The sequence below is a fragment of the Gorilla gorilla genome, chromosome 1, assembly GCF_029281585.2.
Source record: "Gorilla gorilla gorilla isolate KB3781 chromosome 1, NHGRI_mGorGor1-v2.1_pri, whole genome shotgun sequence".
NCBI classification, from domain to species: Eukaryota; Metazoa; Chordata; class Mammalia; order Primates; family Hominidae; genus Gorilla; species Gorilla gorilla.
The window spans coordinates 115,023,593-115,095,681 of NC_073224.2; the positions used below are offsets into that span (position 1 = coordinate 115,023,593).

General features: G+C 41.6%; 2 long non-coding RNA genes across 5 annotated transcripts; both read right to left on the bottom strand.

Annotated features, from left to right (window-relative positions):
- Positions 1-16,636: 16,636 nt before the first annotated feature.
- On the bottom strand, positions 16,637-26,818 carry LOC129525730 (uncharacterized). 4 transcript variants are annotated; one of them, XR_010129872.1, is made up of 5 exons: positions 25,978-26,818; positions 25,793-25,861; positions 24,056-24,211; positions 22,091-22,974; positions 16,637-19,059 (listed from the first exon to the last, which is right to left on the bottom strand). It is a non-coding gene; the product is annotated as an uncharacterized lncRNA (long non-coding RNA). The 4 variants fall into 4 exon arrangements; XR_010129871.1 differs by lacking the exon at positions 25,793-25,861; XR_008670176.2 differs by lacking the exon at positions 16,637-19,059 and having other exon boundaries at positions 21,387-22,974.
- A 7,586-nt stretch (positions 26,819-34,404) lies between these two features.
- On the bottom strand, positions 34,405-49,808 carry LOC129525736 (uncharacterized). The gene is made up of 3 exons (XR_008670192.2): positions 48,330-49,808; positions 47,882-48,033; positions 34,405-36,787 (listed from the first exon to the last, which is right to left on the bottom strand). It is a non-coding gene; the product is annotated as an uncharacterized lncRNA (long non-coding RNA).
- Between the last annotated feature and the right edge of the window lie 22,281 nt (positions 49,809-72,089).

Below are 72,089 nucleotides of genomic sequence, written 5' to 3' on the forward strand. Positions count from 1 at the left end.
GGTCCCTCTCCAGTTCCTAGTTGCCTTGAATTTTCCAGTATGTGGAGATATCATCAGTAAAGGCTGCAATACAGCAAAGACGGTAGCCTGCCCCTCCCTCTGGAAGCTCCATCCCAGGAAGGTATGGGCCTGTTGCCAGTCCAAAAGTGCCTGTAGGAGGTGGCTGGAGACCCTGGTTAGGAGGTCCCACCTACTGAGGAGGAAGAGGATCAGGAACCTACTTTAAAAAGCACACTGGCCATGTTTTCATAGAGCATCTGTGCTGTGCTGGGGCTCTGCTTCAGCTCCCAGTCACCTCAGACACTCCAAAACCACCCAAACAGCAAAGACAGTGGTCCACCCTTCCTCTGGAAACTCCATCCCAGTGAGGTTTGAATCTCTGTCAGCCAGGAAACACTGCTGAGGGTAGCTGGAGACCCTGGTTGGGAGGCCTCACCAAGTGACAGGGAATGGGATTGGAGACCTGCTGGAAAATGCAGTCTTGCCATGTTTTTATAGGGAAGCTGTGTTGTGTTAGAGGTCCACTTCAGACTCGGGTCAGCTTGGACTCTCCAAAACCCAAAGGCTGGAAAGGCTAAGTTACCCAAACAGCAAAAATGGTGGCCTACCCCTTCCCTGGGGAGCTCCGTCCCAGGAAGGTGCAAAGCTACTATCGGTGGCTGGCTGGAATTCCAAGCCAGTGGGTCTTATCCTGTGAGATGGCCGTGGATGCGGGGCCTGCAGACTGTAGCTGATCAGCCTCCTGGATTCAGTCTCTTTCCTAGGGGTATATATGGGGTCTATCCTCCTGCTTTGCCTGAGTTTCAGCTACTTTTCCTAGGAAGCCCAGATAGCCTGAGTATCTAGGGCTTCCAGGTCTCTGGAAGTGCTGACTGGCTGCTCTGACAAGACTCCATGTAACTCTATGTGTCAGACTGAAGGGCCTGGTGGAGTGGGTTCATAAGGGGATCTCCTGACCTAAGGGCTGCAAAGATCCATGGGAGAAGTGTGGGTTCCCAGGGTCACACATTCACTCATTACTTCCCTGGGTAGGGAAGGTTCTCTTGGCTCTATGTCCCTCCTGGGTGGGCCACCATCTTGCCTTCTCCATTCTCCATGAGTCAAGTTGTTTCCTTGATTAGTCCCAGTGCTAGTACCTAGATGTTTCAGTTGAAGGTGCTGTATTTACTTGCCCCTTCCATTCCTCTCCATGAGAGCCATGCACACTAGCTGTTTCTAGTTGGCCATCTTGGCCACCTCCCCAATGTGTGTGTCTTCTTTGGTCACATGTCTACTTAGAACTTTGCTCATTTTTAAATAGAAAAATTTGACCTTTTATTATTAAGTTGTAACAATTCTTTATATAGTCTAGATACAAGTCCATTACCATATATACGTTTGTAAATATAATCTCCCATTCTGTTGACTGCTTTTTCAATTCCTTGGTGTTGTCCTTTAAAGCACAAAATATTTTAATTTTATGAAGCCTAATTTATTCATTTGTTCTCTTGTTGTATGTGTTTTTTGTGTTACACCTAAAAAACCAATGCCAAACCCAAGGTCATAAAGTTTTATTTCCAATAAATCTCTGTCTGACACACGGAGCTAAGTGGAGTCTTGGCAGAGCAGCCACTCAGTCACTTTCAGATACCCAGGAGCCTTCCCTCTGACCTGGAGGCACAACTTTGCCCTGAAGAAGTGCTAGGCTAGTTTTCTATATATTTTTTTTTTCCTAAGAATTGCATAGTTGTAGCTCATACATTTAGGTCTATTATCCATTCTGAGTTAATTTTGTGTATATTACTTATAAATCCTACAAATGATATTTTGTAAACAAAACTCATTTGTGAACTGGGAACTGCCTATAACACATGACCTTTTGAATAACATAAGATTTCACCTTGACATTAATTGAGATGAATAGAAATATGTCAAACAACTGCCTTGGTGCTTTTGTTTTGGGAAGTAGGCAAGGAGGGTTGTTCTTCACAGAATCTATTGGTAAACGTATGTTAGTAAAATGGACCATTCATTCGGGTGTGGGCACTTTTTAAAAAATAGGCAGCTGGGCTACAAAAGTTGAATCTCGCTACAACATTCCTATTTTGTATGCCTGCTGGCTATGCCCAGATTTCATACAATTTACATGTCTGTATTATGACATTTCTAAGGTCTCCTAATAAGCAATATTGCTCCTTAGTGAGTAGAAATAACATAAATTACTAATGATGTCTGCATTTTTGATATATAAATCTGACACTGTCAGATGCTTTTGTCCTAGTTTTGTTGCAGCGAAATATTGCAAGATTATTCAAGCCTACTGCCTTCCCTCTGACCTGGAGGCATAACTTTGCCCTGAAGAGCTGCTGGTTTTCTTTTTCTTTTTTTGTATTCCAGAGGCAATTGCTGTTAGTACCAGGTCTTGGGAAATGGCAAGCAGAACATCAGGGGACCTATGAACTGCAGGAAGCTGGGGGGATGCCAGAAGGCACAGCATTTAGGAAAGCATTTTCAATCAGAGCATGGGTTGGTACTAAGAAAGTGGTGTATTGTTAGAACCATACCTTTGGTGCCAAAGCACAGGTCAGTGTAGGTTGGTAAGTCAAAAGAAAGGGAAGGTGTGATATGGAGTCCAAGAAGTTCTGTGTCCAAGGACACCAGCCCAAATGGAGGAAAAAGTCCATGTGTGAAGTCTAAGTAAGTACATGGGCTATGGTTGGTATACTGAAATCCAGGCAATAAATACATCAGAGAGGTTTGTGTAATCCCAGCTTTGGGAGGCCAAGGCAGGTGAATCGCTTTAGCTCACAAGTTTGAGACCAGCCTCGGCAACATGGCAAAACCCCATGTCCACAAAAAATACCCTTAGCCAGGCATGGTGGTGCATGCCTGTAGTCTCAGCTATTTGAGAAGCTGAGATGGGAGGATGACTTGAGCCCGGGAGGCAGAGGTTGCAGTGAGATTGTGCCACTGCACTCCAGTCTGGATCATAGGGCCAGACTTTGCCTCAAGAGAGCGAGCGAGAGAGAGACTGAGATAGTAGGTTTGCTAGCATGTATAACCATGGGAAGAATATGGAGGGTACTCAGACTGGCCTTGAGGGAAACAGGTAAGGAGCGGAGTTCAAAAAAGCAAGAAACAGAAATTTGGATCATAGAACCCCAGAGCAGCATAACCAGCATTACGGCTGTGAGCTTCTTAAGGCTGGGAATTGTGTCTTTTCATTTCTGTTACTCCAGTGTCTAAAATGGACCGGACATAAAACAAGTGCTCAGTGCGTGCTGTAGAATTAATGAATACATGAATGTTTATAATAGGATTGAAGTTGTCTGCTCCTAGGCTTAGTTGTTTTTGTGGATGTCTAAGGTTGCTGGGTATGCACAATTCTCTAGAGAGGGGAAGGACTCTGTAGATGATTAAAGTTGGAGACCATAGCTTACGGGGTGCGTTGACTTTGGTCCACTGAAGAGTACTCACTCTCAATACCCAATAGTCAGAAACACAGTGGTTAAGACAAAGAGGAAATGCAGTAAGGTGCAAGTTTGCATAAATTAGGAAAAGAGTCAAGAAACGATGACAATTTAGGTGGCCTGACCAAAGTTATACTAACGAGCTTCAACAATCAGCCATTCACAGAGAGTCTGATTTGAAACTTAAGTTATGGAGAGTGGCATATTTTTGCTATCTCTGCCCTCTTACAGCATAAAAGAGAGCTTCAGGGGAGCTGAGATGGAGAGCTAATCTGTTCACTGGGTGTGTGGGATGACCAACACAAAAAAATTCCTGTGTTCCTTGCAAATGTAAGGATTTAATCAGAGAATTCTCAACCCTGAAAATAACAGACCAGAGGATGATTTGAACCAGTGTCAGGAATACCCCAGTCTCAGGGACTGTCTACTGCTCATCAGAACTAACTGATTTAATCCACTGAGAAGAAATGTTTGGACTCTTACGGTATTATAAATAATATCATATTTATAATACATAAGCGTCTGAGCATGACAATAAAAACTCATGATTGGTAGGAGCTGTTAAGAGTGATCTCACTGGATGTAGCAGTCCAGTTCAGTCATGAGGAGCTCATTACTCCCTAAAAGCTATAAAATGCTTGTTCAATTAATAAAACAAGGAATTGAAAAGCAAAAACAAATATACTAACAACAACAAAGACAAATTTTAAAAACCAAGCCTCTATGACAACACATACTTGCCTCAATTAAACACAAGAATGAGATTATTACAATTCACTACCAACTTACCAGCTTCTCCAAATGCTAATCACACATTCTCTGGGAAAACTTGTGGATTTACAAGTAAAGAAAGTAAGTTCTGAGTTGAAACCTGAACATCCTGACATTTAATATGGGGAGAAAGTTTAAACTTCTAAGGTTACTCAACAGATATTTCATATTTTGTCAAAGCAAATTATTGACAGGCATACTCATTGTGCTTCACTTTATTGCACTTCACAGAGATTGCATTTTTTACAAAATGAAAGTTTCGAGCAAGTCTATCGGCAAAGTATCAAGCAATTCTATCGGCTCCATTCCAGCAGCACGTGCTCACTTCATGTCTCTATCATATTTTGGTAATTCTCATAATAGTCAAATTTTTTCATTATTATTTTGTCTGCTGTGTTAATCTGTGATTATTGATCTTTGGTGTGACTATTTTAATTGTTTGAGGTGCAAAAACCACACTCTTATAAGATGGCAAACTTAATCGATTAATATTGTGTGTGTTCTGACTGTTCTACCAACTCACCATTCCCCTGTTCATCTCTCCCCCTCTCCAAAGGCCTCCTTATTTCCTAAGACACACCAATATTGAAATTAGGCCAATAATAACTCTCCAATGGCCTCTAAGTGTTCAAGTAAAAGGAAGTGTCACATGTCTCTCATCTTAAATCAAGAGCTAGAAATGATTAAGCTAAGTAACTAGTAAATGATTAAGCATGTCAAAAGCTGAGATAAGCCAAAATCTATGCCTCTTGCACCAAATAGTTAGCCAGGTAGTGAATGCAAAGGAAAAGTTCTCAAAGGAAATTAAAAACACTACTCCAGTGAACATGTGAATAAGAAGAAAATGTCATAACCTCATTGTTTATATGGAGAAAGTTTTAGTGGTCTGGGTAGAAGATCAAACCAGCCACAACATTCCCTCAAGCCAAAGCCTAAACCAGAGGAAGGTCCTTACTCCCTTCAGTTCTATGAAGGCTAACAGAGGTGAGAAAGCTGCAGAAGAAAAGTTTGAAACTATCAGAGTTTGGTGTTTATAACATAAAAGTACAAAGTGAAGCAGCCAGTGTTGATGTGGAAGCTGCAGCAAGTTGTCAAGATTTAGCTAAGATAATTGAGGAAGGTGGCTACACTAAACAACAAATTTTCAATGTAGATGAAACAACCTTCACCTACATTGATGAAGATGGAAGAAGATGTCATCTAGGACTTTCATAGCTAGAGAGAAGTCAATGCCTGGCTTCAAAGCTTCCAAGGCCGTGCTGATAGTCTATTGCAGCTGGTAACTTTAAGCTGAAGCCAGTGCTCATTTACCATTCTGCAAATCCTAGGGCTCTTAAGAATTATGCTAAACCTGGCCAGGCGCAGTGGCTCACGCCTGTAATCCTAGCACTTTGGGAGGCCAAGGCGGGAGGATCACGAGGTTAGAAGATCGAGACCATCCTGGCTAACGCAGTGAAACCCCATCTGTACTAAAAATACAAAAAAATTAGCTGGGTGTGGTGGTGGGCACCTGTAGTCCCAGCTACTCGGGAAGCTGAGGTGGGAGAATGGCATGAACCCAGGAGGCGGAGCTTGCAGTGAGCCGAGATCGCACCACTGCACTCCAGCCTGGGTGACAGAGCAAGACTCCATTTCAAAAAAACAGAATTATGCTAAACCTGCCCTGCCTGTGCCCTGTAAATAGAACAATAAAGCCTGGATAATAACACATTTGTTGACAGTGTGATTTGCTGAACATTTTAAGCCCACCGTTGAGACTTACTGCTAAAACAAAAATCTATTCCAAAATATTACTCATTGACAATTCACATGGCCATCCAAGAGCCTGATAGAGATATATAAGGAGATCAGTGTTGTTGTCATGCCTGCTAACACAACAACCATTTTACAGCCCATGTACCAGGGAGTAATTTTGCCTTCAAGTCTTATTAAGAAATACAGTTTGTAAAGCTCTAGTTGCCATAGATAGTGACTCCTCTGATGGATCTGGGCAAAATAAATTGAAAGTCCTCTGGAAAGGATTCACTATTCTAGACACTATTAAGAACATTTGTGATTCTTAGGAGGTCAAAAATGTCAACGTGAACAGGATTTTGGAATAAGTTTATTCTCTCATGGATGACTTTGGAGGGTTCAAGACTTTGATGGAGGAAGTAACTGCGGATATGGTGGATGTAGCAAGAGAACTAGAATTAGGAGTAGAAACTGAAGATGTAACCAAATTGCTTCAATGTCATGATAAAATTTGAATGGACAAAAAATTGGTTCTTACAGATAAGCAAAGAAAGCAGTTTCTTGAGATGGAATCTACTCCTGGTGAGGATACTATGAACATTGTTTAACTGTAATCAAAGGACTTAGAATGTTACATAAGCTTAGTTAATAAAGCAGCAGTAGGGTTTCAGAGGATTGACTCCAATTCTGAAAGGCGTTCTCCTGTGGGTAAAATGCTATCAAATGGCATCATATGCTACAGAAAAATCTTTTGTGAAAGGAAGAATCCATCAATGTAGCAAACTTTATTGGTCTCTTATGTTACCAAATTGCCACAGTCACCTTAACCTTTAGCAACCACCACCCTGATCAATCAGTAGCCAACACCGAGGCAAGACTCCTCACTAGCAAAAAATATTAAGACTTGCTGAAGGCTCAGAAGATTAGTATTTTTAGCAATAAATTAAGGTATGTACATTGTTTTTAAACATAATGCTACTGCACACTTAACAGACCACAGTATAGTGTAAACATAACTTTCATATGCACTGGAAAACCAAAAAATTCATATGACTCATTTTATTGCAATATTTGCTTTGTTGCAGTGGTCTGAAACCAAACCTGCAATGCTGTTGAGGTATGCCTGTATTTCTTAGGACCTTCTAGCCTTGTTGTATTTCTACCATTTAAATTTAGCTTTAGGAATTGTTGCATTTTAACTTCAGTATCAAGTTTCTATTGAATAATAAATACTTCAAAAGATCCTGGAGACTCTGAGATTTGGAATTTTTAATAAAAGCTACGTTTGCCTATTAATCATGTGTCTTGAATGCTTGGAATAAAGAATAAGTAGCGTGCATTATTTTTCATGTGCTTTAAATATTTCAAAGTATTTTTAAAACATGTCATTTCATAATTATATAATATGGCATATTATCTAACAATTCATAACATTATTATAGCCACTTAACGCCTCTATGCCTTGAATTTCTCATCTACAAAATGAGAATAACGGTATGACCTCAGTGTTGTAAGGATTACATAGCTAATACATGTAAACCAATTTCAACAAATTCTGGCATCTAGTAAGTTTTCAATATGTTATTATTATAACACTGTCTAATATGTATCCATACACAACACGATTTGGAATATCCTGGTTAAATTCAGGCATGTGAAAAATGCATGTTTTCAAATTAATAGCCTAGATTTTATTTGCATATTTGTCAGTTTATAATGAACTCAATCTAGAGGTGACAAGTCGGGATAGAGGATACACAGCACAGCATTGACAGCATAGTCTCTAGAGTCTTATAAGCTGGGTTTATATCTCACTTCTGACACTTAGCTGAGTGAACTTGGGCACCTTATTTAAACTTTCTGTGTCTCATTTTTCTCAGTTGTAAAATGAAGTTCATAATAGTATCTATCTTCTAATGTTATGGTAAAGATAACCGAATTAATATACATAAGATATTTAGAGCAGTGAACTCCATATAAGGGTTTACTACTATTATGTCTACTATTATTTTTCAGGGCCTACCTTCAAGTAAATAAAAGTCACATATCAAGATATTTAAAATAAGCAATGAGACTAATTCCAAAGACAACCAATTTTGACCCTGAATATCTGTATCCTTTTTGTTAATTTGGTTATTCAAAAACAAGGCAAGTGTCTCTCAGAGAAACTATAGAAAGTGTCCTTTTTTCTTTTCCTTCTATAAATACACCTGCATCAAGTTGGAATATTTATTTAGGATTTTCTATATCATGAGATAAAGTAATATACCAGCTCCCAAGGGAGGAGGAACTTGAGGTTTATCATCAGAGATGATAAAAACCACAAAAAGCAGCACCCTCATTACAGAGAAATTTGTAACAAGTATACTCAGATTCCTAACCCATTTAAGGGGTGTATTTGCTGAAAAATCAATGCCTAAGCCTTGGGGATTTCAGTGCCTGCAGCCAACTCTGGAGATTGAGGTATCTGGAAACCCATCACAGATCTTCCTTGACAACTTTTTCTACCTTTTAAATATATGAGGACCCCATCCTCAGCTTCTTCTTTTTGTAACTACTCTCCCTGGAACATTTCATACATAGTCAATGGCTTCAACACTCACTTTCATGCCAATGACTCTTAAACTGATATTGATATCTTCAGCCTTTCTCCTGAGTACCAATCCTGTATTTTCCATTATTGACTGGGCACTTCCTCCTGGAGTCCCACAGCACTTTATATTCCCAAAATGCACTCATTATCTTCTTTCCAACACCTGTTCTTTCTCAATAATTCCCACTATCATTTAATGACACTCCTAGACTGTCCAAATTGGCTCAACAAATTCATACCCACCCATGGACTCTAGGATGTTCAAAAAAGGGCTTCCATGCACTGAACTATACCTTCAAGGACTCTCTCCAAACTCCAAAACCTCTATCTTCACATCACAGACCATTCTATTTTTTTGTTTGTTTGGTTGGTTTTTTTTGAGACAGAGGAGTGCAGTGGTGTGATCTTGGCTCACTGCAGCCTCTGCCTCCTGGGTTCAAGCAATTCTCCTGCCTCAGCCTCCCACGTAGCTGGGACTACAGGTGCACACCACCATGCCCAGCTAATTTTTGTATTTTTAGTAGAGACGGGGTTTCACCATGTCGGCCAGGATGGTCTCGATCTCTTGACCGCATGATCCTCCCGCCTCGGCCTCTCAAAGTGCTGGGATTACAGGCATGAGCCACTGCACCCGGCCCAGACCATTCTCTTTAAATATGGTTCTAGGTCTACCCACTTCCTGGTCTAAATGAGGAATTTTGAACCCCAGGATCTACTGACTGCTATGAAAACTCAACAGGTTTTGTAATTCTGAAGTTGCTTCTTGAAATTACATGCAAAATGCCATGAATGTAGGTAAGTTCACTCTTCTTAGTCCTTGAATTGCATTATGCTTTGCAATCCATCTGTAGTCTATGAACCGTTGACTCACCAGATTCACTACTCAAAACAAATTATTGACTCTCGCTTTTGAAAAGAGATGTCAGTCCTTACATGTACACATGGGCACCCTACTGTTAGTCATAAAGAAAAATAATGATAGTCAAATGTGGCAGACTGCCACAGTTACTACTTGAGACCGTCACTGTGACAGTTTCTACTGTTACTACTTGAGACCGTCATTACGACAGTTACTACTGTCACTACTTGAGACTGTCATTACAAGACTGAACAAAGGGACAAACGCAGAAATGAAAACTTAAGACAAAAGAAATCTGTTTTAAAGAAAGGGCCAGGGGAAGAAGAAGAGAGCTCCCTGCTTCTAGTGAGCAAGGGCAGCCCCCTCCTCCCAGAGCTTCTACAGCCCTTTGCATTTATTGGGTAACAAGAGCAAGGAGGAGGCGGTAACAATTGGTCGGCTGCTTAATTGATCACAGGTTCATATTATTACCAACAGGCTTCAGATGTACCTAATCACAAGAAACGTTGCACTTGGGGTGTGACTGCCCTCAGCACCCCTTCTGGGTGGCATACACAGTTTGTCAGTTTGCCAACATTCTGCATTTATGAGAACAGTTTGATGTTTACTCATATAGCCTCCAGTGGTATACTAAGTTAATCACGACCCTCAATCTTTTGGCATCCAACAGTCAAATCTCTGCCAAGCATCACTGGCCACAGTGTAGTCATCCTTTGGGGCCATTACCAGTTTCTCTGAGCACCAGGCTTTAGGGCCTTCTCTGTCATACCATTCTTCATGAAATGAGATGGCTGGAATAGCTTTAACCTCATCTTCATCCAGGGAGTGGAAGACAGCCTTCCAGACATGTCTTTATCAGTGTGAGTTCACCGTGACATCCTCTGGGCTCTGCAACATACCAACCAATGTTCTTACATGATAAGCAGCATTTTGAGTGGCCTTGGAGTAGGATCTATTAGTACTTAAAACACATGCTAATATCTTCTCCTATGCTGACATCTCATGGACCCCTGGGCAGCACTTAATTACCGATTTCAGAACTGCCCCCAAATCAATTGTAAGAGCATTTAAAGATTCTGGACACAGTATCATTAGCCATGCAGTCTATGTGATAGTGAATGTATTAGCTTCCTCTTGCTACTGTAACAAATTACCACATACTTAAGGGTTAAAATAACACAAATATATTGTCTTCCAGTTCTGGAAGTCAGAAATCCTAAAGTGAAGATATCGTTAGAGCTGCATTCCTTGTGAAGGCTCTGGGACCGAATCTGTTTCCTTGCCTTTTCCAGTTTCCAGAGGCTGACTGAATCCCCTGACTCAATGGCCCCTTCTTTACTCTTCAAAGTCCGTCATTCCAATCTCTGCTTCCATCATTACATGTTCTTCCTCTAACTCTGACCCACCCATCTCCCTCTTGTAAGGATCCTTGTGATTACATTGGGTCTACCTGCTTAATCCAGGATAGCGTCCTCATTTCAAAATTCTCAATTGAATCACACCTAAAAAGTCCCTTTTGCATTCACAGGTTTGGGAATGCTTATTCTGTCTACCATAGTGAACAAGGTGGCAGTCTTTTTAGGGTAAAAGCCTTCCCTTATTTCTGTTACTAAGAGTGTTAAAGATATCTAGGTTTACCAGTTACTATCGTCAGCTCACTTTCTGCTTTTTCACCCTGACATCTCCAATATTGACCCCTTTCAGAAAGGTGATTTTTTAATAGGTGGAAGACGATGCAGTGTTTTGTCATATTTCTCTCTGCCGTGACTAAACCTTGCTCTGACTATGCACGGTCTCACTGGTAGGACCATATACCTTCCCCAGGTGAATCCTAGTCTCTCCTCGGCTTATTTAGTACAAAAGCTAACCTGGATAAAATTTAATACCTGATTTGGTAGGTGGGCCCAGTGTGCTAGACATGTGTAAGAGCAGAAAGTAGATTGGTGCAGTTCAACAGAGTGAGCAAAAGGCAGAATGGTTTAAAATGAGGTCAAAGAGCAGCCACGAATATCTGAGGACTTTGGACTTTACTCTGCTTGATGTGGAAAGCTACTAAATGGTTTTTAGCCAAGAACTCCCCTTTCCAATCTATGGGAAGCATGGGGATAGAACAAACGTGAAATAATAGAAAACAGCAGGCTATTGCCAGCAGGTGAAAGATTTTTTTTCTACAGGTGATGAGAATGTATTGAAAAACTGAGCACAGGTATGAAATAAAAATATTTACATCTATAAAGAAACACCCTGGCTGCTGTGAGAAGAAAAGACTAATAGAGGTAAGGATAGAGGGTAGATCAGTGAAGAGGCTATTGGACAGTCCAGAGGAAAGAAGATGGTAGATTGGACTGGGGTGTTAGCAGCAGAGCTGGTGAGAAAATAGGTAGAAAGCACTCAGAAAAGAGTGCTTTCTGATGAGACTATTGTATTTTAAAAGCTTTTTACATGGACTGATATGTAATCTAATTTAATCCTTCTAAAACACATATGAGTTAGATACTATGATCTTTATCATTCAGATGAATAAACTGATACTCAGGGATGACAGTTTCTAGAACACACAGAGACAAAGCCAGGATTGAAATCTACCTGGCACCAAAGCCCACCCTTTCCATCATAGTTACACTGACTCCAATTCTAGAACAGATACACTGCAAAATAACCCAGCATGGGTTCAAAGTTTAAGTTAATAAACTAGTAGAAAATTGGTGTTCGTATTGACTGCTCTGTTAGGAAAGAGAAAATATTTAACAGAGGATGTCTGGGGTTAGTAACAGTTTATATCAATGAGAAAATATTCCAGAAGAAATTGGCATAAAATTAATTGGTTGATTAAAATTTCTAAGAACTTATGCACTCTGAAAAGAGAAATCATATTACTAGGAAAAATGAAGTCTATACAAAAGAAAAAAGTTCTCTCAAAAAAATTCTCAAGAAACCTTTTAAAAAACACAGAACTCGCTGGGGTCACCCCTGTAATCCCAGCACTTTGGGAGGCCAAGGTGGGCGGACGACCTGAGGTCATGAGTTCGAGACCAGCCTGGCCAACATGGTAAAATCCCATTTCTACTAAAAATACAAAATTAGCTGGGCTGGTGGCACATGCCTGTTAATCCCAGCTACTTGGGAGGCTGAGGCAGGAGAATCACTTGAACCCGGAAGGCGGAGGTTGCAGTGAGCCAAGATTGCACAATGCAGTCCAGCCTGGGCAACAAGAATGAAACTCCCTCTAAACAAACAAACAAACAAACAAAAACCACCGAACTCAAACATTTATCTTAAGGAAATTAGCAAAAGATGGCATATAATAATATAAAAAATGCTCATCACAATACTTCTAATAAAAGAAAAATCATGAACACAACCTAAATATTGAACAATGTGGAATAATTAAATACAATTTATATGTATTTCCATATAACGGAATATTACACAGCCATTGGAAATTGTACATTCAAATATACTGAAAGCTATGGAAAATGTTTGTGCTACAATATTAGTTTTTTATGATGAGATTGGCGTGCTGCCCACTGTGCTGAGGGTGAAGATACTAGTTTTTAAAAGATACAAAAATTAAATATAAAAGTATCTATTTTGTGAAGATATGGACACATATACAGATATAAATGAAGACAGAGACACAGAAAGAGAACAGGAGAGAAGAGAGGGCGAGAGGAAAAGAGAATGAGAACATAACAAAATACATTGAAGTGAAACATTAATTCGGAAGATGTTAAGCATCTTTTTGTAGAATTTTTATTCATAAACATCTATTATATTCATAATGAGACCTTTATATAAATAAATTTAAATAATATAGTGAAAGCAATGCTAAGAGGGAGGTTTATGTAGCCTTTGGAAAGTGAGCTCACTCTAACACACAGATTCGCACAGGTTTGAACTAGTGCATTCATACAAACGTGGGAGCTGCCTGAGCCTGAGATGGCAAGGTCCATCCTGTCAGGAGAAGTGGTGGTCTTCCTGAAGGCAGCCCTGCTTGCTTTTCTCCACAGTCCAGGCTGCTTTGCTCCTAAAGTCATTTGGCATAACCCTACAAGTTTACAAAACTCACTTAAGATGCTCTCTGTACATTTTCATTATGGTTTATTTTTTCTCATTGTTTTGTAGGTGTGATGCCATTTGAGTAAACAATCAATCACATGTCAACAAATTTGTCTTCTTGGGATTTGCCAACATCCAACCTATAGGGCTTGTTCTTCTTGGTCTTCCTGGTCATTTACCTGACTACTCTTCTGGGGAACAGACATAATAGGACAAGACTGACCCTGGTAGCCACTGTAATAACAGCCACCAGGGTCAGTCCTGTCCTCCACACTGCAATGGGTTATTTCCCCAGCAACCTGAGGTTCTTAGACATCTTCTGTATGTGCACCACTGACCCAGTCTGCATTGAATATTCCACATATATAAGGTCAATATCTGCTTCACCTTCTTTAATATTACAGGGTTAGAGATTTACAAATAAAACTAAGAAGTGTACCACATGCCCTACAAGAGGGGATGTCAACTTTTAGTACTTCAGTCACCCTTTTAGGAGTGCTTTATCCATTCTTATAACTTTAAAACTCTTATGTCTGCAACTCTCAAATTTATTTTTCCAGTCTATACATCTCTCCTCGGCTTAAGACAGAGATTTGACTGCCTCCTTGACATCTCCTCCTGAATGTCTAGTAGGCATTACAAATTTACTATGTTCGAAATGAAGTTTTTGGTTTTCCCTGCTCTTTATCTGATCCCCTATTGATCTCCCACCAATTCTCAAACTATATTCAGCATGCAATCCGTGACCTAATGCTGCATTTCTGAAGACTGTCCCTTCTACCCTACCACAAACCTGGGCAAGCCACTAACAGTCTTTGCTCAGATTCCTGTAATATTTTTCCCATGGTGGTCAGGCGCAGTGGCTTGTAATCCCAGAACTTTGGGAGGACAAGGTGGGCAGGATCACCTGACATCAGGAGTTTGAGACCAGCCTGGCCAACATAGGGAAATCCCATCTCTACTAAAAATATAAAAGTTAGCCAGGTGTGGTGGTGGGCACCTGTAATCCCAGATACTTGGGAGGCTGAGACAGGAGAATTGTTTGAACCCAGGAGGCAGAGGTTGCAGTGAGCCAAGATTGTACCACTGCACTTCAGCCTGGGCAACAAGAGTGAGACTCTGTCTTGAAAAATATATATATATAGAGAGATATATATATGTGTGTGTGTGTATGTATATATAATGTGTGTATATGTACATATACACACACACACACACATATATATATATATACACACACACATATATATATTCCCCTCATAGGTTTTTCTGATTCCACTCTTATGTCATTCTAATTCATTTTCTACAAGGTAGCCAAAATGATATTTCAAGAATATCAACTGGAAATCACATCACCAACATCAACACCAACACCAACGCCACCAAGGAACATTATAATCAAATTGTTTAAAAAGAAAAACCTCTGATAAAGTATTGAAAGCAATCATAGGAAAAGACATTATATACAGAGGAACAAAGATAAGAATTATCACAGAGTTCTTGTCAGAAACAATGCAAGCCAGTAGGCAATGGAATGATATATTTAAAGTTCTGAGGGGAAATGGTCAGCCCAGAAATCTACATCCAGTGAAAACATTAAGCACTTTGGGAGGCCGAAGCAGGCGAATCACCTGAGGTCAGGAGTTCAAGACCAGCCTGGCCAACATGGCGAAACCCCATCTCTACAAAAAAATACAAAAATTAGCTGGGCGTGGTGGCTTGTACCTGTAATCCCAGCTACTAGGGAGGCTGAGATAGGAGAATCACTTGAACCCGGGAGGCAGAGGTTGCTGTGAGCTGAGGTCATGCCACTGCACTCCAGCCTGGGCAACAGAGCAAGACTCTGCCTCAAAAAAAAAATGCAGCTGTAGTGAGTTTTACTTAGAACTTTATTACATATTCTTGGTTTTAGGGCCAGAACATGCATAATTGGGTGAAATCACGTATGTGAAGTATTGTAGCCTACTAAGCCTGAAGTTCTGCAAACTCTCCTTCTCTCTTACAATAGAGCCAGCAGATTTTGTTTTAGTGAGTAAATAAGAAAACGATACAATCTTATGTGTCTAGAGCCTCATAACATTTTTGAATTTCTTTACTTTAAAATATTCCCATTTTTATAATATTAAAATACAGCACTGTTAGCTGTAATTTAATGAGCCAAATACTTTGAAAGCACTTCCCCCAAATCATCTCATGTACTCGTCAATAATAAGTTTGTGAGTTTATTATGAGCTCTCATAGAAGGAATTTGGATGTCCATACTTAGGCATATGGGCTCTGTCCTGCAGATGAAGTTCAGAAGCACTTAGACTGTTAGTAGCCTTATTATCTCACAAGGTTAAGTTAGTGAAATTTAGCATGATTGTAACTGAGCTATGTTCTGGCTCTGGGGGGACTCCAGATGATTCCTGAGGTTATTGTTCCTCCTGTCTGGTGCCTGCAAGCCTCTCAAGCCAGGGAGATAATTCCTTATTATAAATGGTCGAGGTACCTGCATTCCACCAATCAGAGCTCCAGCTTCCTTCCTTTTTGTGTGCATTCCAATCCATAGTGAAAGAAATAAGAAAGGCCAGGGCTGAGAATGGGGAAGATTGACTAGAAAGAGAAAGGAGGGAGCTTTTTGGGCAATGGAAGTGTGAGAGTGTGTGTGTGTGTGTGTGTGTCTACGTATATATAAAATACAACATATGTAATATATTATATATATTTTATTATAATAATGTAGCCCCAATAAAGTTGATTTTAAAAGTATGCTTCTTACCTTAGATTGTAGGGTTCTATATAATCTGGCTCCTGCCTCTGTCTCCAACCACTCCTGTCTCCTGCCACTCTCCATCTATCTCATACTGGTCTTCTCTTTGTTCTGTTTCAGTTACAGGGGGTCTCTCTTTTTTGACAAAGCAAGGCCTTTCTTGCTTCAAGGACTTGGCACTTGATGTTCCTTTAGCCTGGAGTGCTTTCTCCTAGCTCTTCCTATAGCCGGCTCATTCTCATTCTTAAGATTAATCTCAAATACTCCTTTCTCAAAGAGGTTGCCTTTGCCATTTTAATATAGCCACCCCTTCCCCCATACCACCCCTCCTAATGCCTTGCTTGGCCTTCACTATCATGAAGATGAACATGTAAATATAGATCTTCCAAACATGACCAAATGACTTTGAGACTCTGTTTATCAATAATTTGTTACTTTTTAATGCTGATTAGTATTCCATTGTATAAATAAACCACAACATTTTTATCCATTCACCTTTTTTGATACAAATTTGGGTCATTTCCAGTTTGGGACAATTACAAATAAAACTACAATAAACATTTGTGTGTTTTGGGGGACACATTTTTCATTTCTCTTGCAACATTGTCACTCAGAAAAGACAGATATTTGCAAAGTTTCTCATCTTACAGAACACTCTGTTACCATATTCTGAACTGCCAAGTACTTTTGATGGGAGATGCTTGTCTTTAAATAACATTAAACAAATAATAATATTTGAATATCCAAGAAATATCCAGATTGAAATGGTGAAAGACAGAATAATTTATGGACTTGGTCATTTTTCCTAGAAACATGACCTCACAATTTTAACTGTTAGTATAAACTGATAGTATAAACAAGCATTTTAAAGATCACTTTAAATATCATTTTAAAGTAACAGTGTTCCATATGGATATCTACAGAAGAATACATAAGTTGTGGTATATTCATACAATGCAATATTAAATAAGATGTGAACAAACTAAAGCTACATGCAAAAAATATAGATAAATTTTACAAACATAAGAGAGATCATGTGATATTTCAGGTTCACCTTATATTTTTTCACCAATGGTATACAGCATATAAAGTTCTCTATTTTCAATTAAAGAAATGGCACATCTATAGGCACTAACAAAGAGGTAGCTCTAAACAACCATATTATATCACATGACCCTTCATCCCCCACCACATATTTTGGACAGTAGACGTGTGTCTGACCCAAGAGCAGTCAATCCATAATTAAAGCAAACACATGTAATCCATGCTTAGTAAAATGAAAACAAACACAAGCAATTTGCGCCCAGTGGACTCCATGCTTAGTACAAACACTAGAAATAATAACAAGTTCTGTCTTGAGAAGTTTCATAGAGAAGATGTTTCTAAAGAGGCCTTGAACAAAGGACAAAAGAAATGTAAATATGATGGAGGCTGAAAATGAAATATATTGACTCACATCAGTAAACTAGCAAAAGGGAAACAAAGTATACTTCAGAATAAAACATATAACCAGGAATAAAGAAGGGTATTTATAATGATAGAAAGGTCAATTCTTTGAGAAGTTATACCTAAGCCTAAATGTTTATGTACTTTAAAGAGCATCAAAAACTGACAGACCTGAATGAAGAAACAGATAAATCCATAATCATAATAGCGATTTCAACATCCTTTTTAATCGCTGATAGAACAACAGGTGATGATAGCTTTAAAAACTACTACAGAACACCACAGGCTGTGAGTATTCCAGCTACCAACCAGTAGTGGATCTTTCATTCCCAGCAATGGGCTGGTGACCCAGTTCCAAAATCCTTTTTAGAGTCTGTTTCCTAGGACTATTCTCAATATTTACTATCTTAAGTCAGGTTCCTCAGGAAGCAGAGTCAGACAGAGATTGGTGTTCCCAGAGACCCATCTCTGGAACATCACGGTAAAGGCAGTGAGAGAGGTAGGGTTGGGCAGAGATGCAGCGCTGAGCATCACTCCACTGTGATGGAGCCGTGACAGAAGCCTCTGCTGATCAGACATGGAGCTGCAATGACTCTTCAGAGTTGTCTCAAACTGAGGCAATGGGGCTGGGCCTTTTTTCTGTCACGTCAACCATGCATTGGAGAGGAAGTGCCTCAAGTAAGACTGTTATCTTAAGCAAGACGGGTCCCTTCAGCTGAGGGCAATTCTTAAAGAGGGACATTGCTGTGAGCTGGCAGAGAACTGCCTCAGTTCTGCGGGTGATGTGGCCAGCACATCACAGCAGTCATTGCATAAAGATCTGAAGTTTAGCTTTATTATGTTTGAAATGCCTATTAAACATCTAACTAGAAATGTTAAGTAGCCAGTTGAGTATAAGAACTCGGAGCTCAAGAGAAAGGGCTGGGCTAGAGACAAAGTTGCAGTCAACAATATTTGGGTGACACTTTCAAAACCTTAAGGCTAGGTGAGATCACCAAGGGAATTCAAAGAGAAGCAGTTCAAAACCTGAACCTTGGAGCACTTCAAAGTTAAGAGTTAAGGAAGAGTAGGAGCCACCTAAGGTAAATGAGAAGGAGGAGCCGGTGAGGCAGGAAGAAAGCTAAGAGTATGGTGACCAGGAAGCCAAGTACAAAAAGTGTTTCCAGAAAAGAGGAACAATCAGTGATGTCAAATGTGGCAGACAGGTCAAGGGAGATGAGGACTGAGACTTGACCACTGGATCTAAACATGTGAAAGTCACTGGCCATCTTGACAAGAACAGTTTTGGTAGAGTAGTGGGGGTGCAAGCCTGACTGGAGTGAGTTTACAAGAGAATGAAAAGAGAGGAATTGGAAGTATTAAGAATAAATGAGCTGCTGGGTGCCGTAGCTCACGCCTGTAATCCCAGCACTTTGGGAGGCCGAGGCGGATGGATCACCTGAGGTCAGGAGTTCGAGACCAACCTGGCCAATATGGTGAAACCCTGTCTCTACTAAAAATATTTTTAAAAAATTAGCCAGGCATGGTGGCAGATGCCTGTAATCCCAGCTACTCAGGAGGCTGAGGCAGGAGAATCACTTGAACTAAGGAGTCAAAGGTTGAAGTGAACCGAGATTGCGCCACTGCACTCCAGCCTGGTGACAGAGCGAGACTCCGTCTCAAAAAAAAAAAAAAAAAAATGACTTTTGGTCAGCATCAGTCACCTCAGCCAGGTCCCTGAATCACAGCCAAGCCTAGATGAGTGGTATTATTGACCATGATAATGGGAGGATGAATGGTGGCTATGACTGCCTGCTGCAATCAACCTTTAGGATGGCCAGAAATTCTGATTTGGCCAGCCCTTGGCCCAGACAGCAACGTCCCCAAGACACAGTGATCACTGTGAACAGAAGCAGCTTCCATGACAAAGGCCACACACACAGCCCTGTGATCGAGGAGACCACTTTGTCATGGGTCAGAGCTCGGGTTAAGATAGACCTTTGGGGGTGTGGGGGATGGAGACAGTGAGGAGAGCACAGAGCTGCAGAGTGGAGAGAAATGAATTGACTATTTTCAAATCTTATGGATTCAGAAGCTGTCGATGGGGCAGTAGCAAAACATTCATGCCACTGATACTAAAATGGCAAATCTCTTAACAACTTTATTGCCAGTATATTCAGAAGGTTTTGTCACAAATCTTGAGTAAGTGATTTAACTTTGTTGTGTGTCAGGCTAAATCAATGCAATGCAAAAACATCTGGATGAAAATGAAGCATCTCTGTCAATTGTCTGGGTGTTTTGTCTACCTGACATCAAACAGCTGGATTCTTGTAAACATTTGGATGATGCACTAAATTTTTCATTTTTCATTCAGATCACAAAACCATAGACTCTCCAGCTTGACAGGAACTTAAAGGTCATCTAATCCCTGATATTTGGCATAGCCTCAAATGACCTATTTTGTATTATCATGCAAATCAAACACTACGATAGGGGTATGTGTTCTGTCTAATTACACACATTGTATCTCATTTAAAAACATGTTTATTTTAACATTTGGTTCTCCTTGGCTGTTTAATTGAATTGTAAATGAATCATTTACAGGGGAAACTAGATTATTATATGTATAAAAATACAATGAAATCCTGTAATTAGGCCAGACCTGATTTACAAAAAAAGAAAAAAAACTGCAGGTGTGTAAATGCTTGTGAACTTTGGTGCTATGTTCAACACAAAGCCAAGAGGCTATGTGAGTTACCGTCACTTATAGAACTACCTGCTTAGTTTCACAAGGAGAGCAGTTTGCAAAGAAGTTTGCTTTAGCTCTTTTTCACTTCTTACTTATTCCTGCCATTTAACAAGCTTACACCAGGTGTCTGTTTCTAGACTGAGACAAGCAAAGTAAGGGCAAAGGACTGTGAAATTCATTAACTCCAGAGATCTGTTTCAGCATCTGAATCTTTCTCATCCAGATGGCCAAGGCTTCATCCCACCCCAACCCCCTTTCATATTCAGAGAGTTCCTTTAAAAACATTCACCCAATCACAGCTTCATAGAGAAGACGGCTAAGGAAGCTTTCTTACCCATAGATTGAGCTCCTGATCTAAAGTATGTGTTTAATTTCCCTGAAAGTCTGCACAGAGTTTTTCATTTTTTACAAATTGGTCTTTGAGCTATTGTCTCATTTATACTAGTAGGCAGCATAGAAATGCGGACAGCCAAATTAAGATATAGGAGCAAATAGGGAGTATTTTCCAAAACTAGATAATGTGTGCATGCTGAGTGAAAAAAAAATGGTAATCTGGGGAGAAAAACAAAGTTAGAAGGTCCAGAAAAAGGAACAAAGGGTGAAATGAGGTGATGAGTCAATGAGGCAGGAAGATCTACGAAGACTGTTCTGGATGGCAGGAGATGTAGAAAAGAAGGTTCTTACATTTGCAGTGATGAAAGCTTATAATGGGCAAGGGGGAGGCATAGTAAATCAATCAGTCAGCCAGCCAGCAGCATGTGCCGGGTGCCCACAGTGTACAGAGCATTCTTGGTACTAATAACCGCCGGGCGTTATCGAGGTTGTAAAAAACCTTCCAAGATGAGCTTGAAAACTAGTGGAGGAGAACATCACAGAAAAACCACACCTCACTAAACTTCCGAGGAAACCAGAATCATATTGAATAATGAAGATGGCTATTACCTAAGCAGGCATCAATACAGCCACATGCACAAAAAATAATTCAAGCAATCTACCTAGTATAGGTTTAATATATATGTATGTCAGAGTTAACATTTATGGAGTGCTTACTATGCAGCAGACATTGTATTAAGCACTTTATACACATTACATCTTATATATGGGAGATGTGGACAAGCCTAGAAAATCTAAACATGTAATAGGTCTGTTCATTTTGGTATGAAATGAAATAGATGAAAGGATATGGGTAAAGATGTAAACACAGACTCCAGCATTTAAGGATTTGACATAACTAGCTGTGACTATTCATGGGCAATCCTTAAAGTAAAGGGGTTAAGTTGTAATTTTCTCAGATTTGGATTGACTTATGGTGGGCAATGACACTCCTTCAGCTTTGGGTAGAGAATTGTTCACTACCACTGTCTACATCTCTGTACACCTTGATTGTTCTATGTGTTTCAGTGAGTTTGTCTTTTTTTTTTTTTTTGAGACGGAGTTTCACTCTTGTCACCCAGGCTGGATTGCAGTGGCGCTATCTTGGCTCACTGCAAGCTCCACCTCCCAGGTTCAAGTGATTCTCCTGCCACAGCCTCTCCAGTAGCTGGGATTACAGGTGCCTGCCACCATGCCTGGCTAATTTTTTATATGTTTAGTAGAGACGGGGTTTCACCATGTTGGGTAGGCTAATCTCAAACTCCTGACCTCAGGTGATCCGCCCGCCTCGGCCTCCCAAAGTGCTGGGATTACAGGCATCAGCCACCATGCCCGGCCAAGTTTGTCATCATTCTTTTGAAGTTATGCTTTTCTGAATTATAGGGGGACAATATAAATTATTGTTTAACCAACAGTTTAAAGATTTCCAAATGTCTTCAGAAGTATAAATATTCACAAAGGGAAAGTGTCTCCTGATTTTAGAGAAATGTAGAAGTACCCCACTGGGTATGAATAAGTTCTCCAGAGTCTCTCTTTAATCTAGTTCTAGGGTAGGATAGAGGTGGAGCCAGAAGGGTCTGTGTCTGCAGTTGTGACAGTGTTACCCTTCTTCAGCCTCCTGCACAGTGAGTGACCTCCAAGGATTATTCAGGGTTTGGGAATAGAGAATTGTAAAATGTATTTTAGATGGGCCAACCTTTTCTCAAAATCCTCTTCAAAGGAAAATTAGCCTCTTCCTCACCATTGCCTTCTGTGCTGAGGAAGAGGACCTGCTGCTCCTTGAAAGAGGGTGGCCATTTCGATACCACAAGAGCCTACTCTGCCCTTTGACTGGATGCCTGGCCAACCCCTGACATTAAGGCAGCAAGCAACCCCAGTACTGCACAAAGTTCTGCAGCAACAGAAGTGATGATTAAATAGGGCAATGGGTTCTCTTGGGAATATGAACTGGGAAATTCCAAAAAACAATCAATCAGTATCATGAGGAACATCAGGAAGAACACAGAAGAGCAGCCCAGGCACGCTCGCGGTGAACAGCACAGAGATGAAGGGCCACCTCAGTGTTAGATCCTTCCAGTGTCCATATGACATTTCACTCACCAGGATGCCACTGGTGCCAGATGCTCCTGTGATGTGCCTCTCTCTCTCATTGCCACAGGTATGCTGCAATAAGCCCCCGCTGACTAAGGTAGCCTGAGGGAGTGTCAGTTCCTGGAAAACAAAAAATCACCGTACTGTCAGAGCTGGTCACTTAGTCAGTGCTACTCAAAGTGTTGTCCAAGGACCAGTGGAATCCACCACTGTTCCAGTGTGCAGAAACAAAGCATAGAGACAAAATATGCATTTGGAAACTTTTTAATAGGAATTTGACCTTGCCCCAGCATCCAATTTTATGTCTGTTAAATCTAATAATAAAATGTTGAGCTTGCATTTTGTAAGTCTATGGGAGTTTTTTTCACTTCATTTTTCTAATAATTTATTTTTATTGTGTTTTACAAAAGCATCAGTCAGTATGTGAAGGACTGAAAACTGTCAAACATTTAAAAACTGGTGCTTCACAACAGACAGTTTGAGGGGCACTGATCTAGTCCCCTGTTTACAAACTGTGAATCCTTGACCCATTCGTGGGTAGTAACCCATTAAGGAGTCATGAAATTAATTTGTGTGGATACCAGCATGAACAAAAGAATAGAACAAAAAGTATCAGGGTACATTGCATGAATTCAGGATTAAGTTCTTTTTTGTGAAATTTTTATTTTAAAAAGCATATGCAAATACATACGCACATACACATACACACTTGTATATTTTTGCATGTATATAAAACAGAAAAAGGAACCTGGGATGCCCATGTTTTATTGTAAAAGATACTTCTGCCTAATAGTTGTAAGGAAAATGTCTGCACATATTTGGAAAACTATGTGTTGTCCATCACACACCCTTCTGCTATCTTTTATCTGATTTGGATTCTATGGGAGCTATTTCACAACTTTGTAAACTGTAGCTAGCTGATAGCATTGCAAAATAATTATTGTCTGTAAACATTCAAGTTTTGTTCCTTCTGGTAGAGGTTCAATTGATTCCCACTCCCTCTGTGGAAGAAGTCAGTTTTGCCCTTTTTTTGTGCATTCAATATTCTTGATCTATACATGTTCTTTGTATTCTCTTTTGATCCAGTTATAATATCTGCCTAGTTCTCTCATTGATGGAGTTAAATAAAATCTCTAACACACGTTCATGTTCAATCTATATGAGTCATGATTCTACGTTTCGTTTTTTTTTAAAAAATTACCTTTTAACGTAGGTCACAGTAGAGCTTTCATGCATCAGGTGGCAGTGCTTGTTCAAATTTAGGTCAACTGTAATGAAATGGGATACCTCAACAGGAAGGCAAACCTCGCTCCCTAGCAAGGCAGAAAGACTTCCTGGTTTAACTTTGTGCTGTTGCCTAGAGGAATCAAAAGGAAGGGGAGAATTTTATTGTGAAAGACCACATGCCAGCAATGATTTTAATTGCTGCTCTGTAAGATCCCTCCCACGCCTTGTTCTCATGATGTTTGAAATACACATCTCTTTTACTACAGTTCAGAAAAATCTGAAGATACAAATGAATATGGGCTAGGCAAATTAGAAGTACGAGGTCTCAGACATAGCAAGAAAGAACACCAGCCTGAGAACAAAAAATTTAGGTTCTAGGCCCAACTTGATCCCTAATTAGCTGTATGATTTGATTTTAAGCATGTGACTTAGCTTCTCTGGGCCTCTTATTCTTTATCTGTACATTGATTTACTTAAGTTGGTAGTTTTCAATTCTTTTTCAGGCATAACAACTTTTCTTTTTTTCAAAACAAAGCTTGTACACAGTTTTAATGTGCAAAACAAGACAACTCTGGTTTAGTAGGGTGTCTGCTTGGTTTCAACTCCTCCACTATGGTGGCCTCTAATTATAGGGGTCCCTCAGAACTGTGAGGATTCCAAGATAGCACGGTCTGAGAAGCATGGAATCCAAGAGCACTAACATTCTTCCTAACGCTGCGATGTTCCAGTCAATTACTTTGTCTCTGGTTTAAGAGCATTCAAAATCTTTTCCAAGTTGTTCCACCCTTTCCTTCCTTGCCCCATCCCCACCCTGTTGAGTATTTCCAATTTGAGCTCTGACCTTTAGAGTCCTTGTTCTATCTTCATTCAGTTCCTTCAACTGCTGGGATCCACGCCACAGGTTTGGTCCAAAACTGAACCTATGGGGTGTATTCCACTGTATTCTAATTATCTGTTTAATTATCTGCTCCCCCAACCGGACTGAGTTCCCTGAGAGTGGGTGTCTTGTCTTCTCACCTTTGTCTCCCAGGTCCAGTGCGGTGCCTCCCCCTCTTCTCTATTCTCAGTACACTGTCTGAGTTCTTTTCTCTACCTTACCTATGTATGTTCTACTCAGATCTCTCTCCTCAACTTCAGCCTCTCTTGTACAACTACTTTCCAGACAATTCCACTTTGGATATCTCATAGGCTCTTCAAAAGCAGCACATCCAGTTCTACAGCTTCCATTCAGAATATTTACCTCCTCCTAAAGTCCTATCTCAAGAAAAGATGCTGCAACCTAGCTGCTGCCCAAGCCAGAAACCCTGGACACCTCACTTTCTTTCATTTCCACTTCCGCATCCAACCCTTTAATTCCACCTCCTACCATTTTTTAATCCATCTACACTTGTTTTAGAGATGGAGTCTTGCTATGTTGTCCAAGCTAGACTTAAGTGATCCCCATCTCAGCCTCCTGAAGAGCTGGAGCTACAGGTGTGTGCCACAGCACCAACGATCTATGTCTTTCCATTTCCACTACTGTTGCCCAAGTTAAGATCACATGGATAATAACAGATCATTTTGATGGTGCTTCCAGGGTGCCAACTGTTGCAAAAATGATAAAACCCTTTTCACACATTAGATCCTTGAATGTGAGTATCTACTCTGGCTATTACTGTAGCCCCATTTTACCATTAAGGAAATTGAAATTTAAAGAGAATAAATAACTTACCCAAGCTGGTAAGTGTTGGAGCTGAGAATTTAGTTCCTGTCTCTCCAATGCCAATACTCTAGCCCTTACCTGTAACATAATAACTGAAATATTAACTGGTGTTGTATCCCTACTATCAGCTTTGCCTTCTAAGTCTCTTTTTTCCATTCTACAGCCCACGGATTTTTTAAAAATAGAAATCTTACTGTGTCCAGAATTTATTTCTTCTGGTGGGTTCTTGATCTCGCTATCTTCAAGAATGAAGCCACTGAGACTCCCGGTGAGTGTTACAGTTCTTAAAGATGGTGTGTCCAGAGTTTGCTCCTTCAGAAGTTCAGATGTGTCTGGAGTTTCTTCCTTCTGGTGGGTTCGTGGTCTGACTCCAGGAATGAAGCCGCAGACCCTGGCGGTGAGTGTTATAGCTCTTAAAGATGGCGCATCAGAGTTGTTTGTTCCTCCCGCTGGGTTCGTGGTCTCCCTGACTTCAGGAATGAAGGCACAGAGCCTCGAGGTGAGTGTTACAGCTCACAGAACCAGCGCGGACCCAAAGAGTGAGCAGCAGCAAGACTTGTTACGGAGTGAAAGAACAAAGCTTCCACAGCACGAAACCAGACGGCAGTGGGGTTGCAGCAGCTGGCTGGGTGCTCCGGGTGGCCAGCTTTTATTCCCTTATCTGCCCCGCCCACATCCTGCTGATTGGGCCATTTTACAGAGAGCTGATTGGTCCATTTTACAGAGAGCTGATTGGTCCATTTTACAGAGTGCTGATTGGTCCATTTTTACAGAGTGCTGATTGGTGTGTTTACAATCCTCTAGCTAGACAGAAAATTTCCCCAAGTCCTCCACTCGACCCAGGAAGTCCAGCTGGCTTCACCTCTCCTTATCGTGTGTCCTCCACTTAAAATTCTTCATTATTTTTCCTTTGCCCAGGGATACAATAGAAATGTGTTAATATCTCACTATGCCCTTCATAATCTGTATCTGGTGTCTTTTCTTGCTACTGTCACCCTTGGCTTCAGTCATACTGAACCGTTTATGATTTGGGAGGCATATATTGCAGTATTTTCCATTCGTCCTCAATATCTTCTTTTTCCTCTGCTTGAGAAATTCTTTATTTCCCCCACCTCTTTACCCAGCCAGCTCCTAGTTATACTTCAGTTCTCAGCTCAGAAATGTTCAACTCTAAAGAAACACTCTGTGACCATTCCTGTTCCCAGAGCACCATGTATCTTCTGAAGCTACCATTGTGACTCTACATTATAAATGCTTGCGTATTTGTCTGTATCCTCCCCCAGTACAAGTTCCCAGAGGGAGACTACTTCTGATTTATTCAGCATTGCCCATTGTCTTAACTTGGGTTCCTTAGAAGCAGACCCTGAGATGAGAATTCTTCCTACTCAAGTGATTTATTGAGGATGAAATTCATATGAGTGAGGGAAACTGGATAGGGCTGGGGAGATCAGTCAAGCTGTGGGTCTAGCCTCAGCCTGATTCCAGGGGGCACTTTGGAGCTTGAATAACATCACAGAGTCAGCCCACTTGAGACAAGGGGACTGCGCTTTTACCGCCATCCCCAACAACTGGGCATTGGCTGCAAGCTGCTCCTAGAGTGTGTGTGTGTGGGATGAAGGCAACATAATCTCCCAGGCATAGCTGGGGGGAGTGCTTCCCTGCTGCAGGGCTCCAGAGGAGGGTGTAGCTGTGAGTCCTTAGTAACTGGGGGATGTGTGCTCCACCAGACAACAGGGGTCTACTACATACCCCAGCTGCTAGAACATGTCCTACCACATCATCCTCAATACATGCCAAAGAAAGAAATGAGAGAATTTTTTCATTCATCTATTTCTCATTTATTCCCAGCTGAATGATTTTTCTAGTGGATTAGATTCTCTAATATTCCCAATCTTGATTTTTTTTAAAGCCTCTCAATTTTCTTCCACCTTTCCTGAACACTAACCACTTTATAAGATTTCCAAATTTGGGTAACTCTAGTTTCTCACCTCATGTGCTTCGTTAAGTTCTAGTTTCTCACCTCATGTGCTTCGTTAAGTTCTAGACAAACACGAGCACGGCCATTAATATTTCTACAACTTAATTAGTTGTTTAAGGTCTGACTGGTTACCGGTCAAAATGTACAAATCTTCTCAAATTGAGTGGGACTTATGGGGAGAAGGTTTCTGTCAATTAGGAGAAAATTTGATTTTTTTTTTCTTTTTTTTTTGATGGAGTCTTGCTCTGTTGCCCAGACTGGAGTGCAGTGGCGCGATCTCGGCTCACTGCAAGCTCTGCCTCCCAGGTTCACGCCATTCTTCTGCCTCAGCCTCCCGAGTAGCTGGGACTACAGGCGACCGCCACCACACCCAGCTAACTTTTTTTGTATTTTTTGTAGAGATGGGGTTTCACCATGTTAGCCAGGATGGTCTCAATCTCCTGATCTTGTGATCTGCCTGCCTCACCCTCCCAAAGTGCTGGGATTACAGGCGTGAGCCACCACGCCCGGCCGATTTTTTTTTTTTTTCAGTTTTTTTTTTTTTTTGAGACGGAGTTTCGTTCTTGTTGCCCAGGCTGGAGTGCAATGGTGTCATCTCAGCTCACTGCAACCTCAGCCTCCCGGGTTCAAACAATTCTCCTGCCTCAGCCTCCCCAGTAGCTGGGATTACAGGCATGCACCACCATGCCCGGCTAACTTTGTATTTTTAGGAGAGACAGGGTTTCTTCTTGTTGGTCAGGCTGGTCTCGAACTCCCAACCTCAGGTGATCCTCTCACCTTGGCCTCCCAAAGTGCTGGGATTACAGGCGTGAGCCACCATGCCCAGCCTGGAAAATTTGATTTTTAAACCATTTGTCTAGAACAATTTGCTCCAAAATATCTACATGTATCCTACCTGGGGGGTCTACCCAGAGAGATCTGTGAATTCTCTGTAATCCATGAGTGCATATTCCAGGCTGTGTGCCCTTACCTATGGCAGTCAGCTGCCACCTGCTCAGATGGATGGAGACCAGCAGCCTCCTCCCTGATTGGGAAGTTGGACCACAGGGAGGGAAGACGACTTCTTCCCACAAGAAGGTCCCCTTCTGCTCGAGTGAACTGGAGCCCTGAGCTTATTCCTCAAGGAAATTTTCTCTCTGGAAGAAATCCTATCAGACTCAGACAAAAGGTAAAAGCCTTAAAGGTAGAGATCGGGTCCTGTTCTTTACATAAAAACTAACAATATCTCACACTCAACTGTTTAGAAGTGCTTTCACATATTGTATCTCATCTGATCCTCAATAAAATCCCACCCATGAGAAAACTGAGACATCTAGCAGTCAAGTGACTTACCTGAGATCACGTAGCCAACAATTGGTAGAGCCGTGATTCAAACCCAGGATCTCCGATGCCAAATATGAAGGTCTTTTCAGAGTACCCTGCTGTGTAACACAAGGCCTGGCTTACCATATGCCCTCATTAGCTTTTCGTTGAGTTGAATTACCTACGGCTTCTATTATTCATGTCCAGTGCACCCCTTCTTTAGAATAGATAACAAAAAGTAGATGATGGGCTAGTCTGTGTCAGCTAAAGCATTGTGCCAATGAGGTCCAGGTCATTGGCTCAAATCCCAAAAGACCAGTTACCTTTGTCTCAAGATGGCAGTAAGCTTAGTTCCGCTGATACAGGCCACTGCCCTAATCACTCATTTTGCCTATGAGTCAACATCAGAGAATGGCAAAAGGATTTGGATAGAGCAGGGCAAGTTCATTACTAATTCTAGAGGGACATGGGGAAGAAAATCTTATTGCTTTTATTTTTGCCCAGGAGAAGGGATAGTGCATCATTGGACTTAGCCACATAAGGCTCTGGGTTGATACATGTGGAGTTGAATTCAGTGACTTGAGTGGATCTGACCCAGGAAGGCATCATGAGGAGGGGGTGTGCCAGGCTGAAGTGAGAAAAAGGGCTGGGAAGAAATGACCAGCTGGAAAGGCCAGTCCAGCACCACCAATGTCTTCAAACAGAAGGCTGCAGAGATAACTTGAAGACCTTGAGGAGTAGGAAAGTGTCATGGTTCTGGAGGTTAAATTGAAAATCCAGAGCCCCCAATAAAACCTTCACTCAGGTTCTCTTCTTCCATTCCTATAACTTAGCCTATGGTGCTGACAAGGAAGCAAATGCTTAAAAAGTGCAGAGCTCTTGTTATCGATAATTGTTATACCATTCAATGCAATGAACACTGACAGGCCTGTTTTGCATCCACTGCTGTACAAGGTCCTGGGGTTGGGGTTCATGAAATCTCTGACCATAAGTTATTATCCAAGGAGTGAAATGATTGTAGTATATTATACAGATCAAGCAAAAATAAGTTCTATGTAGTGACTGCTCTGAGAGTTTAAAGGGAAAAGTTGGCTATGGTCAGATTCCTTTAGAAGAACTTCTCAGGAGGGGACTGAGTTAGTCCTTGATGAATTGGCAGGATCTGAATCCGAAGGTGGAGGGACGTGGAAAGAGGATTCATCCCCTGAATCCAGTGCCCCACATACCTCCTTTGGGCCCACCTTATTGTTTCAGCCATTGCTGTAGCAACCAGCCGTGAGCAAGTGAAACCTGGCCGCACCGTGTCTTTGGATGCAGAGAGCAGTGCTCACCTTCTGTTCCCGGTTTCTGTGCCACATCTGCCTGCAAGAACCTGCTTGGCCATTCTGATACACATGCAAACCTGAGAGTATGGGGAAGTTATCACCCAAAGGACAATACTGGATCAATGGGAGCCGACGCTTGTAGATTAATACTTCCCTCTTCCACCCTGCAGGCTGCCAAGTCTGAGATGCATTCTACAGGGGCTTCATAGCCTTCTAAGTAGGACTGAGCTCTGGTTGCCCACAGTGACGATCCGATAAAGTAACCATGGATTGGCTTCTCCTTCTTCCTTCTTTCAGCCTTCACAGACCCCAAATGTCCCAATCCTACTTCTTAGCGTAACTCCCCCAATTCAACCACCTGTACAAGCCGTTTTTTTGGGAGGGAACATGGAATAAAGTTAAAAATGGGCTTGTTGCTTTTTCCCTATATCCCTGAAAAGTAGCTGTTCCAGAGATAGGAGAAAGCCGAGCAATATGGCACAGGGAGAAGGTGCAGATTCTCTTTACTACACCTCCCAAACCCCCAATTTGTTCCCGCATTTGATCAATCCTATGGGGACTTCACTTAGAGCCACCAGGGGTCTTTAGAGAGCTCCCTGAAGCCTGAGTGATGGGAAGCCTCACACGCATGTGGTAGGGAACATTTCACTGAGAGTGACATAGCCAAGCCCTCCTCTCCTTCCCCAGTTCCTTCAGACATCTGTGAAAGCTTGAAAAGGGTTCTTGCATTCCCAGGCCCAGGACTGCAAAGAGGGAAGAAGCTGACCCTCAGCCTCCCTGAAACATCCTTTGTGGGACTCCCATCCCTACCACCTCTTTAAGTTCTCAGACCTCAGCACTGGGCTGGGATCTTCCCAGAACCACCAGCCCACCCAGCCCCAGAGTGTATTCACCACAAGCCCTGCTCAGAAGTTGGCCTGATCTTAGTAATAGTCCTGACTGTTTCCGAACATAGACCATGCTGAGTTTTATGCCTCACAAGTGAAGTGTGATAACAAGAACTTGGAGAGGATCTAAAGCAACCAAAGGGCAGGACATGGTGGCCCATGCCTGTAATCCCAGCACTCTGGGAGGCTGAAGTGGGAGGGTCACTAGAAGCGGGAGGATTGCTTGAGGCCGGAAATTCATGGTTACAGTGAGCTACAAGTTGCATTACAGCCTGAGTGACAGAGCAAGATCCTGTCTCAAAAAAAAAAAAAAGTAAAATAAGATAAGCAACCAAAGGGTATGAGTTTGAAAAACAACTCTAGGCTGCACCCTTAGAGAAGCAGGGCAACTTACCTTCTCGAAAAGGCAGGAAGTACAAGGGAGCCCACTCAGTCCAGAGGAGGACATGATATGAGAGACTGGGGCAGGACAGAACTTTCCTCTTACGAGGATTGTAGAAGGCCTTGAATTTTGGGGGGAGGTAAGAAGAGAAAGATAATTGGAAAGCGTGAAGAAAGGATTGTTAAATAGTTTTTTTCTGGCAACATTTTTAAAAGTTCAGGTAGTTTAAAGATGGCTGAGGCAATGCTTGGAGAGAGCGGTGGGGGTGGGCTTTTTCTTCGCAGCAATCTCTCTGGCCCTGAGTGCCCCCGTCAGATTCTACCCTTGTACACTTGAAGGCACATGAAAGTGATAAGGAGAAGAAGGGAGAGGGGACAGCAGAGAAGGAAAGGTGAGAGAATGACATTGGTCATTGCTGTGGCGTGCTTCAGGTCACCACAGGCTGCCCACCTGCAGGAATCCTTACAAAGTCTTCCTGGACCTGTAATATAGGACTCTCTTCAGGGAAGCAGTACGGCCTAGGATTAAGACCATTAGCCTGAGAGTCAGACCCAAGGGTCCCAGAGCTGTTTATAGGCTAAAAAACCCTTGCTCAACAAATACTTAACTCCCGGGGCCAGTGTTTCCTTATCTAGAATAGGAGCTCCATGAAGTCTGCCTTATTCTCTACAAGAGCCCTGGAGCCTCGTATTGCACCTGGCAATACATATTTGCTGAATGAATAAATAAATCTATAAAATGAGAATAAGCTTATTACTACTCCAAAGGCAGTAAAATCATGATAAGGAACATGGATGCTGGAGCCAGACTCCCTGGATTTGAATCTGGGCTCAGTGGCTTCCATCGCTGCCACTTTGGCAGGGTAGTGAATCTTTCTATGCCTCTCTGTGCCTCAGTTTCCTTGTCTGTGAAATGGGGTTGATAACAGAACACCTACCTCAAAAGGCTAAAACAAGTTAACCTTTTTGTGGGGTTAAAACAAGTTAACCTTTTGTGGGGCTTCAAACAAGTTAATGTATGTGAAATGCATAAAATAGTGCCTGACTATATGTCAGTTCACTATTGTTATAAGGGTTAATTGACTAAATCCAGAAAAAATGGTGAGAATTTCATGTTTTTTTCTATATACTTCTGAACTATTCAAATCTCAATCTCTCTCCCTCTCTCTCTCTCGCTCTCTCTCTCTCTCTCTCTCTTTGAGACATAGTCTTGCTCAGCCACCTCCCTCTAGGCTGGAGTGCACTGGTGTGATCTCGGCTCACTGCAACCTCCACCTCCTGAGTTCAAGCGATTCTCGTGCCTCAGGCTCCCGAGTAGCTGGGACTACAGGCATGTGCCACCATGCCTGGCTAATTTTTGTGTTTTTAATAGAGACGGGGTTTCACCATGTTGGCCAGGCTAGTTTCGAACTCCTGACCTCAAGTGATCTTCCCCCCTCGGCTTCCCAAAGTGCTGGGATTACACACGTGAGCCACTGCACCCGGCCTCAAGTCTCTTATAATAAAATGTAAACAGGTATTGTTATTAAATATTTTTAAGCAGTTAGCTCATCACCTACCACATTGTAAGCTCTCACTAAGTGCTGGCTGTTGTTGTCATTGAAAAAAAAAAATTATTCTGATCTTACTAGGTCTGCTAGTTGATGATAAAGCCAAAAGTTTGTCCTCAGGATCAACTTAGAATAGGAGCAGGCAATTGCAGGCTTTAACTGAAGAAAGATCCTCAGGAAAACTGCTATTGGCATTGAATAGGATGAGAGTAGTGGGAGCTGAGTTGCTTGTAATGTTTAGCTGCAGGCTAGAGAAACAGACTTGAACAGGAGAAAAACAGTGCCTTGCAGAAGCACATACACTGAGTGGAACCTGTTGTAATATACCAGACCAGTTTCTTCTTCTTTACAGTTTATTTCCATTTCTAGTCAGAGGACCTGGTTCAATTCCTTAAGAAGTAGTCACAAAACTTCTATTTTTTTTTCAGCCCTGTCACTGGGGTTGTGGGAAAAAGAAAAACCATACACGGCAGCCCTAACTCTTGCAGAGAGAATATGTTAAATCATAAAGCAAGATCATATATGATCACATCTCAAAGTGTGCAAAACAGGTAACTGCTACAGTAAGTTAAGACAAGGGAGACCTCAATTCATTTGTTCATGCTCACATATATTCATTTACTGACTCATTATCTAAAAGACACTAAGCACCCACTGCACCGAAGGCCATAAGAAACAGGGAGCTTGGGATGGGTTCCCTTCCATCAAGGAACCTATGCTTCATTGATGTTGGTGTCAATCTGTATGAGAATAGCTCCAATACAGAGCAGAACGTGATCATGCTTTATGAGGCCACAGAGCTTGCTTGGGGTGAGCATTATCAGAGTTGCCTGGTTGAGTAGTCTGGTATGGCTTTTTGAGGGTTGTGGGACTTGATTCAGACCTTGAAGGTGTGGTATTAGCTAAACAGATGGGAGTGAAGGATGGCATCCCAAGCAAGAAGACACTAGGAGGAAGTTTACAGAAGCAGGGATGAATATGGCTGTTATATTATTGATTCATCAATGCACTGAACAAACTTTTTTTTTTGAAATATTTGTTATGTGCTTGAAAGATGAACGCATCATCATTCTTTCCCTCCAACAGTTTGTAGTTTAATGGGGGAGGCAAACTCATAAAGAAAAACGTCTATTACAGTGTGATAAGTGTATCAGCCAAGGTAGGTGTAAAGTTGCATGCAGAAGGTTCTCCCCGGGAATGAGCTGGGGGCTCAGTGGTTGAGGAGGGAGCCATGGCACTGCAAGCACAAAGGGCTGCAAAGGCCCTTTAGGATGCACATTGGAGGAAGGGGTACAAAGGCCACTGGAGAGTGAGGGGAAATGAGGTAGTTAGACGGGTAGAGATCAGATCATAAAGGCACGTTGAGTACGTTCTATGAAATTTGGGCTTTATTCAGAGGACAGGGCAATCACTGAAAGATTTCATATGAAAGGACATATTACATTTGCATTTTAGAAAGATAATAAATAGTAACATTGTCTTATATTATTTACACTATTTAGGGCCAACTATGATTTAAACATCGAGCCTCACAATAATGTCTATCATCTCCAGAGAGATGCATGCACTGTTGCCCCAAGTCAGTTGAGTAGTAAGGAGCAGAAAGATGCTCTGTCTCCTGGGCCAAACTCTTAACCCTTATACTCTGCTACCTCTGCAGCGTGGAGGAGGGAGGCAAGGAGATGGTAATGAAAGAGGCAGGAGCCAAAGTCAGAATGAAAAATAATGAGGCCAGAACTAAAACAGTAGGGGTGAGAATACAGAGAAAGAAACAGAATCCAGAAATATTGAGTAAGTAGGCTCTACCGGATGTTAGGATTGATTAGATGTAGGGAGAAATGTGGAGGGAGGACTGGAATGACTCCCAGGTTCTGCTCCTCTAAGTGTGTCTCTTGTGAGGCTGTTATCAGTGAGAGGAACTACAGGAAGTAAAGGAGGTGAGGAGATAATGAGTTGAGGAAGCTGTGGGACTCCATGGCAGAGATCCTAGTGGGGAGTGGGATAGACCCAGCTGGAGCTTCGGAGCCAGGAATGGGCTGGAAGAAGAGACTGGGAAATCTGATGGATTGGCTGGGGCAGGGAGGGCTGATTAGGTGGCAGGGAGGGCTGATTAGGTTGTAGGAAGCTAAGATGACAGGATAACATATGGACTTGAATTTGAAGACTGTAAGGAGTTGCTAAGGCCTTTTGATTACAGAAGCAACATGGTCAGTAACAGCCTTTCAAATGTCAAGCCTCAAACTAAAATATCCAAGAACTGACATGGAACTTTATTTCCAACCTTCCCTCCAGTCTCTGGTGAAAGCAACACCTCAGTAAGGATGGTCCAGTCCCCCATGCTCAGGGTGAAGACCAGGTTCTGGGGGGCTTAGCAGGCACTGGGGAAGGGAGCTGGTCCCTGACCACTTTCCCCCTCATGCCCCTGGGACATCCTCATCCTGTAGGTCTGCTCCACAAGGGTTTGGAGCCACAGCTCCTCGTGAGGGTTGCAAGATCTTTCCTGGTCTGGAAGTGGTGAAGGGCTGGAACCCCTGTATTCACAAGCACTTGTCTCTTTGCTTTGTCCCTCATATTACCTGGTGGATATAGGATGAAAGATGAAAAGGAATGTTGGGAGATGAAGCAGAGGTGGGAAATATTAATAATATCTTGAATATTACCCTGCCATTTAATTAAAATCATATTTTGGGAAAACCAGTTCACAGCACTGGACAAGGCCTAATGGAGGAGGGAGAGGACAGGGGAACAGATAGACCAACTTAGAGACTATTGCAGTAACGGCAGTGTTGTGCAGGACTGCGTAACTTACAGTGCACTTTGACCGCTCATTTGATCCTCACAGTGCCTCTGCAAGTTGGCCTTACTAGCCCCATTTTACAGATAGAGCAACCAAGAGAAGTCAGCTCAATGAGGCAAAATCATCTGGCTAGCAAATAGAAGAGCTCAGGCTTAACACCTTGGTCTTCCAATAAAAACCTTTAGGAGAAAAAATAATCCCTTCTTCCAGTACATTCATCACCTGCTGCACATCCCACAACACCAGGCTGCCTCTCGGGAATAAGGTGCTCTAAACATCAGAGCCTAAACGTGCATTTGGAGGCTCTGTCTTCAGAGAAGATCCCACTGGGAAACAAGTCTGCACCACCTTAAAGGATTCCTCTGGGCTTTGGAAGGGACTTCCCACAGAGAGCTGCTTCCAATCATAACACATTGAGCCTTCTGCAAGGTCCCTGTGTAACTTAACTGTCGAGGCACAGTAGAAAGCCCGCTCCAAAAACCATCCTCTGTTCCTGCCTAATGAATCCCTGGTATACGCTGTCAGAATTTAAGAGGCAGGTGTCGCTCCCCTGCCGCTTTGAATAGGAACTTGTTCAAATCGTGTAGCCTCTCTAGGAACAGTTTTTCAAGAGTGGTTTATAATTTTTCATCTGCAGCAGTAGTGAGGGGGTGGATTCAGAGGAAGAAGGAGGAAGTACTGACGGGGGAGGCAGGAAAAGAAATGCCATCCTGGATCAGAGCTGTGAACGTCAAAGGAGAGGGGTGATCCTCACCTCTGGAGATGAGAGGCTGGAAGAGAATGCCTGTGAAGGTAAAGGAAAGAAAGAACTTAGATGTGGTAGGTGGAGCCCTCTCTATAGAGAGACACAGAAGAGGTTTCTATTTCCCCAGATGATAGCTAGTAGTCAAGGCTTCCTGCCCTCACCATCATCCTCTGCAGGCATCTCCACGTCAACCAGGCCAGGCCGCTCCTCTTTCTGCCCCACTCAGCACCCTCCCTCCACCTTTTCTCTAGCTTATGCAACCCAATATCTATACATTTGTTCATCTGGTTTACTCTTTCTGGATCACTCTCTACCCTTTGCTCTACTCCACTGATTAGAATCAAATTTAAGTGCCAAATGCCCTATAAGTCTGACCTGAAACTCCAGCCTACAGTGGTTCTTATTGCCTGTACCAGCAGTTCTCAAACCCTAGCATGCATCAGAATCACTCAGGGGGCATTTGAAAACACAGGTTTCCACGACTCTCAGAGTTTCTGATTCAGTAGGTCTGGGCCAGGGCCTGAGAATTTACCTTGCTAACAAGTTCCCAAATGACTCTCGCTGATGCTTCTTGTTTGGGAACCACTAACCTGTACCATTCGTTTAGCCTTAATCATGCACTGCCCTGTGCTGATACTGTAACTGAGTATCCAGATGCAGCTGTGAACATATCAAAGGCAGTTATGTTGTAGGTACTGGGCTGTATCTCCCACAGGACCTAGCTAGCATACTCAGAGCAGGTACTCAAACCCAGTATAATTTATTAATTGTTGTGAAAACTTAGTATTGGTTTTAGGTAAAATTAGGAAGACAGTAGATTGTCCACAGGAACCTTCCACTTTCCCTCCTTCATTTCTCAACCAACTTCTGTGTCACTCACTCTTCCTCCTCCAAGCGACCCAGGCTCCCCTAAACATAGGCTTGTCCTAAATACCCAGAGCTCTCCCATTTGCCCCTCAAAGTTTACAGGCAAATCTCAGAGAAGCTTGACTGAGGCCGAACGTGGTGGCTTATGCCTGTAACCCCAGCACTTTGGGAGGCCGAGGCGGGTAGATCACAAGGTCAGGAGTCCAAGAGCAGCCTGGCCAACATGGTGAAACCTCATCTCTCCTAAAAATACAAAAAAATTAGCTGGGCATGGTGGCGGGCACCTGTAGTCGCAGCTACTTGGGAGGCTGAGGCAGGAGAACCACTTGAATCCAGGAGGGGGAGGTTGCAGTGAGCCAACATTGCACCACTGCACTCCAGCCTGGGCGACAGACCAAGAATCTGTCTCAAAAAAAAAAAAAAAAGAAAAGAAAAAAAGAAGCTTGACTGAGAAGTTAAGAGACAGCTGAGTGTATGAGCTTATTTAAATACTGATGGAGAGAGGCGCGCAGTGGTGCCAGTGTGGGAAAGAGAGGAAATAATGGCAGGTGGGATCCACAGTGCAAGGAGAAGGATTCGCTTAGACAGGAGCGGGGACACCTCTCCCACTGTAGATGGAAAAAGGAAAAGATAGTTTTAGATGCAGGAATAATGAGGCTTTAGATGCTAGGTGACTCCCAGCTCTAACATCTTGTGATTCCATGAAATTAAATTGCCACGGTGTCAGTGGCTTAATATGTCACCTCTCCCTGGCAGAGCTTTAACCCAAGGAAATGAATGTTTCATGAGAGGCTCTTAGGCTATGGGAGGCCTGCCAGTGGGACAGCAGGGCCTTCCAGTGGTCTTGAATACCTGTTGCCCTGCTAGGCAAGGTGGGATTGGGAAAATGGGATAAATATATCCAACTGTGACAATGTAAGAACTACAGCAAGGCCACAGAGCTAATACGTTCTGGAACCGGATTTAGAACTCTGTGTCACTCAAGCCCGCCGTCATCTGGTTCACCCAGTCATATTCTGACCACCTGAAATTGCAAGGGAGGGCTGGAAGTATTAGGAACAACTTCTTCCTAACCCTTGGGCTAGAGACTTGAGATGACATGCTCCATCCCAGACCCACACAGCCCCAGCCTATCTCTGGGGCTCTAAGAAACACCTGATAGTGACAGGAATAATAACAACAATAATAATTTATCTAATGCCTCCTCAATTAAACTAGCATGTAAGGTGCCTGGTACATTGTGCCAAAATCTGGATCATAGGAAGAAGTCAACAAATGTAAGCTGTCATCCTCCTCCTCCTCCTCCTCTTTCTCATTATCACCACCTTCACTGTGTGCCAGTAACCATATTAGGTACTTTATACATATTTTTAAGTATATTTTTTCCTGATTACAAAAGTAACCAGTGTTTAAAAATTCTAACAAGAAATGCATAACATAAAAAGTCCAAGTGTGGTGCACTAGAAACAGAGGAAGCACATAAAATGGTTACTGACCCATACCCTATATTAATAGTTACTGACCCATGCCCTATATTCAGTCACTTAAAAGCACAGCAGACTGTCTATGTTTACTTTCTGGTTCTTCTAATACTCACTGGGTGGTCTTATTTAACTCTTCTGGGCCTCAGTTTTGTTATTTGTTAAAAGAGAGCAATGATAGTTCTAACATCTAGAGTTCTTGGGAAATTTAAATAAGATGCTATATACATAAGGCAATGAAAACAGTGCTCTGCACATAGTAAGCAGTCCATATAAAGTGGTTATTATTTATATTATTTTTTAATAACTAAAATTCTCCAAGATCCACATGTCAGAAATAACCCATATTGGCCAGGCGTGGTGGCTCATGCCTGTAACCACAGCACTTTGGGAGGCTGAGGCCGGTGGATCACTTGAGGTCAGGAGTTCAAGACCAGCCTGACCAACATGGCAAAACCCTGTCTCTACTAAAAATACAAAAATTAGCCGGGCATGGCGGCATGCGCCTGTAGTCCTAGCTACCTGGGAGGCTGAGGCAGGAGAATCGCTTGAACCTGGGAGGTGGAGGTTGCAGTGAGCCAAGACTGTCATTGCACTCCAGCCTGGGTGACTGAATGAGACTCCATCTCAAAAAAAAAAAAAAAAAAAAGAAATAATCCATATTGATAGCTTATTGCATACTTTTCAGACTAGATATATGTATAACTATATATACATTCTATGAGATCCAAAACATATACACTATTTTACATGTCTTTATTCATTTGACAAATATTGTGGATGATTTTTTTTTTTTTTTTTTTTGAGATGGAGTTTCACTCTTGTTGCCCAGGCTGCAGTGTAGTGGCGCGATCTCGGCTCACTGCAACCTCCACCTCCCAGGTTCAAGCGATTCTCCTGCCTCAGCCTCCCTAGTAGCTGGGATTACAGGCATGTGCCACCATGCCCAGCTAATTTTGTATTTTTAGTAGAGACGGGATTTCTCCATGTTGGTCAGGCTGGTCTCGAACTCCCGACCTCAGGTGATCCACCTGCCTCGGCCTCCCAAAGTGCTGGGATTACAGGCGTGAGCCACCGTGCCCAGCAAATATTATGGATGATTCTTAAAATAATCTTACAAAGTACTTATTGATACATGGTTTTGTTTCTATTATATTTCTTCTAAGGTTGCATCTCCACCTCCCAAATGTTCAGAGGAAACCTCTGAATGGGTGGATGGGTCAGCAACCTTTTTTTCTTTTTGAGACTGAGTTTCACTCTTGTCACCCAGGCTGGAGTGCAATGGTGCGATCTCGACTCACTGCAACCTCCATCTCCCGGGTTCAAGCAATTCTCCTGCCTCAGCCTCCTGAGTAGCTGGGATTACAGGCACCCACCACCACGCCTGGCAAATTTTTTGTACTTTTAGTAGAGACGGGGTTTCACCATGTTGGCCAGGCTGGTCTCGAACTCCTGACCTCAGGTGATCCACCTGCCTCGGCCTCTCAAAGTGCTGGGATAACAGGTGTGAGCCACTGAGCCCAGCCAGGTCAGCAACCTTTTTTATGTGAAGGACCAGACAAAAACAGTTTAAGCTTTGCAGACCATACGGTCTCCGTTGCAGCTACTTAATGCTGCGGTTGTAGTGCAAAAGCAACCATAGACAATATGTGAATAAATGAGAGTGGCCATGTTCCAATAAAACTTTTTTTTTTTTTTTGAGACAGGGTCTTGCTCTGTTGTCCAAGCTCGAGTACAGTCGTGCAATGATAGCTCTCTGTAACCTGGAACTCCTGGGCTCAAACCATCCTCTTGCCTCAGCCTCCTGAGTAGCTGGGACTACAGGCATGCACCACCATGCCTGGCTAATTTTTAATTTTTTTGTAGAAATGAGGTCTTACTATGTTGCCCAGGCTGGTCTTGAACTCCTAGCTTCAAGTGATCCTCCCACCTCTGCCTACCAAAACGTTGGGATTACAGGTGTCAGCCACCATGCCCAACCCCAATACAACTTTATGGAGATTGATATTTGAATTTCCTATAATTGTCAGGTGCCATGAAATATTCTTTTAATTTTTTTCCAACCACTATTTAAAAATGTAATAACCATTCTGAGCTTGCTGTACTGTGTAAAAACAGGTGGCAGGCTGGATTTGGCCTGTGGGTCACAGGGAGCAAACTAGCTTGCCATTCTGGAGCCAGGTTGAAGATTAGAGGGGCAATGAAGCGTAGAAGTAACATCTTAATATAACCTCCGCCCCTTTTCAGTGAGAAGCGCCTTTTCCTCTTCTTGAGATGCATGATCCCACCACACCTGTTAAAATCCCCCTGAAGAATTAAAAGTTGTTGCCTCCTCAGAGTCCTCTCAGCACTTCTTTATAGTATATACTAAACACTGGGTGTCCCCCATACCAAAATTCCTATGAAGCCTCAAACTCCTTGCGTGTTCAATTTACTGCTGTTCATCCAGAACTAGCACAGTGCTTGGCAACTGAGAAGGGTTGGGTTGAAGCACCAAGCTTCGCTTTCATTCTATTGGTGCAAGCAAAAGGAATCCATTAGAACCAGTCTAGGGGGAGGGAGAAAGGGGAATTATTTAGAACTAGGAACATCTTAGTGTGCCTAAATTCAGGAAACCTCCACCAGGGCTTCAGGCTTCATTCTGTCTCTCTCTCTCTCTCTCTCTTTCTCTCTCTGGCTTGGGCCACATGGATTCTTATCTCTTTGTCTCTGAGTGGGTCTATTTCTTTTTTTTTTTTCCTCATCAGTTTTATCAGTTCAAGAACTAATAGAGATCAACTAGATTCCGTGAACCCTACTTTTAAATATCTGGGAGAAGGCCAGGCACCGTGACTCATGCCTGTAATCCCAGCACTTAGGGAGGCCGAGGTGGGTAGATCTCCTGAGGTTAGGAGTTCGATACCAGCCTGGTCAACATGGTGAAAGCCCGTCTCTACTAAAAATTCAAAAATTAGCCAGGCATGATGATGTGTGCCTGTAATTTCAACTACTCGGGGGCTGAGGCAGGAGAATCGCTTGAACACGGAGGCGGAGGTTACAGTGAGCTGAGATCGCACCACTGTACTCCAGCCTGAGAGACAGAGCTAGACTCTGTCTCAAAATAAATAAATACATAAATTTATGGGAAAGAGAATCTGATTGGCCAGGGAAACTGGTCATACAGTATAAATATAAGTGCAGAAGCTTAACTGAACAGGTAGTCTAGGGATTATTTTCCAAAAACAGAGGGAATGTGTTGTGCAGACACTTCAAAATGCCTATAATACTTGCTGGCTTCATTTATTTCATGATGGCTGTGTCATGGTTACTAGTGTACATCTTTCTCTTTTCTACTATCTAGATGGAATGCTCCTTTAGAACAGGGAAAAAGTCTTCCTCATTTTGGTGTCCCCAGACCTAGCACAGTCTTTTGCACGTAATAGGTAATAGCAAACACTTATTGAACTGAATGAAAAACACTACCTTCTATTCAGCCTTTCATGCATCTTTCATCTTTATGAAAGGTACACATTCCATTGCTAGGCAAAAGACATGGTATAAAAGATAAATTTCCTTTTCCTGGCTTCAGTACTGCTTTTTATTAAATTGTCTTTAGCTCAGATAATTGCATTATTTCCATTTTAGGTTTTCAGAGGTCAAACAACCTCAGATCCAGATGTACTATGAATGCAACTATAATAGTTTCAGAGCAATTATCTCCATCCAGCTCTGTAGGGCAGAACAACTCGAACTCTGGAGCCCAGCTGGTGAGAAATCCTTTTATACATAGCCCTCTCAGAATCAGTCCAAACTGAATTCAAGATTAGTTTCAGCAGAGAATCTACTTAGCTGTGGCTAGTGGCCTAGGTAGCTGTTGCCTCTGCAGGCATCTAAGCAGCCCTGAGAACAGCTGAGTGCCCCAGGTCATACCTGAAACTCTCTGCCCATTAACCAAGGCCAGCGTAAGCTCATGTTCAACACCATTGCAGCAGCCAAGGTCAATCAGAAGAGGCAGTCTCTTTCTGGCGAATGAGTCACTGCAAATGGCTGGAGAGTTTCTCTCCATAGTTTATTACATCTCCTCTGATCTGCTCCCCTGGGGGAGAAGTTGGTTCATTGTTTACCAAAATCAGTTGCTCCCACTGGTATCTCTGCTGCCTCTTTCTGCTCTGATGAGCTGCAAGCTTCAGGCAGAAGCATATTTCAGGGAAGGGGCGTTACAAACATAGCCCACAGCAAATGCAACTTGTTCTAGTTTGTGCCTTCCTTGCTTTGGCTCATATCAATTCATAAGGCCTTTTTCAGAGTGTTCTAAGCTCCTTTCCACATCTTCATTAGAAGGAGTTTGGGACAGGACAAAGTGGCTTTTCTGTCCTAATGAAATGTCTGTTGTATTATTACACATATACCATGTTCATAATAGACATTCTAAGACTTTCATATCTGGGGTTCTAATAAGGTACAATCCTGGCTGCTCCTTCTGCAAGAGGAGTACCTGAGGATTCACAGTGTTCACAAGAGGAACACTGTGTGAGTGTTCACACACATATGTGCCGCATCTCTACATGAAATGCACAGAACTCCAATTTATCATTAGTTAATGCATTTAAATAACAATTACAAATACGAATCAAATGCATATGAACTCAAGCAAATTTCTTTGACTCTCCTTTATCAGTTAATCAGGATCCTTCTTAGGTCTTCTGCAACAATTAGAGTTTTTTCAGAAAGTGGTCCAGAAAAAAAAAATAGCTGTGCTTTTAAAAAATGTGTTAAGATCTTGGGCATTTAGTCTGTTGGCCAATTCCAGAATGGTCATCCTGTCAACCTACCCATATGTGAGTCCATCCTTCTGATTTATTATTGTTTAAAAAGAACAAAGAAACTGCGTTCATTTATTCTGAAGGATAGGGGAATTTCTGTTCCTCACTACAGTGATGCCACCTCTCACCAGAGTTCAATAATGTGAATCTCTTGTTAACACATATTTATAAGTTAGTTGTGTTCCCTTATTTTTGCTTATATAAACTATAGTTCTCAATTTTCTACCCATCTTATATTACATATTTCAGTTTGTGGATTACCCAGATGCCTTGTTCTTTCCTCTATACTGGAGCTTTTGGCCACTTAATGTTCTCTATTGACCTGAAGCTTAGCTGAGAAGAGAAAAAGATGAAATTTAAATGCATAATTTTTAAGTTCTAAATTATGAATTTGTCACTGTGCTTTTCTGAGATGCTTGAACTCTACCATAGGCCACCTTGAGGGGTCTTTTCAAATAGTATTTTTATTTTTTCCATTTTTTAATTTTTGAGCTTTTTATTTAACTTCCTGCACTACGCTGACGCAGTATTTTTTATTTTTTTTTTTAACAGATATGCTCTCACTATGTTGGCCACAGTGGTCTCAAACTCCTGGCCTCAAGGAATCCTCCCATCTCAGCCTCCCAAAGTGCTGGGATTACAGGTGTGAGCCACACACCCAGCCTCAAATAGTATTTTTAAATATTAACATCATTTCTCTAAGGTGCCCTGTGTAGACAATATTTTCCTTGAGTGTTTGTTTACAGACTAACTGTTCAAATGGGAACCTAATAAGGGCAAAACAAATGATGATAATTAGTATGTCCCTTCAATTATTTGTGGGTCAGAAAAATCCATAGCAAGATAGACAATATGAAACAGCTGAAATAACAGGGGCTTTGGGTCAAACAGAACCAGGTTTGAGACCCTTATAGTTATGAACTGTGTCACCCTGGACAAAGTACTTTATCTCAGCAAGCCTGTAAAATGAGAACAAATATAACATCTAACATTTGTTCATTACTTTTTATGTACTGGGCACTATGCTAATTATGTCACATGCATTCATTATCTCATTTTGTCCTCAAAATAATCCCATGAGGAAAGTACTATTAATATCCTCATTTTACAGATGAAGAAATTGAAGCTCAGAAAGGTTGAGTAACTTGTCCAAAGTCACAGAGTAGCAGAGCCTGTAACTCAATGTCATGTCTGTCTGGCTCTAGAGACCAAGTACATAAACACCACTAGTAGTACTCCCAATAGTAGTACTCCCCTTATAGGGTGAATTGCAAGGATTAAATGAGATAATGCATGTAAGGCACATGCCTAGCACATAGCGCTGTTATTCTTACTAAATATTATTATATATTACTAGCTAAAATTTGTATAGCACTTTACTGCTTGTAAAGCTCATTTACATAGTAACTCATTGGAAACTGTCTCAGAAAAGTTAAAAGACTTGGTCAAGGTCATTTAGCTTGTAAGCACACTAATATCAGAACCTGGATCTTTTAATTCCAAAACCCAGCCATTTTACCTTGGCTTTTAATCACTGGGGAGTGCTATGTTTTTCTACAGTTATTATTAGTAAGAGGTAGCTATTTTCAGATTAGGCGAGTTCTAATCTTGCCAGCCTCTAAATTGCTCCTTTATCTGGTAAATCTTGAAATCTGTTTCTTGATTTTCTGCTTGATTCTCTCCTTTATGTCAGATAATTCACCTTTCCAGAAATGTGGAGGAGAAGTCTCATTTGTCCTATTCCTACATTCTTTTCCACAGTTAAATATATACCTGTAGGTAGATGTCAAATTATGAATGGGCTGTAGTTTGTAAGGTTATTTTGTAAGTTGGTTGTTTAGAAATCTGAGCATTTCTCCCATGTTTTGAATGAACCTTAAGTCCCATAGGGAACCCATAGGAACCTATTACGAGCCTGTGCCAGATGCAGGAAAAGGGAGAGGGAATGTGGAGAATTATGAAGCTCCTTCAATTCATTCTGGGCTGGGCTAGATAAAAGTTTTGAAAGTCTTTGCTTTTCACATCTTCTCACCTCCTACAGCTTGTCTTGTTTCCTAGTGTCCCTTCTCTTTCTACTGCCCTGTACAGCCCCCAAATCAGGCCTGCCGTACACCAAGGAGTCTTCTAAGTTACAAAACTATCTACCTGCTCCTACTATTTTTTTCCTCTTCTCCCTCTACTCTAAATGGCTGTTTGATATGATATAGGAATTTGTAGAAAAGTAGGCTAATGAAATAATTCATGCTAAAGTAGGAAAGGCTGACTTCCCTTATCCCTTCTAGAGGTGTTTACATTTTTAAAAGATTATTAATAAAGCAAGTGAATTTGTAATTGGTGGGAGCTGTAGCAGTGAAACAAAATAAAGTGAAAAATGGATATTATGTAGAAGGCATTTTGGAAGAGGTGTGTTGCAATCTGGGTAGAACAGCCCAGATAGGGTCTAATTCTTGTTCCATTCCTTAAACCCCCTCCAGTGCATTTACACACATACGTACCAAACACACCTCATCAGTCACCTTGGCTTCTAGGCTTTTTTTTTTTTTTTTTTTTGAGACAGAGTCTTGCTCTGTCACCCAGGCTGGAGTGCAATGGTGTGATCTCAGCTCACTGCAAGCTCCGCCTCCTGGGTTCACACCATTCTCCTGCCTCAGCCTCCCCAGCAGCTGGGACTACAGGTGCCTGCCACCACGCCCGGCTAATTTTTTTGTATTTTTAGTAGAGACGGGGTTTCACCGTGTTAGCCAGGATGGTCTCCATCTCCTGACCTCGTGATCTGCCCACCTTGGCCTCCCAAAGTGCTGGAATTACAGGCGTGAGCCACTGCGCCCAGTCTGGCTTCTAGTCTTTTCCTCATCAACCAGATAACTATTAGCATGATAGCATTTCAGAACTGGGAAGAGTTTTAGAGCTAATGTCATTAGCTTATTTTATAATTGAGGAAATAGGGTTCAGATAGCAAGGCTCGTGCTCACAGTTCTTCTGCCTAAGAATCTAGGACATTTTCATCTATACTCCATGCTTAGCTTTCATAAGTCTTGTAAAATAAACTTAGAAATGCTCATGCATTGACCTTGTTCACTTATCCACTTGGAATTTCTTTTTTCTCTTTGGAGTTGGCAGGTGGAAGCCATCAGTGCTGGAGGCAAGATAGTCTGACCTGGTGTTCTTACCAACATGTTCTGGCCTGGAGGCCTGGCATTCTCTGTCCTCTGCCAAGTGGAGGAATTGGAAAATTAAAGGTTGTTTGGGGGCCTGGGCACATGCTTTCTTCTTCTTTAGCTACTTATAGGAGATATCATGAGATTTAAAAATGCATGTGAAAGTGTTAGGATCATGATTGCCTCTTTCTTCTTTCTCTCACTGAGCATTTGTATTTTCACTCTAACAATTGGAACAAGTCTTTTTGCTGCCTTAGCAGTACAGCATAGTGGTGGGGATCCTGGTCTCTAGAAAGGCAGACCACCTGGGGCCATATCTCAGCCACTACTTCCTGGCTGGATTACCTTAACACGTTCCTTCACTTCTGTGCCTCAGCTCCTTCATCTAGAAAATAGACACACTGATAGTTTACACTGTATGGGGTTGTTTAATATATGGAAATGCTTAATGAATGTTAGTTGTTGTCATCATCATTATCATCAATATCTATGGGCCTTTTTAGTTTGCTTTTTTATTAAAAAAAAATTTTTATACTTAAGAAAGGGAAGCTTTTCTGGTCTTAGCTGCCTTTCTCCATTGCCTAGCAATCTGAAAATAGTGCAGTCATTGAAGGTTAAGTCGACCCTTTATGCAATTCTTGCCTAGGAGGCCTCATTGTGTATAGTGAGTCACCACCACTTAGAAGTGGACAGTGAGTCAGTAGCCTATTAAGGGGAGGTCAGAAGTTCCCCTGGCTCAAAATGAAAGGATCCAAACCCAACCCTGGGGTACAGAAAAAACAGTGTACTTATATGGCTGACTGGACTTGAAGTGCCATGTAGTACCTGGACTACTCCAGTGAGAAGGCATAATATGGCAGGTAAACGCTGGGGCTTTAGAATCACACAGGCCTCAGTTGGATTTCAGCTCTACCTCTGCCTTGCTGTGTGACCTCAGACAAGTTGCTTAACCTCTCTGTGCCTCGTTTTTCTATCATCTGTAAATGGAAATGATCATAACAGAAATTACTTCATGATACAAATGAGTGGGAAAATGCTAAGAATCAAGTAAATACTTAAAAAAGGTTATTATTATTATTATTATTACCACATCATCATCATTAATGGGAGTCGGGACAGACAGTTCAGGGATCAGGGATAATGGAGGAGCAAATTAAGGGGGAAAATAACAGGAACAAGTCTGTGTCTTTGATGTGGTGAGTTTTAGGTAGTGACACCTCATTTAGCTAGTGTTAAGTATGAAAGAAGTCATAATTTATTCTTTACTGCATACCTGTAAAGGAATGAGTGATGTGTGTTCTCATAATTTCCATTTTGTAAAGGAAGATTCTGAGGAATAGAGTCTAAACAATCTTCATGAAAAAGTACAGATCTGATTCAGCAGCAGTTAGGAGCTAAGCTTCCATTCAGATCCTGTTGTATAGGGGTAACTCTTCTGGCCTAGGCAGAGGAGACCTTGTTAGGTCTGTGAGTCCACAGTATCTAAAAATATGAATGTCATATAATCATCCTGTCATTCTTCTTCCTGATCTCAATTGGCCCTCCTGATTTCATGCCATCTGCAAATTTGCACATCCTTTGTGCTCCTTTTTGCTCACATTTTATGCCTTCTTTTACCATCTCATTTACTCTGCATGTTTCAATCTTTCTGGGCTTCCATCTTTCTTCTTTTTTTAATGCAGTGTTGTTTCTCTCTCTCTCTCTCTCTCTCTCTCCACTCCTTTACAGCCCCCACCTCCTCCCTCCACACCAATCAAATTCCTGCTTGTTTCTTGCCATATTCATTATCCTACCTCATTCCCCTCTTATTCCTAGAAAACAGCACACTCACCCTCCCCTCCTCCAACTCTCAGGCCCACCCTCCATAAATTCCAGCAGCCTGTCAATCAGTAACTTTAGCATCACACTTCACAGCTCTCCTAGTTTACACTACTTGTTACTACTCTCCTTGCTACTGCTCTCTAGGGTTTCTGCTAAAAAATAAAAATAAAAAAATAAAAAAAGCTTCACTTTAAAAATATCTTGGGTACAAGTTGAACCCACAGTTAAGTTTACTCACACATTTACACATTTCATGATTTTATTTTAACTAGTAGCTCAAGTCCATGCTCAATTATGCAGTGAAAGAAGGCTAGATCCTTAGGAAACAAATTTTTCTCTTTGTAAAGAAGAAAAATCACCTAACCACTCAACAGAAACCCCAGTCCTGGGGCCACTCACCCTCGTATCTCCCTACTCCCCCAATCTCCAGCTAATGGGACTTTGCTTTTTCCTTTGTCGGGTCATTTATTTCACTTTTCCTGGCGCTGAGATGGCCTGAGTCTGTGTATGTGTGCACACGTGTGTGGCCACTGCTTTTCTTCCAAAGGACTCACCTCTCTTCTGCCATTTTACCAGGACACAGGAGGCAGCTCTCTGCTCTCGCTCTCCCTCTCTTTTTCTCCCTGCCCCCAACTCAGCCTGGGCTTTTTCCTGTCTCTTAACTCCACCAGTGCAGCAGCAACTAGCTGAGCTGCTTGAGAGAGAGAGAGAGAGAGAGAGAGAGAGAGAGAGAGAGAGAGAGAGAGAGAGAGAGAGGGAGAGGGAGAGTGTGTGTGTGTGTGTGTGTGTGTGTGTGTGTGCCTGTGTGTGCCTGCGTGCGCAGCTAGGCCAAGCCTGCGAGCCTGCCTGTCACTGGAGAGTTTTAGTTTGCATTCAGAAGAAAGGAGGAGGGGAGACAAGAGGGGAGGAGGAAAAGGTGGAGGGGGGAGGAGTGGGGGGGCGCAGAGAAGGGAGGGAGAATGTCTTGTTTGTGGCTTGTCAGCAATTGCTTGAGACAAGCTTCCATGTGTGAAAGCTACTTGGCATGAATGCCTGGGCCGTACCAAGTGTCACCGCAGCAAGAGGGGGAGTCAGAAGAAAAACAGATCAGACCAGAGCAGACAATAGGCCCCTAAAGTGTTCCCCCTAAGTTGCTTTGATGTTGTCCTGGTGTCTTGATACCAGGAGGCCAGGGATTGCAGGAAAAGGGTCTTTTTTGTCTTCATTCACTTTCCCCCCTCAGTTTCTGAAATGATTCTCCAGAATTTCTCCTCATAAAAAAGGTAAGAGCCCTAACAATTCCTTCTTCGGTGGCAGGCTTGTTCGCCTGTGCCTGGAAGTGGGGGTCTCATTCCTGCGCTGCTCTGGAGGAGCGCTGGGGTCCTGCGATTGGAGCTCCTGCGTTGCCCCTGGAAGTCTTTCAAGGCATCCAGGACTGGGGATGGCCCCTCTTTCGAGGGAACCCCAGTAACACGATCTGTGCCTCTGGGTTGGTGGGGGAGAAGGGGTGGATGGAGAGGGCTGGGAGGAGGGTGTGAGGGTGGGAGGGAAAAGAGAGAGAGAGAGGGAGCGCGAGAGAGGGAAGCCTGGAAAAGAGGGAGAGAAGGGCAGAGCCTTCGTTCAGGGAAACCCCAACCCAGAGCCCAGGGAGGCCTTGCAGCCTCCGAGTTGTGCATTCTCAGGCTGAGCAAGGGCCGGCCAGGGCTCCGCCGAGTGACTGCAGAGATTGCATCGAGCTTTGTGTGTGCCAGTGTGCCCGTGGGTCTGTGTGTGCGTGTGGACTTCCCACACACTGCCCTGGCGTGCCTCGCTGTGAAGGGGAGGCACCCCGATCCTTACCACCCCAGCCCAGACTCTCCGAGGAGGAGCGGCATGGCAGGCAAGAAGGGAGAGCAAGAGAACTCTGCCACAAGACGATCCAGAAACTTTTCCAGTCTCAGGGATTCCTCTGGTCGTAGAGACTGTTGAGTTGTGGGGTGCCCCGTGCCTCAATTTCCCCATCTGTAAAATCAAGGTTGCTGATCAGGGATGCTGTATGCCTCCCTGGGATTGAGCGAAACAGAACAGATCACTGTGTCTGAAACGCGTGGAGAAACCGTCAGCTAGAGATGCTGTGGAATCACAGAGTAGAAGTGTTATCATTATTCTTGATCATCATCATCAGGGTAATAAAAACATCATTAAAGACACCCTGAGACAAATAGACTGAGGAGCACAGATCAAGTGTCTGAGCATTTCTAAGGAAACAAAAAGCCTTGTTCCACCTGTTGGCTTCTGTCCTTTTTCTCTTGTGTCTTTTCGTTAGATTTATTGGCCGATTTGTACAGAGAATGGGGTGGGAGGGGTTGGGTTTTCCCCTTTCCTCCTCCTTGTACATATTTTTGTTTTAAAGAAGGTCAATGTAAGATGCATGAGCGAGAAAACGTGCCTCCTGGTATAGTAGTTTATTCAAGACCTTGTGTTTTCTGGGGCTGGCAGGGCATGCAGACGCAACTATAAACTCTACCTCGGAGGTTAAAGATTTTTATTGTGGCTTTTAGAGATTAAATGAAATTTATTTACAATTGCTGTTTATCAGAGAGTAAATATCTTACTCTGTGTGTACGAGGCTAAGAATGTGAAGGCTGTTTACTCGCTGGTGGTTTTGTGGATAAAACCTTTTGCTTTTTCAAGTGACATCTTGAGGGATGGAACAGAGGGCTAAAATCAGTGCCTAACATTCATCTTAAAAATTTTTTTTGAGGAAAAAAAATGTCTGCTTATTTTCTTGAATTGTGGATTTCCTTTCTTCTGTTCCTACACAGTGATTGTTTAAAAGCTCTCAGTTGTAGCTCTCTCTGAATTCTCTGGAGGAGTTCTGCTTTCTTACCTAATTCTAGGTTTTCTGTGACTCTGCTACTTGTCCAAAAAAATCTGTAAAAGTCTAGGAGGCTGTGCCTCCTTCCATTCTAACTGCTAATGTTTATCAGACTGACTCCCTGTGATAGCTGGAGATTGAAGCAAAGGGCCAGCCCTGGTTGACAATATTTATGTGCTTTTCACAGAGGCCTGGACACCTGACTTCTGAGTATGGGAAAAGCTGAAGGAAAGCCATTAGTTGGCCTGGATCTGGCAAGAAGGTCCCCCTACATTTAAGGTTTTATTAAAATAAAGCTGTATTTTATGCATATATATCTGAAAACTTAATTGTTTTCTACTTTATAGTCAGAGATCTTACCATGGGTGTTCCTGACAAGATTTCAGGGTCCAGATATCTTCCTAAAATGTTAGAATTTAAGAACTGCAAGGAAAAAGAAGTGTTATTCCATCATGTTATAGATGAGGATGTTAAGGTCCAAGAGAGACAAGCACTGATCTGAGGCGGGTGCAACAAAGCTGTGGTAACATCTAGACCACACCCTGGGGTTCAGAGTACCCCAAGGGTCTTCATGCCAGGTACCCTTACCTCACACCCACATTTGATTTTACAAACTCCAGCACTTGGCCAACCAAAGAGAGGCACCTTTTGTAGTTCTGCTTGCTGTGCTGGATTACAGCAGCACACTCTGCCCTGCTCATGTCATCAAATGGTACAAATATGCAAACATGGGTCCACAACATGAATTTGCATAAATTCATTCATGTATTCATTTGTTCATTCAACTTATATTTTGGGGCTCTTTACTCTGCAGCAGGCAAATACTGGGCACTGAGGATATAGGAAGAGAAAGGCAGATATACCCCTGCCCTCAGGGAACTTACAGTCTTGTTGGTATGATCAACATTAACCACATGGTCACACAAACCAGTAATCATAATATTGATGATATTTATTGAACAGCATGCAGATATTATGACGGAGTGCATAGAGTTGCATAAGTTATTGACTCAAAGTGTGTAACTAGACATAAGCTAACTGTTCTCTTTCTCTGTGTGGCTGAGTTCCCCTTGACCCAGCCAACCTCCATTCCACTGGTGCCATTCCTATTCACAGGGAGCCCAGCAATTCCAAAGAGCAGAAAATTCTCCTTCCTTCTCTCACCATCCTTCACTCTCTCTCTCTTTTTCTTAGCACACAGACCAACAAATAATATCTGCTAATCCCCTACACTTGTGCCATGAAGTAACTTCACTCTTGTAGTGAGCAGCCTAACATTGTTACCTGGATAATTCATGTTGACCGTGGCTAGTGAGACTCTGATCTCGTTTTACTGATTCCATCGTTCTTCCAGGGCTGGTACTAAACACTCAGCTGCAAGAGACTCCACCATTATCACTGTCATCTTGGAATTCCAAAGACAATATAATAAAATGACCTTTCCTACCCCTCCCAGCAAGGACACATATCCTACCCCTCCCAGCGAGGACTCATAAAGGGAAAAAAAAGTAAATACCTTTTTAGCAGATCTCTGGTTGTGCTATTAAAATCTGACTGGTTTAGTAATATCAAAGATAGAATGTTTTTTCTCTCTCTCTCTCTCTTCCTCCTATTTGTGGCCTTTCTTGGAAAGAATATAGTGTCTGGTTGAAATGCCAGTCATTTCCACGGAGGCAGATTTGTGTTAATGTTGGCATCACCATTTTCTACATCGTGTCTTTCTCTAGTACTCAGTGGAGTGTTGTCTTCAGTGTTGTCAATCCATCTTTTTTTTTAAGATTAATTTAATAGTTTTTTTAGAAGACAGACATGCCCACCCACACATAAATCATAGGTTCAATGCCTATACTTTGGGAACCCACACATAATGTGTGGTTAAGTCGTGTCATGAGAAAAATAAGAGTCATTTCTACATACCCAGCATTGTTACACAGGGATGTGCCCAGCCCACGTTGTAGCAGCAACCTAAACCGGAGCTTGCCAGCTTGCTGTGGTCTGCATTTGGCACCTGTGGCCAACGCCTCCTCCTCTGAGTGGTATGCACTTCATTTGCAAGTCTTTGATCACTTCCGACATACTCTCCCCCACCCCAAGAGTGTTACTCACCAGGGAGCTGCCTCTTGGGGAGGCAGTCTGAGTTGGCATTGGAAGAGTAATCTAAGAAGAGGAGTAATCCAAGTGGGGAGTTGAGGAGTGAGTAAAACAAGGATCTGGTCAGAGGAAAGATTTAACAGAACTGGAGAGCCAGACAGCAGTGATAACAGGTCATCTTTAACTCTGGGGGAAGAAAACTGAAGACTGTTATGACATTTTAAAGGTGCAGTGTGTAGGTACTCTGCATAAATAAAAATTCTAGAGTCTCTAGTCCTGCTGAAAGTAAAACCAACACAACATGCAGGACATTCCCAAAACTCACTAGTTACAAATACGGCTTTTGCATGTAGCTTTACTGAAGGGGATTTTGTAGATTTTCTACTCCCAAGAGACATAAATATAAGATGTACAATGGAAATTTTCTCCATTCCTTTTAAACCTTGACATTTTAATGCACTTTAAAATATCTGCTTAGTCCTCTATTGTAACAGCTCTGTGAATTAAACAGTATTGTTATCCTTCTGTTATATTTCAGTAAGGTTATGTGACTCACCCAAGGACTCACAAGAAAATGAGGGGTGAAGCTGCTAGCTAATTAAATCTCCCTGTTAGGCCATCTCTGCAAGAGATGAGAAGCAGAGAACAGAGGCAATCACCACAACATTCAGATTAAAGGTAACATGTTGACTTGGCATTAAAATAATTGCCTTGGGCCAGGCACGGTGGCTTACTCCTGTAATCCCAGCACTTTGGGAGGCCGAGGCGGGCAGATCACGAGGTCAGGAGATCGAGACCATCCTGGCTAAAACGGTGAAACCCCGTCTCTACTAAAAATACAAAAAAAATTAGCCGGGCTTGGTGGCGGGTGCCTGTAGTCCCAGCTACTCCGGAGGCTGAGGCAGGAGAATGGTGTGAACCCGGGAGGAGGAGCTTGCAGTAAGCTGAGATCCCGCCACTGTACTCCTGCCTGGGTGACAGAGTAAGACTCCAAAAAAAATAAAATAAAATAAATAATAATAATTGCCTAAGTTTTGCCATCCCCCCTTTTTTTTTAAACACTAGAATTTAGAGTGTTCATCGAGAAAAGGGATCCTAGTTCTAGTTTAATAATGACATGTTTTCTACAAAGTGCAATGGACCAGCTTCTAGCTTTGGTTTTGCCAGTCTGTGGCCTAGAAATCCCCATTCTACTTCTCTAGACCTCTCAGCATGAGGGAATTGGACTAAATCATCTTTAAGCTTCCTTCCAGCTCTGCTATTCAGTGTTGTTCTGATTCTGTGAATAGGATACTTCATGAATCTGGTCTTTGGTCACCTTATATGAAGCCCAATTCAAGAACTATAGTTATCAAAGGGGAAAGGGTAGTGGGTTATGTGGATATATAGGATTCATTCCTATACGTCTATATCTATCATACCGACTATGTTGACATTTTGAAGTGAAAAGCTCAATGGGAAAAAGTGAGATTTTAATTTATATCTTTTAGGAGAAATTGCCAGTCAGCATGCAGACACATGTGCAAGAGACTGAAGAACCATTTCTGAAAGAATAGGCTGTTTTGAATGCATGTTTTTCTGTATAAGTATGAATTTAAAATGGACGGGCACTGAGTACATCTCTTAGCTTTGTTGTTCTCACAGGCTTTTCCATAAAAATCATGGTTTTTTTTTTGTATTGTGCTCACATGTTGTTTTGAGGATGCAAAGAAACAGTGTAAGCAACTATAGTGCTGATGATACATGCTATGCGTTTAACACTATGCTTTTGGGGATGACAGGACAATCTTTATCACATGCAACTCCTGAAAGAGATTATTGAAGACTTGCTGATATGTTACGTATGTGTATGTGTGTATAAAATATGTGTGTGCATATATATTATATATGCCTTTAAGATATGAGTAATAAGCTGCTTCTGAAATGTGATTGAGGGTGAGACAGAGGGTAGAGAATGAATGATGTTTTCATTAATCATGTCATCTCTATGAGTAATTCCAAGCACTATTCATTTGAAATTGGTTAAACCTTAGAAAAGATATAATTTAAAAATTTTACACAATGGCTCTTAAGGCAATTTTTAGAACTCCAGAGTAAATTTTCTGCCATGTTTTAGGAATATCATCTTGCCTGGAGCAAGGGAAACCAGTTCAAAGTTGCTTTGACAGTAAACCACTGACTCTATTTTAATTAGTTTTACGTTTTCTCATCTGGAAAAAAATAGTATGTAAGATATAATTACTTTCTAGCTGGGAAAGAGGATTTTTCACACTGTATGTAATAATTTTTTGACTTACAATGTTCCTTTATTCTGGGTTGCTTAAAATTCCTGACATTGAATATCTTGCTTAATGTCATAACAATAATAATAAGTAGATGCATACGAGAAATTTATTATTAACTTTAAAGACGGGAAAAAAGAAATAGTTTAGTGAAGTGGACATGCCAGTAAGACTTTTAGAACCTAAGAATGTACTCTGTAGAAATTTGTGAAGTGTTTGGTTACCGATGAATGCTAAACATTATAAAGGAAAATAAAAGCATATTCTACATATTATTGTTGCCAATCTAATTTTTAATGATCTAAGTAGTTATCAAAAGTATTCTTAAAGATTCAAAATGCCTTCAGTTTAAAACTTTGGAGAGCTTTAGTAATTCCATGAAAATCACAATCACTCTTTTTCCTGAAAAATACACAAATTCAAAACTACCACTAATGGCATTTGAAGGAAACCAAGCTGTCATTTGCTCAGAAGAGAAACTTATGAACCTTGGAGTAGCTTTTTATCTTGGGTAATACTAGATATGTTGGACTTTCTGTTATCCTTAGGGCTTGTGTAGTTAGTATATGTTTGAGGAGAGAAATTTTGCTGGGGGTCTGTGGACAAGGGTCATTTTGAGTGAAGGTTAAGGTCATACTTGCTCTAAGGATGCTTGGATTGGTGGTTTACTGTATAGACATCCATGACACACTGGAGTGTTTAAGGCAACCATAGTCTAAAGAATTCAGGACTTTAACTCCTGTGCCAGTGCCCACGTTGCTGTCTCTGCCTGGAATGTCTTTTTGCCTTATCTTTTCCAAGCCAGCTCCAGCTGCTCCTTTCAAGATTTATCCTGGGCATTTCTTCTGGGAAGTTTCCTGGACCCAAACCACGTCATTCCTGCTCTACCACCTCCTAGACTGGGTATGCACTTATGTGGCTCTTATCATACTGCACTAGAATCATCTGCCTCCTGCTCCAGGCTGTGGCCCCTCAAAGATTGGGATTGTTTGTAGTTTTTGTACCCCTAATCCTTAGCATAGGATGAAACAGAACAGGCAATCAATAAATGTTGGTGAATGAATAAACAGTTCACATTGAAATAGAGCTAATTAATAAATTTAATTAAATATACATCCAGAGGCTGAGGTGGGAGAATTGCTTGAGACCAGCCTGGGTGAGATAGTGAGACCCTGTCTCAAAAAAAAAAGTATAAATACAAAAAGAATTGACAAGAAGAATCTTAAATTGCAACCTTATGTTGCATTAAAAAAAGGAAATTTCTCATAGAGTATCCGTTTTCTCTCCTGTTGCAAAGAATAAAATGTACAATCATAATAAAGCATTTTGTATACTCTCAAATTCTCTCCTTTTCTTTCTTTCTTTCTTTTTTTTTTTTTTTTTTTTTTTTTTTTGACTGAGTTTTGCTCTGTTACCCAGGCTGGAGTGCCATGGTGAGATCTTGGCTCACTGCAACCTCTGTCTCCTGGGTTCAAGCGATTCTCCTGCCTCAGCCTTCCAAGTAGCTGGGATTACAGGTGTGCACCATGACACCCAGCTAATTTTTGTATATTTAGTAGAGACAGAGTTTTGCCGTGTTGGCCAGGCTGGTCTTGAACTCCTGACCTCAAGCGATCCACCCACCTCAACCTCCCAAAGTGCTGGGATTACAGGCATGAGCCACTGCACTCGGCCTCCTCTCCTTTCTTATGCCCAGCTTTTTCCCCCTAAAGCTTTTGTTTTTCATGTTTCCCATTCTTGGACCTTGTGATTTCCTACGATTTTATTTTTTACGTCAAAGAATCACAGATGATAAATGAGTTAGTTAAGTTTGCCTATCTTACCTGCTATTTATTAATATTTAGGTAGTAGCTAAAGAAGAGAAGTTTCTTCTAGCTCAGAAACAGGAAAAATCAGAGATCTTTGAGGAAGTCTGGACAATCAGAGAATAGAAGGTGAATGCCTGACTTCCAGGAATCTGCAGTTGTGACCATCTGAAACAAAGAAGGAGTCACTGTAATTTAACTTTCATTTTCTAAAAAAGGTTTTAAGTGCTAAACCCTCTAGAAAAGGGCTTCTGGTTGCAAAGGACTGACTCACTCAGGTTTCCTCTAGAAAAGTGACATTCATCGTGAAGATGCTCACAGATAGAGCCTGCAATCAAGACTCGGAAACCTTTTAGGTGCTGAGGCAGCTCTGGGGACAACCTTCTCTTTCATATCAGTCTGATTCTCTCCCTCTGTGTTTGCTTTACTCAGGCTCTCTTGCTACTCACTGCTTTGATCTTCTAGCTTTATTCTGAGTAACCACTCTCAATCTCATAGGTTTTTAATTACACCCCTAATTGTTGCTTCTTTGACTTGTCAAGAGCCCCATGTCCAGAATCTACTCTCTCTACTCTCCCCACTTCATGGCTTTTCCTCGTGGTTTCTTTCCTTACATTCTTTCAGCTGCAATTTTCCCTGATAATTGCTTCCTTCTCTCAGAATTCCCTAATTTAGATTCCCAAGAAAGGATCCAGTTAACCCAACTCATCTTTTCACTGCCATGCTTTATAGGTTCTTAGCCAGCTTAAGGTTGGAGCTGTCCGTGAGTCAGAAGCTCACCTCTAGTCTAGGATGTTGTGGTAAAGGGAGATGGGTAGGGGTAGAGCGGTTGTCACTTGGTATGAAACTGGATTGTCTTTTAGTACGAACCATGGAAGGGCCATCTTCCCTTCCACGTAACTGGCAATGAATATATTTGACACAGCTAATATAAGCCCATTATGGAAGTCTAGGAAATTAAGGCTAACTAGATTACTAAAAATTAAAATTGTCGTGGGTGACAATTAGTATAACTGAGATAAAAAGACCAGGAGAACAATAGCAAATTTATAACAAAAAAAAATTGGGAGAGGGAAGTGTATTAGAGTTAGCTCTTAGATGAGTGACGTCATTTCATGTATTTATCAAAAAGCAAGAATAGGTGAATAGTGAGAGTGAGAATATATTGACATGGATCCCACAGGCTAGTTTGAAAAGCAAGCATACTACTGGAATTGGGGACCAGGATGAGGATAAATAGAAGCATTAAACTCCATAGGGAGCTTCAAAGCCTGTGCTTTCTTCCTGTGCTTTCTCCCTGTGCTTTCTTCCTATGCTTCCCTGTTCTGTACTTGATCCAACTTATTTGTAGCTTCTGGAACAGTCTGTCCTGAACTGGTTAGGTGACCTTGGGCTGGTTATTTGTTCTCTCGGAAACTCAGTTCATCATCTGTAAAATAGGGATAATAATTGTTATTTAAATAGCTTGTCTTAAGAATTAAATTAGATGGGAACATATATTTAAAGTGACTGATACACATTACCTGATACGTAAAAGGCACTCAATCAGCTGTAGCAATTATTCTAGAACATAAGGAGGAAGGAAATGTTGACGGAAAAATGTGCTGGGTAAAATTCCATTTTTTATTTTATATCATTTATTCCTTATAACAATCCTGAGGGAATTGTTATTATTATTTCTACTTTATAAAGGAGGAGACAATAATAATAATTGAGTATTTGCTATGTGCCACACACTGAGCTAAACTCTTCCAGGCATTGTCTCATTCAAACTGCGATAGGTGCTATTAATACCTTCATCTCATAGTTGAGGACACTGCGGTTTAGAGAGTATAACTTGCCCAACATCATCCAATTAGTAAGTGACAACTAGAGTGTAAGTCTATCTAAAGCTGGGTCAGTCTGACTGCAAAGGATTTCCAAAGTCATATAATTGCTAAGTGACCGAGTCAAGGCTCAGGTCTTGTTAAGGGCAGTACTTCTTCAGTGCACAGCCAAAGGTACATGCTGATTGAATGAAGGATAGTGGCAGACACACACCTATTAGGGTCTCTGACTCTGAGTGCCATGGTTAGTCAAGGGTAAGTTTTGGATAGGGTACTGTTATGGTTCAGCTGTTCCCTCCATAACTTATGTTCAAATTTAATTGCCATTATGACAGTATTAACAGGTGAGACCTTTAAGAGGCGGAGAGGTCATAAGGGCTTCATCCTCATGAATGGATTAGCGCTGTTATCTTGGGAGTGGGTTAGTTATCGAGGGAGTGGGCTCCCGATAAAAGGATGAATTTGGCCCCCATTTTCCCTCTGCCATGCCCACATGTTCACTCACCATGTGATGCCTTCTGCTATGGAGTGACCCTCACCAGATGTGGCCCCTTAATCTTGGACTTTCCAGACTCTAGCAAATAAATTTCTTTTCTTTATAAATGACGCAGTCTGTGGTATCCTGTTACAGCAGCAGAAAATGGACTAAGGTATAGATTTTTTAAAGTTTTAATAATTTAAATATGTCAAAATAAGGTCTCTGAGACCTGAGGAAGTGATTTAACAAATATGATAAATATCTGTTGTATGTCAGGCAATGAAAATGAGCTTGGCATTGTGGGGTGCAAGATGATTGAGGCTTGAATCCCTACCTTTAAGGTGCTTTCATCCTGGTGGAGAGAGACAGATATTCACAGAACTAATTATAAAGCATATACCAATGGATCAAAAGAACTGTGGTAGTCACGGGAGAGAACAATTAATTTGGTGGTGAAGGGAATAGTGGTGGAAGGAATTGGGGAACACTTCATGAAGGAGATGACATTTGCAATGGTCCTTGAGGGATGAATGTGGAAGTACTAGAAGTCTTCTATAGTTTAGTTTTTCTTCACACCAGTGGTTTTATAAAGGGTGATATAAAGTAGCATTGTAATGACTGAATAATAGATTGAGGCCAGGCGCAGTGGCTCACACCTGTAATCTTAGCACTTTGGGAGGCCAAGGCGGGTGGAACAACTGAGGTCAGGAGTTCGAGACCACCCTGACCAACATGGAAACCCTGTCTCTACTAAAAAATACAAAATTAGCCAGGTGTGGTGGCGCATGCCTGTAATCCCAGCTATTCAGGAGACTGAGGCAGGAGAATCACTTGAAACCAGGAGGCAGAGGTTGCAGTGAGCCGAAATCGCACCATTGCACTCCAGCCTGGGCAAAAAGAGTGAAACTCTGTCTCAAAAAATAAAACAAACAAACAAACGAAAAGATTAACAGATAATAATGCTTTTAAAGATTAGTTTCCTTGAGTGAAAGCAGAGAAATATCCACTCTTACTAACCATAAGACTATATTGGCATTTTCCTAGTCTGTACTTATCCAGAGTTCTGTTGAAGGAATCACACAATGAAATACCCTGTTCTATGCTTTCTAGGTTTGGGTTCTAGAGTTGAACAGCAATCTAACAAGGGCCTATAAATCCCTGGTGTGACCATATGGGACACGAGTGTGAGTTCTTGTGCAGTACAAAAGAGTACTAAGGTACTGACAGATGGGTCATTTATTCATCTACTCTTTGAGATTTTAGTCTGCAGTTGGGAATTTCCAATTTTTTTTTTTTTTTACATACAATACCAGGCTTTCTGGATTTGGTGGGTTTTTTGGAGACAGTCCTAATTTAAAACATTCTGCCTTGTCTCCATAAGTATATTCATGATTGGTAGTCAGTATATTCTGGTGGTTGTTTCAGGTTGTTCAGTTATATTGAGTTTCTACATCCGAATCCTGTTTAAAGAGGGCCTAGTAGACATCTTCTGCATTATGGACTTTGTTCACTTGCTGTGACAAAGTGCATACTGACTGGTCTTTACACTGTAAGGTAGAACCTCAGCTAAGCTCTCTTATTCTGTTTTGGTTTGGTTCTTTACTTAGCTTCTCTTTTCCCAAACTCTGCAGATGGACATTAGACTCATTCTTATTTCAAGGTCTGGCTCAAATGTCACATTCTGCATGGTCTTTTTCAATTCCTAGAGCCAGAGTACTCTTGCGTCCATGTTATATTCTACTTTGCTTAGAATGATCATATTAGCTATATGTGTTCACTATCACAAATCCCTTAATAGAGAGTAAACCAGAGGGTAGGGATTTAGGTCCTGTTCACCTCTGCATCTCCAAGAGCACCCAGCAGAGTTCCTCTCCTTACAAGTGGTTGTGCTCAGAGATGTTTATTGAACTCAACTGAATTGAATTCTTGGCTTCATTGGATTTGCTTTGAGTACGGTAACATTGATGTCTGTGCCCCAGTTCCCTTTTGGAAAAGAAATGCTGCCTTAAAAATAAAAAGCATCTTAACTGATTTTGGGATGAAAGACACCATGTAATATAAGCAGTAATTGTAATTATTATTAATAAGCATCATTAAAATAGTATGAACTGATAGGATTACTTCCTTTGCTTGCTTTTGCCAGCAGAGTTGGCAGGTTTGATAAACTAACTGGTCTTTTCCATCTTCAATATCTATGATTCTTTGAAATTTTATGTAGACAAGTGCAAACTAATGCACACTGGAAGGAACAATTGAAACAGCTCATACTCACTGATGGGCTCTGAATTACTCTACTTGTAAGTGCTCAGGAAAAAGATCTTGGATTCATTGTGGATTGCTCAATGGAGACATCTGCTCACTGTGCAGCAGCAGTCAGAAGAATGAATGAGATATAATAGGCTGTATTAACTTTGAGAATGGGATAAAGAATAATGCAGAAAATAATATAGTGTGCATAATTTGGCATTGACTATTTCTGTAATTACAATAAAACATTTTAATGATATACACTGATGTTATGATTCACCTTAGAATCAGAAATCAGCATTGGGTCCTTTCACTTCAAAGAAAACAAAGCAGAAATACAAAGGTTCCAGGGAAAAACAACAGACAGTCTCAAAGACATACAGGGATTTATCTGTAATGAGGAACTGAAAAGACAAGGACATTTTAATTTTGGGTAAAGGGAAAGATGACATCGTATAAATTTATTTAAAATTAATGAAAATTTCAGAAAATTGCTAGAGCTGGCTTCTGTTTATCCTTAGTAATGGAGGTCAGAGATAGGCAGGATAATTGGAATCCTTGATAATCTCCAATCCTCATTTTAGCTACTAGTTGCAGCATCCTGTCCTACCAGTAGTTTTAACAAATGAATAAATATAATACCAGACATGACAGCTCAGGGCTTGTGAAGTGAACAGCTCATGAGAAAGGCAGTCTGGGCTATTGTGAAGTCCACAGAATTTGGAATCAGGTGACCTGGGTTCTAGTCCTTGCTCCCTGTTTATTGTCTGTGCAACCTTGAATGAAGTGTTTAACTTCTATGAGACCTAGTTTCTACATAGGTAAAATGGAGATAGTGGAAATAGTTATTTTATAGGATCTTTGGGGGAACTGAGTGAGCTAGTTGAAGTGATGGCTGGACTGTGCTGGTTGAGTATTGGTTGTTGAGAGTGCTTGCCTCAGGGGCTGACATATCTCCAGGTCCCTGGTGCTTACACACCACCTTTCTTTCTCTTCAATCTCCTACTTCTCAACGATCTTGTCAAGAGATTTTAGAAGTATAAAACATTTTCTTCATCTCAGAATCAGCATTCCTACTCCCTTGCTCCTGAAAAGCCTTAAAATAATTTTGCACTCATTTTTATTAATGTATGATTAATTAGAGGTCATCTTATGTAATCTTCACAGTAGCCCCTTGAGGTGGGTACTGCTATTATCCTCATCTTTCAGATGCAGACCCCGAGACATAGAAGACTTGTTTAAGAACACACAGTAATGGCAGGCTAAAGAGTCAAACTTATGCTGTCATGCCTCTGGGTTGGTTTACGAAGTCTAGAACACTGAGTTATGTGACTATACTGATTTCTCCCCTGGGAAGTGACTGGCTTTCCTTATTTCCCTAGGAACTCCTACTCTATACTTTGGCACCCAACTCAGGACTCACCTGCCCCCATGGAGGCTGTCCTAAGCCCTCTCTTCCCCTGTAAGAGATCATCTTGTTTGCCTTTACACCCTGTATTGTAGCTTTTAACGTATTATTTGGTTAACAACAGTAGAAACCCTTATACCCAATTCAATTAATAATTAATGATTTAGTTGAACAAGTTAGTTAAGGCAGGAATCATACCAAATGATGGAAACATACCTTAAGCTTTTATTTTAACTTAAAACATGCCTCAGGTTTTTGATGTTGGGCCAAGGCCCCATCTTTGGAGTCGAAGGCTTCCTATTAAACTTCTGAGTCTTGTTTCTTACATAAGTCACACCCCTGAGGCTTTCCCAATCATTTTTTGTCCCGGGTTCTTTAAAGTGAAGCAAGATCTTGAAGACATTTGTGGGGCAATCAGATTTTCCAGATTTAATGATGTTTTGTGGTTGGCTCTCTCATGCCTAAGTTGATAGCACATTTTTTAGTAACTCATTTTTAAAGCCTTTTCTAAACATTCACCTTAGATCTTACAGAAACAACATCTCTTTTGCACTCATATTTCATTACTTTAAGTAAGTTTAATCAAATTATGTAATTACAATAATAGGAAGAACTAGCACAAATAGGCTTGGGAACAAACACTGATTCTTGGTGAGCAGACAGCTCCACTGGTGGCAGGAAGGGCATGAAGGTGTCCTAGAGTAGCCTACTACTAGCAGTGAGGCTCAGCAGATTGAGGGTCTTACGTCTTTACATTTATTTATTTACTTACTTATTTACTTATTTATTTTGAGACAGAGTCTCACAGTGTTGTCTGGGCTGGAGTGCAATGGCTCCATCTTGGCTCACCACAATCTCTGCCTCCAGGGTTCAAGCAATTCTCCTGCCTCGGCCTCCTGAGTAGCTGGGATTACAGGAGCCTGCCACCACTCCTGACTATTTTTTTTTTTTTGTATCTTTTAGTAGAGACTGGATTTCACTATGTTGGCTAGGCTGGTCTCGAGCTCCTGACCTCATGATCTGCCTGCCTCGGCCTCCCAAAGTGCTGGGATTACAGGCGTGAGCCACCGCGCCCAGCCTCATTTATTTATTTATTTATTATTTATTATTATTATTATTATTATTATTTTTTGAGACGGAGTCTCCCTCTGTCGCCCAGGCTGGAATGCAGTGGCACAATCACGGTCACTGCAACTTTGACCTCTCAGGCTTAAACAGTTCTCCCACCTCAGCCTGAGTAGCTGAAACTACAGGAGTGCATCACCACACTTAGCTAATTTTTAAATGTTTTTGTAGAGACAGGGTCTCATTACGTTGCTCAGGCTGGTCTTGAACTCTTAGGCTCAAGTGATCCTCCCACCTTGGCCCCCAAAGTCCTGGGATTACAGGTGTGAGCCACTGCACCTGGCCATCTTTACATTTAAGGAGTGAATGGAGGCCACAGATTAGTCACTTAAGTGTTGGTCACTTGAGACAGCTCCTGCTCAATATGACATCTGTTTCATGTCTTTGCCATAGATGAATGCCTTGAAGGTCTAGATTGTATCTTTCTAGTTAGTCTCAGAACCTAGAGCAGTGATGGGTATACAGTGGGCCCTCAGTGACCATTGACTGACTAGCTAACTGAACATACCAACAAAAACAAAGCTTGGGTTTGCCACTGCACATCCTCAGGCAAGGTACCAAGCAGCAATCTACTGTCTAGGAGTTGAGCAAGGGGGAGAGAGACAGAGACAGATCTAGCAAATGAATTTCTAATATTGCTGCAAGATAAGATGATATATACCATTAAATAGTTTTAAAATGTAAGGCAGCTATAAAGAAGATGACTTTGTAGTAATATGTAATTAACCTGGGTAACTCACTAGCACAAAATAACAGTGACACAACTTGCTTGATAACATTTTATAATGGACTAGATACATTCTTATGTGAGGAAAAAAATCCTCATTTACAACCATAATATCTGAGCACAAAAAGTCTTTCTGGTGATTATGTTCAAGGCCAGCCAGATCAAGAAAAAATTTCCCTTACAGATATATCCTTGCAGCTTTGAGTTTATTATATGCTTCTTGTGACAAAGTAAAGCATCTTGTATTGAGCACCAGTAGAGGAAAGAAGTCAGATCTGGAGGATATTCAGCTTGACAAAGACATCTGTGGTAAGTGACTGGTTTGGAAGATAAGGGTAGAGGCTTGGTGATCGCAGGGATATCCTCCTTTCTAAGATAAAGCAGGCAAACACATTTAGCCTTGTGCTCAATAAATGAATTTCACGTTGAACTAAAATATACTGAGCAAGCAGAGTTGGAAAGTTGTAGAATATTTACCCTACCATAGGAAATGGGATGAGAAAAAATATATATACATGTATATTTTATATATGCATGTCTATAAAAGAAATAATCTTCCATAGGATCCCATGGGTGCAAACTTTCTCATTAATTTTCCACATTGGGAATCTGTAGGCTTCTTCCAATTATTAATTATTTAGAACCTCCCTGTTCCTCAAGAGGTTGTGAAGCAGTTGTCTAAAAAGGAAGGATGAAATTAACATTGTACTTGAGTACTCACTGTGTGTCAGCCATTATGCTAATTATTTAATATATGTCACCATATTCCTTTGAATGTAAGTTGCCATTGATTTTTGTAAGACCCACATTACTTTACATGCCACTATGAAAGAAAAAAAACACACCCAATCAAACTGTATGTATACCATACATACTATCAATGTTAAAAAATGTGCATCTTAGAATCAGTGAGATGTGGTATGTCATTTAATTCTCCCAACAACCCTTAAACTAAGTAATAATATGGGTAGATGAAAAAAGTGAGGCTCGGAGAAGTCAAGTAATTTGCCTAAAGTCAAATAGCATGTAAGTGTCAGAGCTGCGGTTTGACCCAGATTAATCTGTCTCAAAATCCAGTATGCTGTCCTTAGTACCATGCTGCTAATTGAAATCAGCACTTGCTCAGAACTCAGAGCTAAATAAATAAATAAATGCATGGTATCCCCCTAAAAGCACTTATCTTTGGACTTCTCTCCCAAAGACCTTTCCTCAGAGAAAACTGTGGATGACTCTGGAGTCAGTGGCTGCCATGGATTTCTAAGAGTAGAAGGAAATCTTGCGTTCCTTGGTCTGGTCTCCTCTGGTGTCTGATAATGCCTGCTGCCCCCACCAACCCCGAGGAACCACACACGCTCTGTTGGAAGCACAAGTGGGCTTTGCTTTTATCTACTTGTTGGTCCTGGTTCTATCTGTGGAGACATGGAGAGTGAGCCTAAAGCATCTTACCATGACATGGCCCTTCCTGTATTTGAAAACAGGTGTGAGCGTCCCCCGAAGACTTCTTTTCTTCCAGCAGAACATTCTGAGTTCCTTATAGGACATGATATAGAAATCTCTCTTTCTTTCCAGCTACTATACTGAATGCACTTCAGTTTGTCTGTGGTCCTTTTAAACAGAAGCATTCAAAATTGATTGCGTGGCTCCACAAGGAGTAGGTGAACTATCACCTCCCTTGCTTTAGTCCACACTTCTCTGGGTGCAGCCTGAGAGTGCATTTGATTTTTCCAGCACCTCATCACGTAAGTATAAACTCCTCCTCCCCCTACTTCATCTCCTTTACTTTAGCCTTTTCTCCTCCTCCTTTTAAACACCTGCTTCTATGTAGGCAACTTGCACTTTTGTAATTTTTATGTGGGGCTGAAATTATTTCTGCTTTTACCACTTTTGAAATTTGTCTTGTTAGAATTGATATTTTGAAGGTTTTTTCTTTCTTTCTTCTTCTTTGTTTTTTTTTTTTTTTTGGCATTTGATGGTCATCTCTCCTACTTTTTTTTTCTTCTTTACCAGGAAAGTCAGTGATCTTCTAATTTTGTAACATCCTCAAATGAGATTTTTAAAAGTATTTTCTATAGTTTTAGCCAAATCATTGCTATCTAAATTGAGTAGGACAGGCTCAAAGACAGAGCTCTTTGGGAGGTCATAAGAAATCTTTTCATTGTTCTGTTACCAATCCATCAGATTCCTCTGTCATCAGCTTGTATTTCTCTATCTTGTCTATAAACATAGCAGTTGCTTTATATGTGCCATTCCATTTAAGCTGCAAAATTTCACATACCAAGTACTTTTGTTCCTGTTTAGGTTAGGCAAGCCAAACTATAGATAGGTGAAGCATTTTGCACAGAATTTCCCTGTTTGTTAAAAGAAGAACCAGGATTTGCACCCAAACTTTCATGTCCCTTCTACTCTGTCGTGGTTGTACCCATTGTGGATTACCTTGATGAAATGCAGAGATGGTATTTTTACCTCATTTTCCTGGACTGCAAGAGAGTGCTTTTGACCCCAAGGAGCCAAATGTTATAATAGAAATGTACTCTCTTCCTTCCTCCTTCAGAGAACCACAAGCAAGAGAGTAAATACCTCGTTCCTCTCTAAGGACGGTACTCACACCCTTACTTTCCCCACTGACTTCTTTTAGAAACAGATAGAAAAATAGTATTTGAAAAAGAAGATTCTTTTCTGGGCTGTCTGAGCAATGGAACAGTTGTTGGGTCCTGAAGGCCAGGAACTAAGACCCAGAGAAAACAGAGACTTTCAGAAGCTTAGTAAAACCCTGGTTACCTAAACTCTTGGAAACCAGAGTTTGAAAGCCTTGCTTTCACTCTCTTCCTCTAGGATATGCTAAGAGAACTTCATATTTCAGAGTAAGTACAGACTGTTGTAAAGTTAAAAGAACAGAACAGAAAAAGAACGTAAATGATGCAGGGAAACACTCGTGCTATTCAGACCACAACTGCTATCAAGCTTGTTGGTAGGCAAGGTGTGTGGGATAGACGAAATTCATGAGAAGCAGTAGCCCAAGGTGAGTGTCAAATGCCATGCTTCTCTCTCACACTGAGGGACTGATCTTTGGTGGATTCCTTAATCTTTCAGGAGGGGAGTCTTTTTAACTATTAAAAAGGAATAAGGCCAGGCCGGGCGCGGTGGCTCACACCTGTAATCCCAGCACTTTGGGAGGACGAGGCGGGTGGATCACCTGAGGTCAGGAGTTCTAGACCAGCCTGGCCAACATGGTGAAACCCCGTCTCTACTAAAAATACAAAAATTAGCCGGGCTTGGTGGCTGGTGCCTGTAATCCCAGCTACTCAGGGGCGGGATGGGGGTAGGGCGCTGAGGGTGGAGAATTGCTTGAACCCAAGAGCCGGAGGTTGCAGTGAGCCGAGATCGCACCATCACACTCCAGCCTGGGGGACAAGAGCAAGACTTCATCTAAAAAAAAAAAAAAAAAAAAGAATAAGGCCAGCGGCAGTGGCTCACTCCTGTAATCCCAGCATTTTGGGAGGCTAAGGGGGGTTGTGGGGATGACTTGAGCCTAGGAGTTTAAGACCAGCCCTGGCAACATAGTGAGACCTCATCTTTATAAAAATAAATACATACATAAATAATTTTTTCAAAGTAATAAAAACAAGGCATCCTTACTTCATGGAGTTTCATGATTCTCAGACATAATTAATAATAGATGGTTTACAATGTATTAACAATATGTGTAATTTAAATAACAACAGGGACACCTAGGTATCCTCTTATTCATAAAGAGAGTCAAGGTCAGTGCCTGAGGCAAAAGATAGTGAGTGAGGAAAAGTTGCCTCATTGCTTTCCAAGCAAATGTTATGCCCATTTTCTACATAAATAGAAGTCTTTGCTCCATGAGGAGGTTCATTCACTATCTTTGTTCCAAAGCAAAGTCACTTAAGATAAATGAACTCACCAATGCAATTGATTGAGGTAAACCCCAACGCACACTTTAGTCTTTCTGGAATGCTAATATAGTACAGCAAAGAATTAGGAAATTAGCTGAAACTTTTATCTTTTTTTCTGAAAAGAAACTGCTCAACTCAAAATTAATTGCTAAGGGAGATGGTTTTACATTATTTCCCATAAACCTACCACGGGGATCGAAGGACCATGGATAGCGGGGAGGCACAGACATGGAATCTATGTCCTAGGGCACTGTTAACACAGTGCATAATTTTCAGCAACTCCCGAGTGACTTGTTCTGACATCCATTCCATGTAAAACAATGGAAACCTATTTCCAGGCTTATTTGTGTTTCCTAGGGGCCCTTCAATGCCATTGTGAAGATTAAAGGACTAGACCCTTCTCATTCCCTCTTATGATTATTCATAATTTTCTAAAATCATCTTATTGCGTGATGCAGCCCAAACATGAATTTTAGTGTCTATTTGTCTATTTATTCATTTGTTCATTCATTCTTCAACGAATATTTATCAAGCACTTCCTTCACATCATGTTTTCTGCTAGGAACTTAATAGGCATAAAAAATGAATACGATTCAGTCCCCATCCTTAAGGAGCTAATAATATAATAGGGGAGTAAGACATGTTCACAGATAACTGTAATACAAAGAATATAATAAATGCCTTAAACAGGTCCAGACAAAATCCTGTGGGAGGTTCACATCTAGTCAGAAAGAGCAGCGAGAGTGTCATGGAGATGGTATCATTTGACTCTCTAGGGATTGACTAGTATAGGAGCTCAACAGATGTTATTGGAGGAAATGTCAATTCAGATCCAGAAAATGGCATAAATAAAGAGTCATGTTCTGAGAAGAGGAAGTAAACCAGTTTGGCCAGAACATAGGATAAATATAGGCAAATGTGGAGAGGAAAGAGAAGAGCAGTTCAAGATACCTGGTAGAAGCCGGGCATGGTGGCTCATGCCTGTAATCCCAGCACTTTAAAAGGCCGAGGCGGGCGGATCACCTGAGGTCGGGAGTTCAAGACCAGCCTGACCAACATGGAGAAACCCTGTCTCTACTAAAAATACAACATTAGCCAGGAGTGGTGGCGCATGCCCGTAATTCTAGCTACTCGGGAAGGCTGAGGCAGGAGACTCGCTTGAACTCAGGAGGCAGATTGCAGTGAGCTGAGATCTCACCATTGCACTCCAGACTGGACAACAAGAGCAAAATTCCATCTCAAAAATAAATAAATAAATAAATAAATATACCTGGTAGAGGATCTTAAACAGTGGGTTAGAGAATTACAATTTCATTTCTTCAGTACTGGGGAGCCATTAAACGTTCTTGAGCAGGAGTGACATATGCACACCTTTATTTTTCAGAGACATAATCTGACAGTAGTGCATGGGTTGGATTGCAGAAGGATCAGAAGACCAGTTTGAGAGTTACTGAAGTAATTCTAGGGAGAAATGATAAGGACTTGAATTAGAAAGATGGCAATAAAAATGCAAAGGGGAGTTGAGCTTCATAAACACTACTGAGGCTGACTTGATGGGATTTGGGAATAGACTGAATGGAGGCAGGGAGAGACTCATATGTGACTACCTAACTGGCAAAATAATGATGCTCTTAAGAGAAAGTGGGTGCATGCACTTGCATATTTATACTTAGGAGCGTGGACGGGGGGTGGCAGGATTAGAAGTAATCTTTTTAAAAGGCAAATCAAATCTCATTGCTGTCCCACTTAATAGAAAAATGGCTTTCACTGCATTTAGAATAAAATCCAAACCCCTTACCACGGCGTGGTGGAAGCCCTACAGGATCTGGTCCCTGCTTTTCTCTGACCTCATCTCTTAAAATGCTCTCCTTTGGTTTAGCTTTAGCCACACTGGCCTTTTTTCAGTTCCTCAAATGCACTGAGTTCATTTCTGCCTCAGGGCCTTTGCATTCACTGTAACCTCTGCCCAGAACACTGTGTCCCCAGATCTTCACATGGTTGGCCCCTTCTTGTCAGTCAGGCCTTAGCTTAAATGTCACCTCTTCAGAGAGCTGTTCCTAACCAATCAATTCTCTTACTCTTCACTCACAGCCACTCTTTGTCACATGGTCCTGCTTTTTATTCTTCACAGCACTTACTAAAATCTGAAATGATCTTATTTATTTGTTTACTTTGTTTATGTCAGCTCCTCTTCACCAAAAGTAAGCCCCTAGAGTGTGTCTTGTTCATTGCTGTGCCCTGATTATTAGAACCGAGCCTAACACATAGCCATAAATAGTCATTGAATGGATGAATAAATGAGTGGGTTCTATTAAGGGAATGTTGGCTTCTCATGCAGGTATAAGAACATTCAGGTAGACATGGGCAACAAGGACCTAGATACGTGGGGTTAGGACTCAAGAGAGGGCTAGATTTAACATCTGCTTTCAGGATATGGAAAGTCAGGGGAAGGTATGACAATTTGTGGGCC